This window comes from Centruroides sculpturatus, unplaced genomic scaffold (genome assembly GCF_000671375.1).
Source record: "Centruroides sculpturatus isolate CEXI.00-Female unplaced genomic scaffold, Cexi_2.0 scaffold97, whole genome shotgun sequence".
Taxonomy (NCBI): Eukaryota; Metazoa; Arthropoda; class Arachnida; order Scorpiones; family Buthidae; genus Centruroides; species Centruroides sculpturatus.
This window is the reverse complement of record NW_019384412.1, coordinates 125,316-197,404: the sequence shown is the minus strand read 5'-3', so window position 1 is coordinate 197,404 and position 72,089 is coordinate 125,316. Positions and strand designations below refer to the sequence as shown.

At 28.9% G+C, this 72,089-nt stretch overlaps 1 protein-coding gene and 1 long non-coding RNA gene across 2 annotated transcripts; one reads left to right on the top strand and one right to left on the bottom strand.

Annotated features, from left to right (window-relative positions):
• Nucleotides 1-28,965: 28,965 nt before the first annotated feature.
• LOC111619053 lies at nucleotides 28,966-40,387 on the bottom strand. The gene is made up of 4 exons (XR_002755676.1): nucleotides 40,265-40,387; nucleotides 29,479-29,577; nucleotides 29,331-29,402; nucleotides 28,966-29,099 (listed from the first exon to the last, which is right to left on the bottom strand). It is a non-coding gene; the product is annotated as an uncharacterized LOC111619053 (long non-coding RNA).
• Nucleotides 40,353-70,186, top strand: LOC111619052 (LHFPL tetraspan subfamily member 2a protein-like). Its single transcript, XM_023360696.1, has 5 exons — nucleotides 40,353-40,490; nucleotides 58,011-58,272; nucleotides 58,386-58,637; nucleotides 65,181-65,294; nucleotides 67,716-70,186. Exons 2-5 carry the CDS (start codon nucleotides 58,077-58,079, stop codon nucleotides 67,856-67,858), a joined length of 705 nt encoding a protein of 234 aa, XP_023216464.1. The 5' UTR covers nucleotides 40,353-40,490; nucleotides 58,011-58,076; the 3' UTR covers nucleotides 67,859-70,186.
• Nucleotides 70,187-72,089: the final 1,903 nt, after the last annotated feature.

Sequence of the window (72,089 nt, the reverse complement as noted above, 5' to 3'; positions counted from 1 at the left end):
GCTAATTTGAGGTGGAGAGCATATATTTTAAATGAAATAATATGATTAAAAATTGCAGCCAGGCATTGTGACGATGTCACAATAAATAATTGCCCATTAAATATATAGACAAATAAAGTTTTGAGTTTTTAAATTATTGNACACTCTATATAATTTTCAATATTATTGTGATAAAAATTGGTTAATTTTTTGAATTGAAATATGATTAAAGATTAACGTTCATCACTTTGTAGAAAGAACGCATTTAGATAATAGACATGTATAGAAAACCCGGTAAACTTCACATGGTCAACCCATTAGTCCGATGCGTACCCACGACCAGTGTTCAGTAGTGGCATCCATTTGGCTATTTGATGGGCAGAAAATGTAAATTTCTAATACCATATTCGATTAATATATTGTTACCATTTATATTTGTAATGCCAAGATTGTCATTAGGATATAGACAAACACCGTTTAGACAGAGATTTCAGAATTTTCCGGGTTTTCTTCGCCTAAACGGGGACCAATTTACCATAAAAATCTCTGCAGATTGCCCATGTGTCGCTCTGCCGTATAGAAATACACCAAATTAACCTGAAGCGAAGACCCTCTTAGTAACCACAGGCGAAAAAAAAAAGAAAAAAAAAAATCCGAAACTCGTAAATTAATAATCCTTAATTAATTTAAATTGTTAAAAAGAAATTAGAATTAAATATAATTCAATATCCTTTGAAGAAAAACTAAATATTGACCAAAATCGTTCACCATTAAACCGTATTAAACTGGGAAACAGAAAAGATCAATCAATTTCGATTAACTCCAAAATCATATCAGATTTCAATTTGCATGTGAATAAAGACTCACAGAGATCATCCTCAGCTGTCATAGATCCTAATATGGACATATTATCACAGCATGGGGAGGCCTGGTTTGTGTGAAGACCTTCTTGCCTTTCTCTCTATAAATGGTAACGATAAGTTGATATACTACGAAACAAAGCAAATCTTATTAAGAAAAACTTACGTAAACAATCAATTACTTTCGATTATGAGTTGGAATAGTTAAGGACTCAAATATAAATTACCACTTTTCCAGGACGTCCAAGTGATGGCCTATGTATTTTTAACTAAAAAAAGGACCTCTGTAAAATAATCCAAATTTAAAAGATCTGATAACTTCATACTATTATAAATCTCTATGAATAAACTCATACTTGGAAACATAAACAACGATTCATGGAGAAACTTTTACCAGAGATTTCCAGATACTTAATCAATTCTATCACTAACGCTTACCATTGATCCCTACAATGAACATTTACACTCCAAATTCACAATTAATGAATTAGAAGACACTTTCAATAAAACTAGAAGTAATTCAACTCCAGATAGTGATTACATTCAAACCAAATTCCTGAAGATACTTCCGTATCAAGCAAGAATAAAACTATTAAATTTATTTAATTCAATGTATAAAGCAATCACATATTCAGACTCTTGGAACTCTTTTATACTCACAATGATGTAAAAAAGGGGTGATCGACTTTCTCCGAACAACTATAGATCGATAGCCCTTCTCTCAACCCTGAGAAAATGTTACACGACGATATTAGCTACTAAATTCCAACAATGGATGGATCTAGAAGCCAAATTCCAATACGCCTATATCAAAAATAAGGGTACAGAATCTGCGATCTTCCTTTTACTATCGATAATACAATGAAACCAAATAATTAAATTCTATTACCAACTGAAATTCAAAAGTGATAATAATAATATAATCTTTATACATCAGGAAGTAATTTAAAAAAGTAAAAATTCAAGAACAGAGCAGCTTTGGTAAACCAAGTTCTACAGAACTGACACATAAACACAGAATTTTGTATTTTGTGTGTGTTTTTCTTTTTACATTTTTGGGCTCCTGGATCATTAAAAATGCAAGAAAAATCATATACTTGTATAGTAATCATTGTAGAAATCTCAGATTTTGTACAGATCTCCGATTCAGACTGCCATAATTTATCACGAGTAATACGGGTCAGGTCAGGGAGTGTTTTTTTTTTCTCCTATCCCTTATATGTACCGTCCGACCCTATTACGGGTCAGACCTCTAGTAATGGACGAAACCGTGTTTAGTCATATAAACGTAATGTGCTGGTGTCTCGAGTCGACTAATCAATCATGTACAGTACAGTTATCACTTGAACCTCCTCTATCTAACTTGAAGCATGCTGCCAACCTGTTACTTTTCTACTTGAGTAAAATTGGATTTTCTTCCAAACTTTTGTAAAGCTTCATTTGATTGATATTTTTTCCTCTTTTAATTTAACAATAAATAAATAAAACTTTTTACAAATTTTCTATCCGTTGTATGTTTTTCTTCATTCTTTTTTCTCTTTCTTCGCTTTCTTCTAATATTTTATAATATTATGTTTTTAATTGTTAATTTTAAACCATATATTCGCACACCTTAAACCGAATTTAAAATCAGATCCTTTTTGTTTAATACACAAACTACACTTTAACAAATTACTTGGCATGAAGTCCAATTTGTCAATAACACGATTAACTGACTTTTGGTCCACACTCTATATAATTTTCAATATTATTGTGATAAAAATTGGTTAATTTTTTGAATTGAAATATGATTAAAGATTAACGTTCATCACTTTGTAGAAAGAACGCATTTAGATAATAGACATGTATAGAAAACCCGGTAAACTTCACATGGTCAACCCATTAGTCCGATGCGTACCCACGACCAGTGTTCAGTAGTGGCATCCATTTGGCTATTTGATGGGCAGAAAATGTAAATTTCTAATACCATATTCGATTAATATATTGTTACCATTTATATTTGTAATGCCAAGATTGTCATTAGGATATAGACAAACACCGTTTAGACAGAGATTTCAGAATTTTCCGGGTTTTCTTCGCCTAAACGGGGACCAATTTACCATAAAAATCTCTGCAGATTGCCCATGTGTCGCTCTGCCGTATAGAAATACACCAAATTAACCTGAAGCGAAGACCCTCTTAGTAACCACAGGCGAAAAAAAAAAGAAAAAAAAAAATCTTCATAAATTATTTCGGCAAGAAAAAGTTTTGTTAAAATTTGCTGAAAACATTTTTTTAAAAATAAATAATTTGTTTTATTAATCTGAAGCTTTATCACTTATACACTTTAATGGGGCGCCACAGGAATTTCAACGCGTTGAAAAGTTTGGCTTGGGCTTGAGTGAATCGTTTTTCTCTCTTACTTGTGAATGGTTATGGAGTTATTATTATACTTAAGTTCTTTTTTGTTTTGGTTTCTTGATTATTTTACGAATATTTCTAATTGTAAATTTTGCTGACAAAATCCTGGACTTTCCACTAAATTCCCCATGAAAAAAAAATCGAATGTTAAAATATGCAAATTATCGTTCGTAAAATATTTTACTGCAGACGTTGTTAAATTACTACCGGAGAATGTTAGAAAATGCGATAATTAAAGAATTACAACATTATCTGAAGATGATCAAGCATTAAATACACAAAGTAAGTAAAAAAACCATAAATATTTAAGATTTTTTTCGAGTGTTTTCGGGTTAGTAAACAAAATCTTTGTATAAACTGATGCAAGAGAATATTGTTAATAGAAGATACGAGTGGATGGAGGTTTCATGTTACAAAAATCAAAGTTTTAAGTAAATTTACGTTCTGTTTATTATGTAATTTTAATGTAACATAACCTCTCTATCTATTGATAAATTTTCTGATTGTGTTATGTGTCACTGATACATTACATCTTCGTTTATGCGGGTCAATCGCGTTTTAAAATAATTTTATAATTAAACCCTTCATCTTTTTTTGATATTAATATAAAATTAAACACAATAAGTTATAACAGTTGATACTAAAGAAACTAAATAGTTATCGCGAATGTAATTTATATACCCGAATCTAAAGATCAATATGTAAACCCTCGAGGCCGTAGCATTGGTAAATTTTTGTGAAAAATCTTTTTTGTTTTATGGTGCCATTTCTATACCCACTTGTTTTACATATTTATCTACTTCGAGAAAATCTGTTATTGATTTAGTGATTGTATCCTTCAGCCTTATGGATTTTTTTGTCGGGTTTTCAATCCTGGACGATTATAGGCTTATTCCTGATCATTATCCAATGAGTGTCTTCATTAATTGGCTTATGAAACTACCCAAAAAAAAAAGTTACTGTTTAGAGATGGAAAGTAATTGCCAAAGTAAGAAATTGTAGTTTATTTAAAAAAAAAAAATTGGCTTGAAAATTTAAACTATCGGCTTCGAATGGAAATTTTGGTACTCCTGAATGTCGCGTTGCGTGTCACATTCCAATCTCCCGTCCTAAACATTCTACATGAGCCCAATCTCATCCATATTTCAAAGCGGCTATCTGATGATCACTTTCATCCACAAAATAACCATACAGCATTATAGAATAAAGCAAAAAAACTAACGAGGTTCTCACATTTTTCAATGTGAGAACCTCGTTAGTTTTGGTACTCGAGGAATAATCCTCAAGTACCAAAACCACGTTTATGTAAAAGTAGTTTTCAGTTTTGGCCAATAATAAATATAAGAAACCACAAACAATCTGTGAAATATTTGATTGATTTGAATTCGTGGTTAACATTATTTAATTTGATACAAAATACACCTGACTTCTTGACTTGTGTCTTCTTTTAAGAATGCGTATTTTGATGGTAAATTTACGATAGATAAATTTTTAATCATTTTAATGCAGAGATTTCTCAGACTTGTGATGGATCAGTGCCAAGTTTTTGGTAGCATTCTCCATGAATTCTTTTGTTATACCAAATTAAAAAGATTTGTTAGTGTATACGCTTGAAGGAACACGCCTCAGAAGATTAGAATTTTATAAAATGTTCAATATTATATTTAAAAAAAAGAAAACAATTTTTTTCTTAATTACCGTTTTATAGCTTTTTTGTCTCTTTTTAGGAAGATATTTTTGCAATTTTACTAAAAAGTAGACTTTTAATATNTGGAATGAATAATTAACTTTTTGTTTATTAAAATAATACTTTTCTTCTACCTTTTTTATGCGCGAAAGAATTAATTCCCTGTATATATGAGGCCCGATTAAATGGAATCTCCTGGGCCAGGGAATGCCTCCCGAGAGGACTTTCTACGAGAAAATAGGCCCTATTTAGGTGTTGCACGCTTGGAGAAACATAAGGAAACTTTGTGGGCCTCATGATAGGATCGATTAAACTAATTTGATCTTGATACCGTTTGATCTTCTCAAACAAGATCAAGATCAAAACTTAATTAAACCGAATTAAGTGTATAAAAATTTAAACAAATCTTTATTAATTGCCATTTAATTAATCAAATTTTAATACGAAAAATTCTTTTTTAAAGTATATTTTCTTTTAAACAATTTAGAAAGTGATACAGATGTTTATATGAAATCCTCATGTTATTTTAGAGGGACCATTACCATTTAAATATACTACTTGGATACTATGTTGTATACTAAGAATTTATATTCAAAGTAGTTGTGCCTAGTACTCACTTAAGGAAAATATTTTTTATTTTACTGTAAGATTTTTTCCCAGAGAATATTGATAAAGCTATAAACTGATAAAATTTAATTTTCAACAGAATTCAGAGAACTTCGACGATTTTAAGTTAAAGGTTTTCCCCTTTTGAAATCGATACTTCTTGAAATGTTTCAAATTGCTTAAATATAAAATAGATTTGGAAGTCGTTCAAAGTTATTGACTAGATTCTTTCCATTCCAAAATCAATTTCTCCCGGTAGTAATTCAAGTAATAAAGGATTTGATAAAAATTCAAAAATTTCCACTTGAAAAATTTTCTCAAATCGAATCAAGTTCTTTTCTCTTTAGAAGTTATAAATTTTCTATGAAATTATTCAAATATTTCAACCTTTTATTAAAACAAAAAATTACTATAGACTATATGAAATTATTATTATTATTATTATTATTTATTAAAATTTGCTAATTGCTTTCGCTCAGAAGTGCCTAAAAATTGCTAATTGATTACGCACAAAAGTACCTAAAATTTGCTAATTGATATCGCTCAAAGTACCTAAAATTTGCTAATTGATATCGCTCAAAAGTGCCTAAAAATTGCTAATTGCTTTCGCTCAAAAGTACCTAAAATTTGCTAATTGCTTTCGCTCAAAAGTGCCTAAAATTTGCTAATTGCTTACGCACAAAAGTACCTAAAATTTGCTAATTGATATCGCTCAAAAGTGCCTAAAATTTGCTAATTGATTTTACATAAAAACTGCTTGTGTAAAATGAATAAAACAATTTTAAGCATTTTCATTAAAAAAAATAAACTAAGCAATTTTATATAACTTTTTTCGTTTATATAGGCCTATGTTTTTAAATTTTAAAAAAATGGTTTATAAAATTTATGAATTTTTATACGCTTAAAAATTTCATCAATTCATCAAATTTTTATTTATAAAATTTCAAAATTTACGAATATATTTTAAAAGAAATAATAATAATAAAAATAAATTTATTTTATTTGTCGATTCTTATAAAATTTAAAATTAATAAAAATAAATTTAATTTAATCAAACGAAAAAGAAGCAACTAATAAGAAAAATTCCAAGAATTTTTGAATAAAATTTTATTTAAAATATTTTTCAATGAAATTTAATCAAGAATATGGATGCAATTTATTTACAACGAATATTAAATTTAAATAAATAAAAAATTTCTTATAAATATTGTATAAAAATGAATAAATTTTTATTCTTTTGACAATAATAAAATTGCATTGACGTCAAAGGAAATATTTGATTATTATTTTTAGTTTTTTCCCCTTCCTTTCTTATTTATAATTTCTGAAATGTGATAAATAAAAATAAATAAAATATCAAAGTTTATAAATTCATAAAAATATTAATAAATATTTTTTGGAATTTTATAATTTAATTTATAGAATTATTTTCTCTATAAAATGTTTTTTTACGAAGTGAGTATATTCTATGAGGATTCTTTGACGATTTGAGTTTGTTCGAGGCCCTAGGCAAGCGCAGAAGGCACTTTACTAAGGTTTATGTAATGTATAAAGTTAGTACATAAATTCCACCCTTCTAGCTATAGTCCTCTATATAAGTCCCAAGCTTTGAACTACAGTTTAAGGCCTCACGCATTTAAAATTTACTATTTAATAGAACGAAAGGGCTTTCATATATTATATGAACAACTGAATACTATAGTAAGACAGATTATAAACATATTTATTCTTAGCTAAGGCCCTACGTGTTAGCTAGGAATTTTTCCCCTGATCCAGAGAAAACTTAGGGGCCCTGATAATGGTTCCTATCCCTATAAAATTAATATTATTTTTACTAATATAAAATAAAAGGTTTGACTGGTTTTTTATTAAAATAATCATTTCATTTGTTCAAAAAGAAAGACGGCTAAAGGGGCTTGCGAAAAGACAAGGGGCCCTCTAATCCCAGTCCCATACGGCATTGCTAATCATAAAACACTTAAAATTCAAATACATTATACTCGTACAGTGGTTTACTGTAATATTTAAGTAAAGGGCCTCTCGGAAGTCGAGGCCCTTACGATTCATCTTTTTGAAACGTCCAATATAATGCAATTTTTAACGCTGTTTTGATTTTTTTTAGTCAATATTTCTCCTTAGCATACAAGAAGTACAATGGAATGAATAATTAACTTTTTGTTTATTAAAATAATACTTTTCTTCTACCTTTTTTATGCGCGAAAGAATTAATTCCCTGTATATATGAGGCCCGATTAAATGGAATCTCCTGGGCCAGGGAATGCCTCCCGAGAGGACTTTCTACGAGAAAATAGGCCCTATTTAGGTGTTGCACGCTTGGAGAAACATAAGGAAACTTTGTGGGCCTCATGATAGGATCGATTAAACTAATTTGATCTTGATACCGTTTGATCTTCTCAAACAAGATCAAGATCAAAACTTAATTAAACCGAATTAAGTGTATAAAAATTTAAACAAATCTTTATTAATTGCCATTTAATTAATCAAATTTTAATACGAAAAATTCTTTTTTAAAGTATATTTTCTTTTAAACAATTTAGAAAGTGATACAGATGTTAATTATCGAAGATAGAGATTAGCACAAATTCCCTCCTAATAAATACCGAGTGAATTAATTTATATCATCTAATTAATTTTAATATTTATTCTAAGTTCTTAAATCAAATTTATAATGAACACGTGAAAGATTTATTAAGTCGTTCGTATTAAATTTATAATTTAAAGCCGAGTTTATTATTAATTATTAAATGGAGGAAGCGAGATTTATGATGTGAACAATATTTGATAATTATATTTACTTACTTTACAATACGTTATACACGTGAAAAGTATTGTTTTCGTGAAAAATCAATTTAAAAATTTTTCATTCAACTTGTCATTTTTGCCATTCTCGAAGTGTGTCTGTATGTCTGTGCTTCTGTTTTAAGTTGCGCAAGGCTATAAGTAAGCGAGGATTTACGAGCCCTCTTTTTATTTACATTTTATATAATATAAAACTGTACACATAATATTAAGGAGGGCCGGATTTAGTAGCTAAGGTTATAGTGTAATCTGTCATGATATTAGGAGTCGGTGACGATTCGATGGTACCTAAGAAGGGCCTCGTTTGGCTGCAATTTAAAAAATTGTAGACCTATAAATTCCCACTGTCGTCCGTCCGTCATTCTTTAATCTCAAAAACAAAGTTAGATAGATGAAAGATGATACCAGTTGTGTAAACCTTAGGAGCATGAGGCCCCGATTAACTATATATAAAATTCTGGTTTATACCGGAAGTCACGTCATTTTAATTCAAACATTTTACCCGGAAAGGTTACTTGCACGACTCTATTGTGTAAAGGGAAAGTATGATGTACAGGGGCAAGCCATTATTAATTTGAGATGGAGAGCATATATTTTAAATAAAATAAATTAAAAATATGATTAAAATCGTAGTCCGGCATTAAAATTTACTGTATTATTATTATTTACTGGAAGAGAAGACTTCGTATATCGTAGGCCCTAATAACTGTGTTCTAAAAACTACACTAAACCAAGCATTTACGCTTATCAGGGGCCCCAGTTAAAGCCTACTTTCTTTATGTTTAAAGCTGCCACTGATATAAATGGTAGACTATTTTAAATTTTAATATATTTGAACATAAATAAAAAAAAATATCAGAGTGACACCCGTCGATTTTTCAAACGATGCGAAACCGGAAACGGAAATAACGCAGTATTTGGCTGTCGTGGACGCTTTTTACGTTACAAAATACGTATTTTATACAGAAAATTAAGTGATGATCCGACCAAATTTCTATGTTTTTGTACGTAAATTGTTTATTTTATAATTAGCATCGATTTAAAAGTTCGTAGATATGATCAGAATCGATGCTATAAATCATTTGTAATTAATCTTCTTTTTTTTTTAATCTTCACTAATTGTCCATAGTTATCTTACGTAATAAATTAGACACAATTTTAGACTCTGGGCCTTTGAACATGGAGAAATGCAAAAAAAAGTTTGGGGATTTTTCTGTACGTTAGTGTGTGTGGGGGGAGGGCAGGATCTTGTTCACCCTGTTTAAAGCTTAATAACTCCTATGCTTTTTGTCGAAAATTTCTGAAATTTTGCAGGGAGGTTTGTGTGTTAGGGTGGTCGATACTGTTAAATTTTGGTGGTTAAAGGTCAACGAGGTGGGGAGATAATATGGGTCGTGTTTATCTCCAGTAGGGTCGGATTTAATGACGATTTTACTCGTTATTAGCATTTATAAATTTTTATAAAACCCGTCTCTACCCTCAAGATTTTAGGGGTATAGTAAGAACTTTTTGAGAGTAAAAAGTGGGTAGTAAATATGTAAAAAGTTAATTTTTTTTTATTTATAAATATGTTATCCGATACATCATTATTAAGAGGTAAATATATATTTTTTTTTAATAGAAAATTTTCGATTCACTGAAATTTACATTAGGTTATAGAATTGAATCATTTTCCAACCAATCAGATGCCACAAACTATTCAAGTAGAATATTTAGCAACTAGCGACAAAAATTCCTACAGCGTTAAGTTCCATCATCACCAATCACAATTTCCCTAAGGCTTTTAAGTTTTTGCATTAACAAATGATTGCATTTCAGATATAATATATTAAAACGATTAAGTAATTTATAATTAAAAATTACACTTTATATAATTACAATTTATGAACTTGTTAAATTATTTTTAATTTAATTATGATAACAACAATAGAAAATACTTTTTAAAAAAAATGTTTATTAAATAAAACTTAATTTATAAAACTTTACAGTAATTATCTCATACGTTTTAATTACTTTATACCTTAATTTCTTCTTAATAAATTTGATTATATATAAAGCTAAATGAGTTACAACTTAAGGCCTCATAGTATAAATTTATTATTAATTATTAGAGAGGGAAGGGCCTCTTATATGAAGAAATTACTATAAAGTTTTATAAATTATAGCTGTTCGAGATTGGTGCTATACAGAAGGGTGTTATATCAAGGTTTAACTGTATATTAAAGACTATTTCTTATTTTAAAAATAAATTGTAAATGCTAATAACGAGTAAAATCTTAAGTCTGACACATCTCGAGATGCTCTCCCTCCCTCTATTTACCCATCCCCTTGACCTTTAATCACCAAAATTTAACAGCATGAAGGCCTCTAATACCGAAAAATTCCTGCCAAATTTCAGAAATTTTCGACAAAAGGCACAGGAGTTATTGAGTTTCAAAGTGGGTAAACAAAATCGTTCCCCTCACATACAGACTAACATCCATCCATACATACAGAAAAAAGCCCTTTTTATCATATAAGGACGTTTTGAAGGTCCATAAATATGACCCCTTAAGATTTTCGGGGATCATATTATGGATCCTTGTATGTCAATCGGTCAAAATATGACCCTCCCCAAAATCCGATCGCCATACATTTCCTCTGTTTAAATCTATTATCTACATTTAAAAAAATGTCAGAAATAATTGAAAATTAGTAAGAAATAAATGGAATTTTTAGTAAAATATGTTGTGTATTACAGAGTAAATTGATTTGATAACAGATTTTTTAATTTAAAAAAATATTTCTGTTAGATTAAACTTTCCGAAGAAGCAATTCAACTATAAAAAGAAATTCGTATTAATCAAACTCCCGTCGATGATAAATCGAAGAAACTGCACACTATAATCATACGAAATTTCGAATTTAATGGACAGAATTTAGACCATTTTATTGACCATTTCTTACAGGGCAAAGCGCGAAAGTTCACGTTTAAGAAATTTTCTAAACCTTATTGTTCTTAATGGTGGAACAAGAAGCATTAGAAGGGATGAGCTCGTGCTATTTTATGACCCTTCGTAGGTTGTTTGACGATGGAGCACGAAACTAGAAGCTAATCTTTATCTTGAAATTTATAAATTACATATTTTATTTTGTGCTAGTGTTTTTATATATATATAATACAAAATATTTTTAATATAATACAAAAAAAAAGTTGGGGTGTTTCTGTACTTGTAGGTGAGTGACACTATTTTGAAGCTTAACTCTTGTGCCTTTTGTCGAAAATTTCTGAAATTTTGCAGGGCGGTTTATGTATTAGGGGCATTGATGATATTAAATTTTGGTAGTTAAAGGTCGAGGGGATCGGGAGATAAAAGGGGTCGTGTTTATCTCCAGTAGGGTCGGACTTAATGACGATTTTACACATATATATAAGAGTTTGGAGGGAGGTGAGATGAGGTTGCACCAATCAGATATGTGGAATCATTTTTCTCACAGCCATAAAAATGTATGTTTTTTTTTATTTTAATCATAAACAGACAGATATTCCACTTGTTTATAAAGTGAAATAACATGCATTATTAATATTTTCTTTAAAAAACTTAATATATACTACAGAAAGATGATGGAACAAACCACTTCAAAAGAAACTTTTTTAATTTATACAATTTCATGTAATATTTTTATATGATACTGAATATTTGAGACTTTTATTATGCAGGATAAATTACTCTTCTAAGCCATATATTTGAGCTTATGTTTATATAATTGTTGCTAGCTTAATTTATAAAGAAGTTGTTATAATAAAATTTTATTGAACATTGGCTAAAGTAATGGTCAGATAACAATATCTTAATGACTAGTCAGAAAAGTGGAAGTAGATAGAAATCCAACCATTTTTCTTTTTAAATCAAAACTATTGTTTGGACATCATAAATCTAACAAATTTTCCTTAAAGAAAATTGATTTTAGTTAAAATAAAATGCAATATAATACTTAACTATTTTATCAGAAGAAACCTATAATTATCTCTTCCATTAAGTAGAATTCAATAATATTAAACACAGATACAGTGAAAAAAAAAAAAGATTTAAATCTATTTTATTTATTGATTTGATTTTATTTTATGTTTTGGATTTATAAATTTTTAATCTGTTATTCATTTAAGAATAGAATTTTTGGATAATTTCAAAATTAGCTATTAATAAAATTACATAATAATAATAAATGTTGACTTTTTATAAAGATTACAACTCCAAGAAAACATTTATAAATGTATTATTTTATTAAGAAAAATTTAAATTTAAATATTTAATTATTTACAAGAATGTTTTGACATAAAGGAAACAGGAATTTCTCCATCAATTTGTATGCAAAGATTTAAAGTAATTAGCTCAAATATTTACTAATGTTGCATATACCAATGGAGTGAAGTCACATATTAAATTATAATATAATCAACACACAGACTTTAAATTATGTTATTAAATTAATAAATTTGAAAATTAATATTAAGGCTGTTATGTTTATTATTAATCAAAGAAGTTCATATCCAACTCTGTAAAGAAATATGTGTTATAAGGATGCATTGCTTTTTGAATCCATTATTACACAATATAAAGATACAAAAGCAAAGGCTCCTTATAATACATTTAACACACAAAACTGTAGTACAAATTGTTGAAACTGTCCATTGTATTGATTGATTGCATTGATTATTGACATGATACAAAAGTAGGACTACATTAAAATAGAAGCAGGATAAATGATACAAATTATATCATTTATATACCTTATTGAATTAATTTAATATCATGAAAAAATATTTTAAAGTGTTAAAACTTATATTAAGCTCTCAAAAACATACATCTGAAAGCTCTACCATTTATACTAATTGGACCTTCTGAATCTTTGCTTTATACAAAATTCATATATCTGTATCATTTTCATCTATAAAGGCATTATATTTTTCTATTTATACCCTTATACTTGATGTATAAAATATAAACATACAGTCTATTATATATATATATATATTAATGATAACATATCAGGAACGTCGAGAGGATGGGGAAGCTGGGGATTTTCCTCTAGTCCCAAGAAAATTTAGGCGCTCCTAGGTTGTTCCTACACCTATAAATTGTTATTTTTTTATTAGGAAATAATATTTAAGATTGTTTTTTTTTACTAATAAAGGAAACATTCCACATATATCATTTGGGTATTTTTAATTCCCTCGTGTCGCAAGTTGTCACGTTGCTAACGAAGCGACGAAGGCTAATTGAATTATGATTTCAAATGAGGAATTTGAAATGTGCAAAAAATAAAATAAAACCAAAGAATTGTTTGTTTATTTTCTTTTTTAATGCATGCATTAATTATTTTTTTTAAAAGAAAGGATTTATTTTTGTAAATAATCCAAAAGTTACCTGCTGGTATGCAAATTAGTCCATCGTTTCAGCATCCCCCAGATTAGACTTACAGTCGAGGAGAACGACGTATTTGTTCGCTTTATTCAATTTGTATAAGGATGAAGGAAGATTTGTTCGGTTTTCTGTAGGGTTATGTCATATTACATTCTCAATTTTATTTTCGAAAAAAAAAGGTAATAAAAATGTAGTTATGCTAAGTGTGTTAAAAGCAAGTTGGAGTTGTGAAAATCAATTTTTGGGCGCTTTTTTTTTGCTTAGATCAAAGGTTAATTTGAACATTTCTTTTAGATTTCAGTTCTGTAGGCTGGAGGAATTTTTGCCATTTAAGTTTTGCCTGCAATTTTTAAATATAAAGCAAAGGAAATTAAGTCAAATTCTTTTAAATTGTCATCTGGGTGGTAACAAGTAATGTTTTAATAAATTTATAGAGGAGAAGGTGGTATTATGGAACCCCAATTACCTTTTAGTGAATTGTAAACAAGGTATCATAACTACACCCACATTTTTTGTTCGAAAAGTANAAATAATCCAAAAGTTACCTGCTGGTATGCAAATTAGTCCATCGTTTCAGCATCCCCCAGATTAGACTTACAGTCGAGGAGAACGACGTATTTGTTCGCTTTATTCAATTTGTATAAGGATGAAGGAAGATTTGTTCGGTTTTCTGTAGGGTTATGTCATATTACATTCTCAATTTTATTTTCGAAAAAAAAAGGTAATAAAAATGTAGTTATGCTAAGTGTGTTAAAAGCAAGTTGGAGTTGTGAAAATCAATTTTTGGGCGCTTTTTTTTTGCTTAGATCAAAGGTTAATTTGAACATTTCTTTTAGATTTCAGTTCTGTAGGCTGGAGGAATTTTTGCCATTTAAGTTTTGCCTGCAATTTTTAAATATAAAGCAAAGGAAATTAAGTCAAATTCTTTTAAATTGTCATCTGGGTGGTAACAAGTAATGTTTTAATAAATTTATATATATAATTTGTAAGGAAATGAGATTAATCCCTCGAACGACTGAATATTTCACAAAAGGGAAGCTATTTTCGTAACGTCTATTTTTAAAAGTAATTTATCTATAATTTTTATTAAAACAAAACACCACTTTTACGCGAATTATATACGTATTTATCATTTAATTTTAACATAAAATATTTTCACAATTACTTTATATATTTCTTTTTGTAAGTTTAATAATAATTCGTTAATAAGTTAAAGTGAAAATTTGCGATTGTATCTGGAAGGCGATAAATATTATCAAGACGTGTTTACCATTTCGGGATTTTCGCTAGTTACATTGTTTGACGTCGTAGTATATTAAGCGAGAAGAAAGGAATGTAACTTGATAATGAGATTTATGTCTGTTTTCCGGTTATCTTCCCACAACACTCCATCTGGCGGAAATTGAATTTCGCCCCCCTTTTCAAGGGGTATAATAATATTACATTCTAAGTGCTAAACTTCCAAGAGGAATGACTAAGTTACAGAAAATTACTCATTTAAAATTAATAATTTCGAAATTAGTTAGAATTTTAATTTCGTTATAACTTATTTCGAAATCAAAATAAAGAAAAAAAAAAGAATTGGATTTTAAAGATTTTCTTAATGGAAAAGGGAGAAGTGCTTTAGATTGTTACTACTCCTCCTCCTCCTCCTCTTCTTCTTTTTAAATATTTTTTTTCTGAATTTTGATGTATCTATAGTGACAAATGTGATCTCCTCTTTATTCTTAATAATTATTCGGATTTTTCTGAATCATTTATTTGTCAAACTGATGGAGAGAAGCAGTTGCAGGAGATGCGCTATCGCAGTTTCCCATACGGAGGAGATTTTAACATGGTTCATTTCCACCCCAACCGAAGCAAGGAAAGGAATTGAAGACATTACTTGTAAGGCAGAGCGAGTAGATTTGAAGGAGGACGAAGAGAATAAATGAGCATCTTTTGTTTTCAGACATGAATTCTCTCTATATATAATGCGCTCTCGCTCCTCCATTGATCTATTTAACTTTGTAAGCTAAGCCAGATTTTTATTTTGTAACAAAAGAAAAATGGTTTTAAATCTTAGTGTTTTTTTTTTTTTTTGAAAGAATCGTTTTATGAAACCTTCCAAACAGGAAGTACTTGCAGCGATATCAAAATAACCCTATTTTTATAGCAGATAAATTTAAATGTCATTTATAGTTTTGTGGCTAGTGAGTCAGAATGATGCATAGGGATGGTGCATAGGGAATGTCAGAAAGTAAGAATGATGCATAGGGAATAGCAGTATAGATTTACCGATCAGATTTTGTGGCAGGTGATCGAAATTTTTCGATTATCTGGTGGTGAATGGAGGCTTAGTTCATTGGTAAGATAGGGATGCGTGGGATATAAATCATTATTTCCAGATATTTTCGGATTTTATTAAAATAATCCGGGTATTTAATATACAATAATCAAGTTAATAATTGATTTATAATTGTAATTGTCAATATTAATCTTGATTAAAAATTATATATATATATCTTCAACTTATTGACTGTCGAGTGTAGAAAAATTAATGTGTCACTTTTAATTAATAAAAATACAGTAGCGTTTAATTATGAAAAGCCCTAGGCAAGCGTTGACTTGCAAGGCCCTTCCTTTTTCTACAAGGGCCCTTTAATACAGATTTTACATTAAATAAACTTATCTAGTACTTGATTCTAAGCACAAGACCGAGATTTAGAATCCTATATAATACTATAGACAAGGGTCTAGTTCTAGGATCTGGGATTACTACTCTACTAGACCTTGTACCAGATCTTCCTATACTAATAATTACTTTGGTACGTTTAGGATCGTGTAGTATCAAAGTATGAACACTGGACAAGATTTGGGATTCTAACTAGGACCTGGTGTTAAGTACTGGGCTAGAATCCTTCTAGTATTCAAAATTGGATTGAGAATACTAGATGAAAAAAAAGAATTGATAATACAATACGAATCTAGGACCTAGGCAAAAGCACACTCCAACGCTCGAGTGGATAAGACCATTGACCACTGGCAGTTAGTCACGGGTTCGCGCTCGATCAATGGCCTAGTCACATGGTGTTTTCCGGCTTTTCTCCACGTGTATAACACGTAAATAGGAACCAGAAAATCCTCCGGGAGGTATCCTCTTGGCAGATCCACAAATGTTTCCTTGACTTATAAGTAACAGGCAAAAAATCTTCGGTTGCTTATACCTAAAAATGTTCTCATAAAATGTATCTTTTTTAAAAATATAAGACTATTAACGAACGTTTAAAAACATTTTAACGTGTTTAAAAACTTAAATAACCTCACCAAAACACCATTTCTTACGTCGATATTCTCTGTTTTTTATTATTATAATAATAATTATTATTATTATTTTTAAAGTTCTTCTCTTATAGATTTATCTTCCAGCGATAGTCTCTAATTGAATTTCATCTCTTAACATCAAATTGTTTGAATTATAACACTCGATGTGACTCGCTATTCTACTGAACCAACTGCTTATTATTTAATAACAACATCAACCAAACGGAAGAACTGTTAATTAAATTTCCAAAGGCTTTAATGTTATAAAGTATCTTTTAATAAAATCAGATTATTGTTGCTTCGACGAATGAAATATATTTAAATAGGAAAAATTTCGAAGAAAGCGTTAAATATTAAAATAAAGAGAAAAAATTCTCAGGGAAAAAAAGAAGAATAAAACTGTAATTCGATCTGCCAGGCAAGAAAATGTAAAGGGAAATCCAAAAGAAAGGTAGCATTAAATAGTAATTTATTATCGATTTTTCTATTTTTTTTTTACCTTTTAAGAAAAGTTTTCTAGATATCATCTAAAACCTTCTAAACTCGTTAAAATTCCTAATTATAATTAAGATTTTAATTGGTATTTTATCCGAATTGTTTAATTAATTTATTATGATTATTCCGGAAAGGATACTTTAAGATTTCTAATTAACAATTAGAGAAATTTTTAAAGCGATTCGGTTAATTATAATTAATTTAATTTAAAAATTAAATATTCCTTTAAAAAAAAAAGAAGTAGGAGGGGGAAATTTAAATTGTTTTTTTTCGATATAAATTTCCAATAATACTTTTTTTTCTGATGCTTATTACTTTATANCGGATAAAATCTGGCAACTCCTCAAGTAATTCCGCCATTTTTTTTTCTTATTTTTTAAGAATAAATTATCATTATCTTTATTAATTTTAATATTTTATACTTCGATGAATTGTTTGTTTTGTTTTTTTTTTTAGTGAAAGGATATAATTGTGTATGAATTTTCACGAATTTTATTAGAGTACCATCTGCGGGTTTTTGAGGGCTTCGGTATAAATCAGGTTTGGGGCCTTTTCGGAAACGTAGAAGGTTAGATATTAATAAAGCACGGGGTCCCCACTATATATATATCTCTAAGAGCTGGGCCTTATGAAAAAATATAAATCTTTACTAAAGAACGTGGGTTCGTTTCTAGAGTGAGAAATAGTTTACCAAAAGGAACGGTTCGATTCCAATATGAACTGTTTCTTTCTCTTCTGTCTCTTGTCAGAATAGACGGAAGAGTGGTAACACTACTGAACACTGTCGTAGGTTCGCACCTTATCGTGGAGTAGAGTTCTTCCTGTTTTCTTCACGTGCACAACACTCAAATAAGGACCAGTTTTTCATAATTAAAAACTGTAATCCCACATATCGCTTTCAAGTGTTTGTTGTGATATACCATCAATCCATTCCAATCCAATTTCATTATATATTCTAAATCTGTAGATTGCCTTTTCGTTTAGTTAATTAAAAACAATTCTTCAACAATTTAATCTTAAAAGTCACTTTTAAATGCCATTAATAGGTACAATCAATCTAGAATCTTCCGTTAGTTTCAGATGGAATTTTTAAGATGATGATTGTTTTCATTTTTAATTTAATTGATTTCTCCTCCGACCATCAAGATCCAAACGTGACGTGGTGTGAGAGACATTACTGAAGTACGTGTTGATTGCTTATTGCTTAATCTAAAATTAATTTATAAAAATTCTAGACAAACCTCCTTCTAAGAATGAAACTTTAAAAAAAAATGATAGGGAATTTATATCCAAAAATCTTCAAAAAAATCAGGGGACATCATTCAGGGGAAAATGTTTGAATTGAAATAACGTGACTTTCGGAGTAAATTGGAAGTTCAAATATAGTTAATCTGGACCTTCTTTCCCTGCTGTTTCTAGATCTGGTCGCATCTTTCATCTATCTTACTTAGTTCTCGAGATTAAGGAAGAACAGACAGACGGACGGACTCCAGTGAGAATTTATAGGTCTGCAATTTTCAAATTGCAGCCCTGTAAGAAGGGTTTATTATATACATTTTTAAATACATAATAATTATATTAAAGTAGATTTTATAGTGTAGTAAATAAATATAAAAAAAAATTTAATTTTTATCCCCTGTTTAAATTTATTTTAATTCGATTTTAAAATGAGATGTTGTTGAATGTCGCTGTCATAATTATGCTAATGACGGTGAAAATTTGATAGACATTTAAATAAGCCATTACTTAAGTGTAAATCAATTTTCTCATTTTAATATATAATATATGAAAAAAAAATCCAATCATTTCTTTAATGTAAGAGGCTAGAGGGAATTGAATTCTGATTTTTTCCAAGATGGTACTTAACGCTCGCTATGACTTCCTGTAAAAACGATAAAATTATCTGCAGAATATTTTAAAAGACTTAATTCGTTGGGAATTAATTCAATTTTATAACCTAATTCTCGTTCTACCTTAGAAATTCTCTTTTTTTTAAAAAAAAAATTCCAATCTCAGTTTCGATTATCTCGTGATAAATCGATGAAGCGTGATGATGACAATACAGTAAAAACCCGTGTAAATCGGGATATTTTTTATCGGTTTTGGTAGGTTTCCGTTTTATTCGGGTTCCGTTTTGGACAGGTTTTACCGTATATTAATCTTAGTATGGTTTTTTAAATAAAATATTAATTTTTTTTAAAGCTGCAAATGTCAAAAATAGCGCGCGCACAAATTCTCATCTGTCTGTCCTTTCTTAATTTCTAGAATAGAGTTAGATAGATGAAAAAACCAGACCATATATGGAAAGGTTAGGGGCATGAGGTCACGCTTGATTATATAAGAACTTTCGGTTTGGAACGGAAGTTACGTTATTTCAATTCAAAAATTTTCTCCTGAACGGAGTTAGATAGATGATTGGTCTTGTTAACAGGAAAAGAATGATTTACAGGGGCTAAACACTACTAAAATTGAGAGCATTGTGTGACATCGTCACAATGAATAATAGTTCCCTTATATATTAATTTGCAATCCTTTAATAATTCTGGGATCCATTTCTACGTCCCATTTCCACCGTCCGTCAGATTGTCTATCCTTTCGTCCTTCGTTAACCTTGATAATGGGGTTAAATATAAGAAAATCGAGACAAGATTTGGACTGCTTATAGGCCAGAGGCCCCTGTTAACTATATACAAACTTCCGATCAGGAGCGAAAATCACATGATTTGTTTTTTAAATTATAAAGATGGTTAAAAACTATTATTAACTTCATTTTTTTAAAAAATAATTCTATTGTTTTTAAAGACTAATAAATAGCCCTTAAAATACAATAAAATATTTTTGTTAAATTTTATTGCTTTTAAGGACTTTACTTATTATTTGTGATTTAAAAATACAAATTTTTACTGTAAGTAATTTAATTATATTTAAAAAAAATACAGTAAAATCAGTAATAAAATTCCTTTTAAAACAATAAAATACAAAATGTTTATACAATAAAAAATTTTATATATTGTTTTAAAGACTTTATTCTAAAGAAATTAATAACAAAAATAGTATTTTTAAGTCCTTAAAATAAACAAAATTGACGAAAATTTATTGTGTTTTTACGAACTTCTATTTATTTATTATTAATTAATATTTGTATTTTATTATTTTTAAATGTTTTATTATTATTATTATTATTATTAATTTTACTGTATTTTTTAAGAAACAGTTTTTATTAAAATATACACAACTGAGCACATTTTTCTTCACTAATTAACAAAGAAAGATCATGATTAACATTAAAAAATGATTAATTTACGAGAGTCGAATCAATAAATTTTAATTTAAAAAAAAATCTAGTCACAAAAATACTAGCAATTCATTTAAAATTACAAAAAAAAATTATGTCTGAACTTAATTTATTGCTTCTAATTCCTTATTTAAGATAAGTATCGGTAATTAGAGAGGAAAATAATAATAATAATAATATTTTTTTAAGAAGAATTAGAAATGATTTATAGCACCGAATCTAATCAGAACTTTAATTTTAGATTAAAAAAATAAATAAAATCTTGATTGCTACACTGCTTCATCCCTGTATATTATGAATATTTTCAGTGTGGTATTTTCCACGATAAAGAAAAATACGTTTTAATAACTTCCGTTTCCGGTTTTGGATCGCCCTGTATAAATTTATCAAGGATCGATGACAGAATGTCATCAATATATAGAATTTATATTGTGTCATCAATATGTATGTGCCATAAGTTCTTGATAAACTTCCGGATAAAATCTGGCAACTCCTCAAGTAATTCCGCCATTTTTTTTTCTTATTTTTTAAGAATAAATTATCATTATCTTTATTAATTTTAATATTTTATACTTCGATGAATTGTTTGTTTTGTTTTTTTTTTTAGTGAAAGGATATAATTGTGTATGAATTTTCACGAATTTTATTAGAGTACCATCTGCGGGTTTTTGAGGGCTTCGGTATAAATCAGGTTTGGGGCCTTTTCGGAAACGTAGAAGGTTAGATATTAATAAAGCACGGGGTCCCCACTATATATATATCTCTAAGAGCTGGGCCTTATGAAAAAATATAAATCTTTACTAAAGAACGTGGGTTCGTTTCTAGAGTGAGAAATAGTTTACCAAAAGGAACGGTTCGATTCCAATATGAACTGTTTCTTTCTCTTCTGTCTCTTGTCAGAATAGACGGAAGAGTGGTAACACTACTGAACACTGTCGTAGGTTCGCACCTTATCGTGGAGTAGAGTTCTTCCTGTTTTCTTCACGTGCACAACACTCAAATAAGGACCAGTTTTTCATAATTAAAAACTGTAATCCCACATATCGCTTTCAAGTGTTTGTTGTGATATACCATCAATCCATTCCAATCCAATTTCATTATATATTCTAAATCTGTAGATTGCCTTTTCGTTTAGTTAATTAAAAACAATTCTTCAACAATTTAATCTTAAAAGTCACTTTTAAATGCCATTAATAGGTACAATCAATCTAGAATCTTCCGTTAGTTTCAGATGGAATTTTTAAGATGATGATTGTTTTCATTTTTAATTTAATTGATTTCTCCTCCGACCATCAAGATCCAAACGTGACGTGGTGTGAGAGACATTACTGAAGTACGTGTTGATTGCTTATTGCTTAATCTAAAATTAATTTATAAAAATTCTAGACAAACCTCCTTCTAAGAATGAAACTTTAAAAAAAAAATGATAGGGAATTTATATCCAAAAATCTTCAAAAAAATCAGGGGAGAATTCTTTTTCCTGTTTTTTTTATTATTAATATTGCGAATGGTATTCTTAAATGGATGCAATCTGAAAATGGCCACAGAATTTAATAAATAAATCAGTATGCAATTCCATTACATTTCTCTTCTTCTTTCTCACATGCCTTTTAGAATATCCCAAGTCAGCTTAACCTTTCATAGATCAGAACATCTCCGTATGAATATACGAATGTAACTAAATGCGTGTTTTTATTCATCAGGATAAATGATTTGTCAAGAAGAATATTGAATAATTCAATACTCTTGTCTTCTGAAAATTTTAAATTTTAATTCAGATATGAGTTAAAATCGTAAGCATACCTGAGATATAAATTAGAAAAAAAAAGCATTAAAAAACATGGGTTCTGTTCCCGTGTTGGAAATGATTCAACAGGAGGAATAGATTCGGTTTCCTACAGTACCAAAATCCATTACTTTTATTTTTTTTTATGTACGTGTTTACTTATGTACGGGGTGGCCCACAAGTCAGTTAACCATTGTAAAGATTAATTGTCGTATCTAGAGTGGTACAGAAGCTTCCATATGTATATTAAGGGTTCACTTTACTATCAATCACATTTTAAGACTAAATACGGTATTCGTCCTGCTTTTGGCACTCCTACCAAAAAAAAAACCAAATTGATTTATGGAAAACCATGTTAATACATTGTTTGCACATACATTACACTGTTTTTATGGAAATTTTTGAATTACCATGTACTTAATACTTACATTTTTACCATGTATCAATTGCTCTAAATACATCTGAAACACGCGAAACAAAGCACGGTTAATTGACTTTGGGCCACCCTGTAAATGAAAAAAAAAATACACTTCAGGGGACGAATTTATTCTTTAACGTGTCAAAAGACTCATTGATATGAATGCAGTACCTCATAATTTATGTCCCCCATCATAATTGTAAAACATGGCAGGATGCCTGCCACACCCAATCGATAATTGTAATTAATATAATACACATTAATAAGTTAATTTATCATATGAGGTATATAAATTTAGTAGTATACGTATAACTTCCCTCGATGCTGACTAGTTTATGTATCAAGCAAGGTACATTTTCTTTTTAAAAAAATGTAATTACCATTAAATCTCTCGTAATATATATCTCATCTGTCTGTCCTTTCTTAATTTCTAGAATAGAGTTAGATAGATGAAAAAACCAGACCATATATGGAAAGGTTAGGGGCATGAGGTCACGCTTGATTATATAAGAACTTTCGGTTTGGAACGGAAGTTACGTTATTTCAATTCAAAAATTTTCTCCTGAACGGAGTTAGATAGATGATTGGTCTTGTTAACAGGAAAAGAATGATTTACAGGGGCTAAACACTACTAAAATTGAGAGCATTGTGTGACATCGTCACAATGAATAATAGTTCCCTTATATATTAATTTGCAATCCTTTAATAATTCTGGGATCCATTTCTACGTCCCATTTCCACCGTCCGTCAGATTGTCTATCCTTTCGTCCTTCGTTAACCTTGATAATGGGGTTAAATATAAGAAAATCGAGACAAGATTTGGACTGCTTATAGGCCAGAGGCCCCTGTTAACTATATACAAACTTCCGATCAGGAGCGAAAATCACATGATTTGTTTTTTAAATTATAAAGATGGTTAAAAACTATTATTAACTTCATTTTTTTAAAAAATAATTCTATTGTTTTTAAAGACTAATAAATAGCCCTTAAAATACAATAAAATATTTTTGTTAAATTTTATTGCTTTTAAGGACTTTACTTATTATTTGTGATTTAAAAATACAAATTTTTACTGTAAGTAATTTAATTATATTTAAAAAAAATACAGTAAAATCAGTAATAAAATTCCTTTTAAAACAATAAAATACAAAATGTTTATACAATAAAAAATTTTATATATTGTTTTAAAGACTTTATTCTAAAGAAATTAATAACAAAAATAGTATTTTTAAGTCCTTAAAATAAACAAAATTGACGAAAATTTATTGTGTTTTTACGAACTTCTATTTATTTATTATTAATTAATATTTGTATTTTATTATTTTTAAATGTTTTATTATTATTATTATTATTATTAATTTTATACAACAAATTGAAAAGATTTGCTTAATATAAAGCTAATATCAGCAATATTCTCCAAATACAATCTCTCTTTTTTTAACCACCAAAAAGGAGTTTGTAGGATTGTAACTGTAATTGATGTAAGGTTACTAAAAAAAATCAAAACTGTCGCAGAGTATACCTATACTGAGGAGAATCGGTACAAACTCCGATCATATAGCTTAAATAAAGATCTGTGAATTAANTAATCACTTTTTTTTTTTACGCTGCTTCCACCGATTATCGAAAGAAAGCGCGCGGTTAACTGACTTTTGGGCCACCCTTTATCTTAAAGAGAATATGGCATACCCAGTATAGAGTTAACAGCTTTACTTTATGACGTGATCTTAAAATTATATATGCTTTAAAACATAAAAAAATTTATAATTTTGAGAAGAAATTTCTAGACATTTTCGTAATTTATATCAATAAGAATTTTATGGGAATAGTTTGTTGTGAAGTGTAATTTATAGAAATTCAGAATCATAAAAATCACATAAAACATTATAAAAGCTAAGCAAAAGATGCAAGAATAATAGTCATAAAAAAAAAATTCCAATCTTGTATGCAATAACAACACCAGAAAATAATGCAATTAGTTTACAGGGTGGCCCAGAACTCAGTTAACGGAGACGTATTTTTATTTATTTATTTATTTTCAAGATTACTTCGTGATTAACAAAATCTAAACTAGTTTTAGCCGTTCTTATAATATCTTTGTTAACTGATTTTTGGGCCACCCTCGTAACGAAGATTAAGCGGAGATGTGATTTTATTTTGACTACAATTAATTGAGGAAGTGAAGCTATCAGGGCTAATTGTTTATTTAGCGAATCAATCATCATTAGAATATTTTTACGGTTGATATCTCACGTGTATTACAAGAGATGACACGTGTTCATCAGTGGCTTATTTAATTACTCTTCATTTGCCACGATTTTTCAAGTGTTTAATTAGAACTTATATTGTAGAGAAGTTTATATCCGGCGTTTAAATTCAAGAATTTTTGATATTTAGTGAAGTCCAAAATACGATTCTTCGTGTTGATCCTTTAGTAATTCGATACTACAGTATATTTTACATACAGACACATACAAACCTCTCCCATCTATAGGGAAAATTGGGACACGGTTTGGCATTCTGCATTTACTTACAACACATGATTTTCTGACTAAAAATACCCTTTTTTTGTGGGCCCACTATGTCTGCAGGCTCTAGTGATTTCTTCTCCCTGCAGCCTACGCATTTACATATACAATGGCACCCACCTGGATACACGCAAACACTCGTCTGTACACGCACACGCTCACACCTACACATACTTGCACACACCTACGCTATCCCTACACACCCAAAGGTATAAAATAGTGAAGTAACTTTATGTACAGTATATATATATTGACATATAATTTTATTCTGTGCAATATATTTTACTGGTTTGATTGTTTACGTAGACATAGCGAATAATCAAAATACGAACAATTGAATATGATTTAAATTTCAAATTAAAAGTTAATGTACGAAATATGAGGTCGCTGCTATTAAATTTCAGTTATAAAATTGAATTTCTCGATATGTTCCTTCTGAATTCAGTGGGTAAAACTGCTCGACTGTTAGTTGGTCGTGGGACCAACTAACAGTCGAGCAGTTTTACCCACTGAATTTGTGGGTTTGCTCCTCACCAACGAGCTGGGCACGTGGAGTTTTAGGGTTTCTTCATGTGTGTTACCTAGTCTCCAGTTATGTGAGTAACCATACGAATGTGTTGGGTGTGTCACGTGTCGCAAACTCCTTCGGTGAATGGTCTCAAGTCTCAATGAATGAGTTAATACTACATGATATTCTCAACACGTATCTGTTGTTACTCACATAACTCAAGACTAGGTACCCTGAAAGGGGCCAATACGCCCTTATAAAGTTTTCCCGGGAAGCAGGATCGTCCACGTGTTGCCTTGCCGTATCCTATCAAACCAGCAACCCTTCTAAATTCACTCAATCATAGCGAAGTAACTGATGAAAATAAAAGTCACATTAATTAATATTTTTAGTGTGTATAGTAACTTATAAATTAGTAATAGAGTTTGAAAATAAGTTGGATGAGCCATTCATCAATTTAGCCCTATACATTATATCATTACCGTGGCATGTTTTTAATATAAATTTGGCACTTGTATATTCGAGGTTTGAACTAAATGACCCTATTGTTCTACCTCTCTCTTTCTCCGGAGCCGATCTCAACCATTGGTACACGTACCACAAGAAAAATCCGTTAGTGCTACAAGTCTAGACACACAAGACACAGGTGGTACTCGTGTGAAAAAAGGTTGAGAACTGTTAATTGATATAATAAAATTAAATATTCTCTTACATTAATATTTCATGCTGTTTATAGATGTATTGAATTACTATATTATTTATATATGCCGTATTTGTTCATTATAATTGATTACACACTATTACTTTCCATGTCTCTACGTACAAAATATTGTTTTTAGTACCAGAACCTCTCACAAGTAAAAGAAACTTGAGAGGCCTTAGCCAATAGACAATATTATTTTTTCCCCACTAAATTGAGGCCCCAAGTATTTTAGAAAACTGTATTATATATATATTTTTTTTTTTAAATAATAAATCTAACCAAAAATTAATAATAATAATAATTTTCTTAATTACAACTGAATGGAATAATTTGTAACAAATGTTTTGAGACCTTCGTAAATGGGAGCAGCAGGAGCCATTTGATATGGTTACGTAAAATGGTACTGATAATCCCCGTGTAATAGAGATTGCCATTTATAATGTGGAAAGACATTCTAAACTCGAATTTTTAAGATATAAGAAGTAAATTACAGAAATGTAATTACACAAAATTAAAATGGTTTCGGTGCTAACAGTTTCAATTACACTATGGTGCTAGCAACGAGTTGGTTTGCATTTACTTCATTGAGTATTAAGTGAGAGAGAGAGAAAATCACTTTACCTGATTACATGTTTGCTTCAATGAGAAGTAATGTAATAAGAAATTCAAATTACATTAATTAAAATTATTAAGCTGACAAAATTATACATTTATATATCATTTAGAATATAAAAAAATATATATACAGTACAGTAGATCCCCCTATAAGACGGTAGATACGTTCCGTTCTTTATGAATCAATTTTGTAGGAATCATAGTTTACGGACTACGGCTGTTTGAAAGGTTTTCTTTCATAAAATTAATCGATTCTAGACTAATTCGACTCAACATTTCCAAAATACGTATATTTTTTTTAAAATAATCCGTATAAACTACGTTATAAACAAAAAATTGTAGGATTACTTACCGAGTGTGTACCCTTTGACTACGCTCGTTGCTAAAGCTTGGTTTCGTCGCGGAACAGCGCATCAAATTGCGGCCGCGATTTCTGATATTATTTTTCTGCGAAAACTTCGTTGACCTTTGGAGACATCATTAATATAAATAATTTTTATGGCCGTTAAATAAGAAATGTTTCTTTCACAAGAAATGTATAAAATTACAGTACTAAACAGACGATAGGTCGCCTAACTCGCCGTAGCGTGACGCTAGACGGCGAAAAATATATATTTAATTATAATAAAGTTACAATAAATTAAGTTAATATATAATTATATATACAGTACCTAATTTATATATAATTAATATATAATTATATGTACAGTACCTAATTTATATATAATTTATATAATACTGTCCAGACGATAGAAATCTCTCCGTAGCGTGGCGCTACGGACGGCTGGTAAGTAGTTCGGCTGCCCGATGACGTTTTACGTATTATAGGAGTTATTTTTACCGTTGTTTACGGATAATTCCACAATTTTTATAGGAATCATAACTATAGGAAACGGTTTTATAGGGGGATCTACTGTACTTACAATTGTTTTTTTTTTTCTTCTTCTAAAATAAGTTTAATTACAGTTTTTCTCAATGAAAATTTGTGGTGATTGATTAATTAACCTTGCAAAAATTGTTTAAAATTATATGAAAATTCCTGTTTCTCACTAGAATTTCTGCCTTAGAATTAGTATTGTGAATATGAGAATTAATACAGTATAATGGGACATACAATAATTTAGAAGAATTACCATAAATAATAAAGTGGGATCAAATATATTTGTTCTTTGGAATAATTTAACTCCTATTTTCAAATCAGAATTTCTGTATAAAAATTAATATAGTGAATAAGGAAGGAACCGTTATGATGGAATGCATAATAAATAATAATACTGGATTTATAGGAATTAGTATTGTAAAATTTGATATGTTTATATTAAGATTTATTTCTCTAGAATCTAAAGCAATAAATTAATTTCTATTATTTTTACCAGAATTTCTACAAAAGAATGGGCGTTTCGCCTAGTAAAGCGGCTGGATAAGGTGACTATAAGCCAATTTTTTACTCCTAAAAACTGTTTTTTTAAATAATAATTATTAAAAATCCCTTTTATTTGTAATAATTTAATCTTTTTATGCATTATAAAGCTGTTGTAATGCACAAATACGTTATAACAGAGACATTCGATATGTTAATGTTGCGTGTCTAATAGTCCTCCTCTCTTCGCTTACAAATTTTTGTATGGAGATATTTAACATTTTTTTTCATACTACAGTGCGTGACTAATCTTTTATTTATTCTGAATCATCTATAAAATAAACATCAGGCATGTTAATAAAGGCAGTAAATATAAATATTCGTCGCGACAAAACTTAAAAGCTCTTTTTAAAAAAGTCTATTTAGTTTTTTTTTAATATTTTTCTTTAGAATTAACATACAAAAAATATTTTAGAAACAATTTAACGTCAAGCAAAAATAACTTTTTAACACAAATAATTTTAAATAAAGCAATTGTCATAAACAATAATAATTTAATTACCATAATTATCACTAGAGGATGTCGTTTCACATATATCGCCCTCTATCGGAAAGCATCGAAGGAGATTGATCTCTATGATAAAAATTATATATACAATACAATACCAAAAAAATATAATACAAAAACAAAAAATAAATATTTTACGTACGAAATACAATGGAATAAATAATTTTCAAGAAATATTTTTGAGGCCTTCTTAAATACAGTATATGCCCAGTACCAAGTGATCCCAGTCCTCTGATATGGCCTGTATATAATTAAAACACAAAATATTTAAATTATTTAAACAAAAATTTTTTAATAGAAAAATCTATTATGATTATATCATTTAAGGTTTTTTTTTTTCACTAATAAAATTTATAAGTACTTTTTTTACAAGTAAAACTATAGCCACAATATCAGTTTATATCTAAATAATTTATATGTTTATATAGTAAAAGAATTGCATTAAACTGTATGGACTTTATTGTCTTTTTTTTATTATTAAAGTTTAATTGGTTTAAATAATTTATATCCATTTAGCAAAAGTAACAAAGTTAGCTTTTAGTTTAGAGATTTACTTTTAAATTTAGAAAAATACAATCAATATAGATATTTTGTTCTGCTGGTTTTCAAAGAAGTAAATTTTTAAACACTCAACAAATGTTAATATTTGTTAACATTTTATTGACTATTTAAAAATTTATAACAGTGAATTACTTTTTATTTTCTTCTTTCTCTGAATTCTCTCTTCCTCTACATCATTACACATTATAAATATTTATACATACAAATATTTGTTTAATAATTTTGTCCCTCTTTATAATAAATAATTATATTATAAACTAAAAATAGTACATTGAAAGTTGATTGAATCTATATCAATGCCTTATAATAGAATTTCTATACAATTGTTTATGCTCTAAAGACTCTAAAATATCACCATACCAAATTTAGTTGCATTCTGACTGTTAATTTTCTCGTCAGACAGCGTTAAATAGAGGTACAGTACTTCAATTACGTCACACGGTATTTAAAAATATTTTGTATTTATAATAATTTTATAATAATTTAGCTAATTTTCTATTATTTATTTGTATTTTTGTAAAACGCAATTATTTAAATGTGTATACATATACCAAACTGCGATTTAGAGCCACTTATCTTTTGGCATTAAATCGAGTTGGCGCTAAACTGAGGTATCCGGAACGATAATGGCCGATGCTGACGGGCGGCAAAATCAAGACGACATTGAACGTCAACGACAGGTTTAACCAATCACTTATTCTAATTGTCAAGGTCGAAAGAGGCGATTGGTGGAACCAGCTGTTGGCCTTTAATGTCGCCATTTTTACTGCCCTTGTTCATTCGCGTTAACAGTTGTATGTGAATTGTTTTTTTTATTGCAAAATATAACTATGGAGTTTGACAGTTTGAAAGTCACATGATTTGGTAATAACAATAGCGTTTACGATGCAAAACTGCACATTTTGGTAATTCGTAGATATTGAATTATGGGAAGGATCCGTTCACAAATGGTGTTTTACGAGAGCTACGGTATTTAGGAGGCTGCTACATCGACGATAAATTTCTAATAATTTAAGTTGAATTCTTAATAATTTTGACTTAGCTCTACACGTTTTTATAACGAAAACAATTAGAAATATTGGCTTGCTTAATATTTAAAAAAGACCTTCTTAAATTATAAAAATCACTTATGTTTATTAAAAATTACTACAGCTAAAACGCTCACGAAACATCCCAAAATTAACTTATGTCCCAATAATATATTAACAGCCTCAGGTCTAGTAGTCTAATCAATACAGACTAATATCAAGCCATAAAGCGAATGTCTAGATCGATATCACTTAGATTCTACAGAATATTTTAGGCCCTAGAGGAAAGAAGTTCTAATATCCCATAAGCCTATAAGATAAGCTGAATACCTACAGAAATAGAAAAATTTCCCAATAGGGAAATGTAGACTAATAAACCAATATAAGAAAAAAATCTAGCATACAGCTGCTTTATTAGAATTTAGATGTCCATAAGTGACTTTAGGGATTAAGTGAATTTAGAAGTCTGTAAGTATATTTGTTACGTGAAGCTAAATAATGCATTGTCTTTGATATTATCAAAGAGAAATTATTATGAATTGGTTAATAGCGTAATCATATGGGGCCTTGACGCTATTGCCCAATTCATAATAACGCCTGACGGTATTTTAACTCGGGCCCCCTAATATCTGTTCTAGTTAGCTATAATCAATTCTAATAGCATAAGCAGGGCCCTCGAGAGGGGCAGCTGGCCCGGAGGAAACATAGTTCTTACTCCTATAAATTAATGCTATTTTTATACTTTTGTTAGTAATGTAAGAAGCGTTCTACGTATTTCATTTTTTTTAAACAAAAGGGCCCTCTCTACCCTGGCCCCATATCAAACTTTTGACTCATAGTGTATACTGTCCTTCTAACAGCTTACCTAAATGTATCATATAAGTTGCTGTCTCGTAACTTATATTTTTAGAGGGGTTCTTAAAATATTGCTTCTGTCAAAAAAAAATTATTTGTAGTAAATATTTATAAATTGCAAGAAATAAGGTATATTTGATAATAGTTTCCATTATTCTGTTTTCCACAATGCATAAAAGGAAATAATGGTATATTACAGTTATGCGTTAAAATAGGCCGAAAAGTAAAAAATAACAGTGGTTGCTTGACATAAAAAATCTTCAATGCATGTAGAATAATATGGTATAGATGATTCAAGTAAATCTTATTTTGTTTTGTCAAGTATCGGTGACATTTTTATACAGAGAGATTTTCTTCAATAATAATGCATTGTTATAAGAAAGAAAAGAAAAACTCAGTTGCATGTAACTAGCAGATATTTCTGAAAATAAATATTTTACTACTAGAGAAAGTTTTCCAGAAAGAAATGAGAAGTTTTTTTGAAACAACCTATTAATACAATGAGAGAAACAATTTCTGCAAGCTAAGGAAAGGATAAAAAGCTAATAATAATAATCTCGTAAAACTATAACTTAGATTACAGTATGGAATATTAGTACTACTACAAACCAACTACTACTTTGGACTATTTCTAAATATTCTGTAGAAAATTCAGCTAGTTAATTATTATTATCCAATGCAATATCAAGTTACAGTGACTAATAAGAATATTAATAATCAAAAATTAACACCAATAATGGCCAATCTTTCCGGAAATACGAACAAAATAACCTCCGAACAACGACCATTTTTATTTTGTTTCCGTCAGTGACCGTTGTTTGTAAATTTGATTATACACTTAAAATTTATTGATAGTAAAATATTTTTACTGTATTCTTAATCTAACTCTAAAGTAGAAATAAATACAGTATTTATTAAATAATAATTCATCTTCTTCTACAATAAAATTAAATAATAATCTTAGCTGTAATGTGAAAAGAATACAAAATAAATAAATAAAAAAATCGATCAATATAGGCGGCTCTCTTTTAAATATGCGACAAACGACGTAAAAACGTTTTTATAAAGATTTGAAGGTAATTGGTTGAAAGAATAATGACGTAACATTAACTGATTTAAACAAATTTTTGTAGTAAAATTATAATATATTTAATGATAAAAATTTTAATCAAATTAAAAATATAATTTAAATAAAACAAAGCAATTAAAATCGTTAATATAAACATCATTTAAAATTAATTAAAATTAAATATCGGGATATTTAAATCTCTATAGCAATTTAATTTTAAAAGGAATTTTCAGAATAAATTATTTCAAATAGATCTGAGTGTTAATCTGTGTTAATCGGATAATTTATCACTTGTAACAATCGATTTAACAATTTTGTCAGTTTTGTCAGATAATTCTAATACAAATGATGTCATATTTATAGCCTATAATAATAATAATATGATTTGATTGTATTGAAAATTCCTTAAAGTGCTGAAATCAGAATAAAGCCATCAATCATCAGATAATTTGATGGATATGCTTCAAATTCAATGAGTTTAAATCGAATTTGTCATTTAAATTATCGTTATTTCTATAAATAAAAATAAGAATACCGTATTATTTCGAATTTAGGACACACTTTTTTCGTGTTTTTTCTCTTCTTATTGTAAAAATGCTTCTTAAATTCGGGTATTATTTTTCTCTTAAAGTCCGCATTGAATAGAGATTTAATATTAGGCCTTTAGCAAAGTTAGATTTATGTACCGCATAAGTTAAATAAGATACATCGTAGGGCCTCGTTCTATCCTCAAAGACTGCTTATAAATATCTCCCATTATTATAGCGAAGGAGAAGGGCCTCTTGTATGTCGTAACGTAGGGCCACAAGAAGTCTAAACCCGGCCCTGGCTTACTGTTAACCTCTAAACAATGGCTTTATTTTTGTATGCAGTTTTATTCAACGCTCCTGAAAAAATGGCCGCCGTTTAGAGGCGACTATTGTTGGGGGGGGGGCAGGGACCGTTTTTTTTTTTAATTAAAAATACTTTATTTAGTCTTTTACTTTATAATAAATATTTTAAAACTATATTTACTTCTTTATTTAATTGTTTCCTTTTCAAAGTGAGGGTACATCATGCATTAAATTCTTAAATTTGTTAATTATTCAGCCATTTTTTATGGTTGAATAATTATTTATTTGTTTTATATTCAGCCACAATAATTAGAAAAATGGCGACTTAAGGGCCTTTTTTTTTTAAATTTAAATTTTTATTTATTTTTATCATTTTTAATATGCCAAATTTAATACAATTAAGTAGCTTAAATAGAAAACATTTTATTCACACGTTTTTTAACGTTTTTTTTAACGTTATTGCCCATTACTAAGCTTATTTATTTCTACTAGACTATTCTAAACGTGTAAAATTTAATTTGAAAAATCTTTTTACTACACAATGAAGGGGAGGAAAGAAAGAAAAAAACTACAAAAACAATATCGTGATAAATGAATTTTCAATATTGAATATAGGGGAATATAAAATTCAAGTGCCTATGAAACTAGCTGTTGCTACAAATTTAATTTTCCGCAAACNTGCAGTAAATTCTTAAATTTGTTAATTATTCAGCCATTTTTTATGGTTGAATAATTATTTATTTGTTTTATATTCAGCCACAATAATTAGAAAAATGGCGACTTAAGGGCCTTTTTTTTTTAAATTTAAATTTTTATTTATTTTTATCATTTTTAATATGCCAAATTTAATACAATTAAGTAGCTTAAATAGATAACATTTTATTCACACGTTTTTTAACGTTTTTTTTAACGTTATTGCCCATTACTAAGCTTATTTATTTCTACTAGACTATTCTAAACGTGTAAAATTTAATTTGAAAAATCTTTTTACTACACAATGAAGGGGAGGAAAGAAAGAAAAAAACTACAAAAACAATATCGTGATAAATGAATTTTCAATATTGAATATAGGGGAATATAAAATTCAAGTGCCTATGAAACTAGCTGTTGCTACAAATTTAATTTTCCGCAAACGTGACAGCGACCGTCGTCAACTTTTGAAACCCGCATGACTCATTTTCCAGGAGCTATTTTAGAAGCAGCTATTTGACAAGAGACAGATGCTACTTTGACAAAAGAAAATTTCTGTTTCGTACTAAACTGTAGCTTAAAATACGTTAGATTTACTGTAACTCGTTTATACTTCGATGTGTCATATGTTTATAATTACTCTAATGGTACTAATTTTAATCGCTAGATGGCATAATACGAAATCCTCGTAAATATCAACCAATCATTTTTTCCGTATCTATCGATAACATTTTGCGTAAAAAAGAAATACGTAATAATAAGAGGTTGGAAGTATCCAATAAAAAGCTACTTAACTGGTCTGTTACGTTAAATAAATAATTTTTGTTTTATCTGAAATATTTAATAGCAATTATTTATTTATTAGTAGAATATNATTTGTTACATACTATGAAATTCTGCATATTTAGATGATGCTTGTTTATATTTTTGATAAAATTCCTGAGCTTTTTTCATTATATCATTCCACTTCTTTTTTAAATTTGAAAATTCTGCAATCATTTCTTCTGAATTATTAGTTGATGATTTTGAAATACTTTCAACAACATCAGATAATTGCTGATAAATGGAATTTTTTGTTTCCAGTTTTTCTTTAAAATTCTGAAAATACATATAAACATAATAAATATTTAAATGCATTCAATGGTAAGAAATATGTATAAATCTTATCGTAATGCAACTCTTCGTACAGATGTAAGACTTATAAAAAAAATATGTTTCGTACAGGTTTAAAGATTAATTTTCTTAATATCCTGTTTAGAATATTTGCTTCTGAGATGGGGAATAAAATAAAATAAAATTCTTACTAAGAAATAAATAAATAAAATATTAATAATCCTAGCAAATTTCTCTCTAAAATTACATGTTTTTTTTTTTTTTCTCTAGTAGAAATTTCACTAAAATATAATTATTTTAATGTATATTATTAACCTTGTGAAGTGTACTGATACTACTGTATTTGATAGAAACAGAGATTTTTGGCACGATCTCTACTCCAACTTGAAGATATTTTCGTTCAGAAACGTTTTGTATTTTATATTTGAAGCAAGTTATAAGGGGGTACTCTAGCAAGAGCAGATTTATCTCCCCTGCTTTCTTGTTGAATGGAAAAAGGTTCCCACCATGTGGGCACCACGTGCTTTCAACGGGGACTCTAACGATGCCCGGTCCTAGATCTTTGGAAAAAGCACGAAATTTGATCGACTATTGACTTAAAGTGGATCTGTAGAGGTTCATCAATCCTCTTCTCTTAGAAAAGATTTTTGGTTTCGGTTACTTCATTATAGGTATGGCCCTGTAAGAGGTTCTTTTTTTCGTGTATTAAATTACTAAAAGTTTAGGGCTCCAGATCGAATTTAAGTTATAAACTTAATGATTCGGTTATTTGGAAACTTATTAAGCTTATTTAAAAAAAAAAAAAAAGAATGTGTAATAATTTGGAATCCTATTAAGCTTATTAAAAAAAAAAAAAAGAATGTGTATTAAATTTCATTACGATAAATATATTGAAAATGACGGGTGTGAAAATTCAAATTAACAATCAATAAGCCTATTAGGTTCCTTAATCATTTTTGATGGCAATAATTGAATATTGTGAGTTAAGGAAGATCAATTTGCAGCGGTGGAGGTGTTAGACAGCGGAAGTAGAATCGAGTTGAGAGCATTTAATTAAAAAATATCATCCTGCCAGAGGATAGTCAGATGAGTCACTTGAGTCAAGGGAGTTAAGCTCTATAGAGAGAGAGAGTAGATAGGGTCATCTTGTACAGTACTTACCGACAAATTTCCTAAAATTTTAATGACGATCGCATTTATTTTTTGTTTAAATAAAAAGTCTCAAAAATTATAAACTTTCTTGAATTTTATACAGTTTTTTTTAATATATTTTCTCCTGTATTTTTTTTTTTTATAAAAACAAAATTTTATCCAGGAGCATCGAAAAATGCCAAAGTTAATTTGTTCCATTCGTGATTTGTTCAGAAATGCGGAAGTGATGGATGGCATGTCGAAATTTACCTCCATTAATCAACAAAAAAATAGATCTTTTTGTATTTTTGATCCTCATACATCGTATGAAATGGGCATATATAAATTGATATAAAAATCATCGAAAGAGGGGGGGAGTTTATTAATTGCTTACGCGAATATACCATTTTTTTTTTTTTGTATTAAATTATTAGTTTGGTACTGGTAATATTATCAAAAACTAAACCATATTTATGTAGTTTGGCCTGGAAAATTAACACTTAATCGAATTTAAGACGGGATTAATGAGAGGAAGAAGGGAAGAAAAGTTGTGACTCAATTTAACAAATGGCAAACATTAATTACTAAGAGGATATATAAAATGTACCAAACTCAATTACAGTGTGTCTTATCTTTTAAACACTCGTTTATTGTCCGAACTACGTTTTATTTAATGTTTTTTTTTCTTTTTTATTTTCTTGTCGTGGTATATAAAAGATTCATTTTTAAAGAGTCGAAACTATTCATTTTCTAAATAATTGAACACGTCGATTACAATATACTTCATGCGACACTTCATTTCCGACTGATCTCGTGACCTTAACACAATTGCCTGCAAATATTACATTCCATAATCTAACTTTCTGTTTAATTAAAAAAAAATAAAAAGTGAAATGTATGTATGTATGTGTGTGTGTGTGTGTGTGTATACAGCGGTAACAACTGGTGCCGAAGTAAGTTGGTATATCGTATCACATTAGCAATATGTGTGGTCCCATGTGCCATACTTTCTCCTTTTTTCCTTTTTTATTTTTTTCGTCTCATCTTATATTAAAAGCAATACCAAACGTTGACCTTTTTAGTTAAAGAACTATTTTATAATATTTACACTGTAATTTATTTATTTATTTTAACGTTATAAATAAAGCCAAATATTTCTATTAACCCTCTTTTAATTTTGTATTTACTTAAAAAAAAAAAAAAATACACTAAAATTTCTTTAAAAATTGTTATTAATTTAAGCTTATTTACTAATAGAAATGAAGTAAATATCACGTTTTTTAAGTGAAAAAATACATCTTATCTCCCGCAGGATGTTGTCTACTGACACATTTTCTTTGTACATAATTAGGTTCTTTCCTTTTTTGAAAGAGCGGAAGTTTAGCCTTGTATCAAACGAAAAATAAAGTTAAAAAAAAAAAGGAAAAAAAAGAGCTGCAGACATGTCTGGATGTGCAGGTGTTCTTGACCGCATAACCTTGAAACGAAACAAAAGTAGATCATTTTAAATGGTTTTTCTATTAACTTTCTATTTAAAAATTAGATTAATTCGATAAATAATAATGAATAACCAGGGAAAAAAAAAACATTTAGCCTAGCAGGCCACTGATTTATTTACATTTCTTTTTAATTAACCGGCTTTTGAATGATTTTATATAAGGCCTTTTTGCATAATTTAAGGCCCTATAATCCTCCCTACCTACTTATAGATTAACGAATTAACCAAAAGTTACATTAACGAATTAAAAGTGAAATTCGTCCAAAGTAACTAATAGACAAACAGTTTAATCCCGATGTCATCAATCGAGACAGACAAAATCAGATTAGGAAGTGTCTTAATCTCCGAATCGGTTTGAAGCAGATAAGGACAAATCCTACTTTCTGATCCATCCAAGTAGCAAATGGAAAGAGACACATAAGCTTCTCCAATGCCCAAAAGTATTACATTTGATCATCCCTGAGAGATTTGACCGTCGACTTTTGAAATTTATAACTCAATATAGAAAAAAAATAATAAAGAAATTGAACTTTTATATACTATATTATATACCTTCGTGAAGATAAGCAATCTAGAAAACAGTTTTAAAGAATTGTAAGTAAGGAAGATCGTGTGATAATCTATAGAAAAAAAAAATCATCTAGTGTCTGATGATTTTCTATAAAAGAAGGGAGGAAAAAAAAAATATATCTTATTAACTTAATCACGTGTACAGAATAATTTATGGTGTATGGGAATAGTGGGAAATCTGCAAACTGTTGACACTATTAACCTATTAATCAACAGCAATGTTGGAAAATCGCTAATGTATGCTATCCAAATCCAATATTTGCAACGAACAAAGAAAATGATTCTAATATAAAGATATTAAAATAGAAATATCTTTCTTGATGGTTATCTTTTATGGAAGCAAATATACCATTTTTTTTTCTCCCTTTTATTCCTCTCCTTTTTTATTTTTAATCTGAAAGAATAATGTTCTTGCAGATAACAGAAACTGATCAAAGGCAGTAATAGAGTAACTGGTGTGATGGGTAAGTCCCCAGTCCCCCAGCTTTTTTTTTTTTTTATTTTCAGTCAGATGCAGGGGACGTGTCACATGACTGACATATTCCTCTGTAAAAATATTTGAACAAGAAAAATCATGGAAGCAAAAAATTATCTGCAAGAAGAAGAAGAAGAAAGTAAAGCAACAAAATAACACACTAATGTATTGATTTTTTTTTTATATTCCTTACAAACTCTGTCTATAGGCTATATATATATATTATTATTTGATTTTTATATGTGAAAAGTTAATTAATAAATTACTTTTTAATGTATTTCTCTATAATCTGGAATTTATTTTATTTATAAAATTTGTTTCTAATGCTGTATTCCTCCTGGCAATTTTATACAAGTGACTGTAAATAATAATGAAAATAATAGAAAAAAATGTTTCATATAAAGTAATTTTTAAACAATTTTTTTAATATGTATTAAAATATTATTATAAAAAAAATAAATACTTAAATGTACATTTTAAGTCATTTACACTTTAAAAGATGGCAGAAAATAATACAAAATCACTTAAAATATGGTGTAATCAATTTAAAAACAACATGTAAATGATTGTAATTATTCATTATTTTAAATAGTATATGAATTTGTATTGAATATAGACTAAAATATACCTCTTTTATATAATAGATAGATACCATATAATACCATATGGTATCTATTATATAAAAATATAAATATACTGTATTCCTTTCTATTGTATATACTGTACATTATACAATATAAAATCTTTTTACTTTAAGTTAATACTTTATATTTATCTTTATTTAGATATATTTTCGTAGGGGGAGTATAAAAGAAACAAACTGTGCAACGTACAATAAACATAAAAACACTATGTCGTCACCCTTACCGAGAAAAAATCTTAAACAGAAATTCTTGTAACGAGTTAACGATACACTTAACTCCCGAACAGAACAGTAAGTTCTTACTAATTTAATTTAATTTTATAATATTACGCGTACAGTAAATTAATTTTTTTAAAAAAATAAAACACTATCGTACAGTTAATATAGAAGATAGTGGGGAAGTGGGAGAGTTACAACAGTTACAAGTAAGGAGAAAGAGGAATAAACACTTGTTGTACATACAACAGAGTGGTGAAGCACCCCCGAAGAACATCGACGAATGGTGTAGTCCGTCAGAAAACAGCTGCGCTAACCGTTGCAAGGAGCAGCAGTTGGATCGTAGGACGTTGTATGAACCGGACTAAGTTAATCGTCTGTCACGTGGGTAACGTTAAACACAGCCAGTTATAACTTTCGAATTTATACTGGTAAACAAGTTAATATTCTACCATTTAATTACGTATAAAGGGTGAGTGTTAAAGTTTAATTTTCTTCTCTTTTTTTTTTTTAATTTTTTTTATCCCATTTATCGCTAGTTTGATTGCGTGTTTTAACCACATTTTCCTCTTTGTACTTTTGTCAACTTTTTCGATAAATATTTACAATATATACATGTGTTACAGAGGGTATTTTTTAAAGGGATTTTACGTAGTTTTGTATAGAAAAAGTGGGGAAATTTTAATGTCGAACGGGCAGATTTTCCGTCTAACAGAAAACAGTTGACAAGAGTGAAAGAGGGGAGGAGGATATGGGCGGTGATACGTGTATTATTTTTCAATGTTACTACGTTATCAAGTAGCACGCTTCTTGTTTAAGTTATTTTAAAATTAATTTAATGTATTTTTTAACTAAAATCTACGCGTTATTAATTGAATTTTTGTGTCGCTGGCTTAAAAAAAAACGAACGAACAAATTCCCATATGACTTCTATTAGATTTAATCAATAAAAAAAAGGGGGGAGGGGAAATTTATTTTTTCCCCTAAATAAAACTTCGCAGCTGCTAACTTAGCTTCGTTCACACATTTATTAATTAAAATTTAATTTAAAAAGTAATTTTTTAATTCCTTACGTCGCCCCCCGAAACAATTTTTGTTCATTAACTTTTATTACTGTTGATATCGACGTGGCTCTCTCTCTCTCTCTCTCAGTCTCTAAGACATTGATCAGTTGTAACGAAAATAATGAAAAGAATTTAATCTCGATACGTCTTAATATATCAAAATAGTGTCATCATTGTGATGAATATGTTTTTGATAGTTTGTTACTAAACTATAATTGTTTTGGAGGATAATAATCATTATCGGTAGAGGCGCGTTTTAACACAAAGGATACATTATCCCTTGGTATACAAAGTAAGCTGAGTGATGGTGAGTAAAACGTGTTGACGACCGTGGGATGAAATTGCATTGGACGACCATGAACTGCTTCTTTTGCAGTTTTTCATCGTCTCATTTTGGTGCTGTTGACGAGAAAAAAAGGGAGGAAAAAAAAACACTAGATAAAGTGTTCTTTAAACTAGTGTTAAACGTTGTGATACAGAAAACTTTTCGTGTCGTTCGATCTGTGTATTTTCGAGTAAAGTTATAATTAGCGGGTCATAAAAACTCTATTTATTTTCTAGAATTATTTTTTTTTTAAATAAATTCCATCTTTTTAAAGAAAATTTGGTAGAATTTTCGTCCTCAAAAGAGTATTCTTGTCACTGAAAAACAATCGTAATTTTCCAGAAAAGTATACTTATTTAAGCTTAATTATTATATATATATATATATATATATAATCAATATTTAATGAGGAATGCATTAAAATCTTTATCTAAACATATTATCGAATTTGGCTCAAGAATCATTTTTAAATTGCTACTCGTTTATCTGAAGGTTTGACGTGTCATTTAAGCATTGTAATTTCGTGTAAAATACACAAAATAGTAAGAAAAATATACATTTGTTTACGTTCTAATAATTAAATTCCAGTACTTAATACAAAATCCAATAAAATCTTTAATAAACACGCAACAGAATTTGGCTCCAGTCCATTTTTTTGGGAGGGTTCTCTCTCATTTAAAACTCACCTTGAAACATCGGCGCATTATGGCTTCGTAGGGCCCAGGAGAATTTTTAAATTTAGGGGGCCCCGTGTATAATTCTACTTCATACATTTTCCTCCGGGGGAAATATTTTCTTATTAAAGATTGGTTTGTGGTCCCCTGTTAGTGAAGGTCCTAGGCAATTGCTCTTTTTAGCCCATAGGATAACGCGCGCGCTGCCTTAAAAACATTGTGAAGTATTTAAACAGCGAATAATTTCGAGCATATTTAACACCACGAGTAAGTTTTAAATATGTAAATTAATCGAGAAACCCTACAGATTTTATAATTTAGCTCTTATAGAGCCAGATTTGTCTCTTAATGACCTGCATCACGTTGTGCACGCACCTCACTGCATTATGTCACGGATTTTACATCTTGCAGAAAGAAAGAAAAGCTGAAGAAAGAAAGAAAAAAAAAAGGAACCAAAAAGAAGAAGAAAACACTATACATTTCTTCCTATCGAGCGTTACATTGAGGTTCAAGTTGGGGAACGTTGGAGATGATAATTTGCAAAGTTTTTAACGTATAAAATGGTATAAAATAATTATCCGTTTCGGTGGACCACACCCAAAAATCGAAAAATTGGGCGAATATTTAAACACGAGCGCTATTTTTACGTGGGAAAGATCCATTTGGTTAAGAGTTTCTACCATTGTAATTTACCTGTTCTTAGTAAAGATCTATGTTTTTGAAGATACAAAAGATAATTACCGAATTCAGAATGCTCTCATAACTGGAGGAATATCCACATTTGGAATTCATTAAGGTTACTTTTTTTTTAACCATTGATCACGTGCTTCTCTCTCTTCCCTATTCTCTTTATTTCCAGATCTTTCCAGATGACAAATTGATTTACCAAAAAACAAAAAAACAACAGGCAAATTTTTAAGTCTTTCGAAGTTAATCATCTGTTCTGAAACTTAACCTTATTCCAGACTGAATTTATTATAATTATTGTTTAAATTATTCAAATTCGGAGTATTGTCGTTCGTACACAATGCCATACAAAGTCTCACCAGCTTAAACTAATTGATCGAAGCTCGTGATTGATCACGATCATCGAGCGATTAATTTAAGAGGCGATCGTTAAAAAAAAAAAAATTCCTGCTCGTATTTTCCCTCATCTCTGCCATTAAAAAATAATTTAATCATCTAATTAAATGCTAATTATATTAATTTTAAATAATTAAGCGTGGCCCAAAAGTCGGTTAACCGAGATAGTTGTCTTTTATATATATATATGATTGACATTTATAATCGATTCTAAGCGTAGAGAATTAGATGATGTTCCAGAGAAATAAATAAATATATATATATATATTTAGAAAGTGTAGTTCAGGTATTAGAGAAGGGAAAAACACAAAGATGTATTGTTCTCTTTTAAATAATGCCCTTTTTATTTATTTATTTGTTTTTTTTTTAAGATTAAGAAATGGAGAGTGCAGGTCAATTCTCATATTCTAGTTTTTGACAAGAAATTCAATATTGTGTGATGTCATCCATTATTTGTCTAACTTGATGGAAACATCTGTTTTTGTTTTCTGTTAAATCCAAGTAATACAAAGAACAAATCCGTAACGATATTGAATTGATTTCTTTTTCTAGAATATATCTTACTTAAAAAAAAGAAAAACCAAGGAAAAAAATGAGTATCTGATGCAAATATTTATTCAGAAATTAGCGAACGAGCTGTATGTAGGTCCTCCTCGCCTAGAGCTGTGGATTAAGATTTAAGTGAGGCCCTTTTACTAACAATAACAACAATAATAAAGTTTAAAATCTCTAGGCCCCAAGTCACAGCTTACGTACGAATAACTGCGAAAGGCATAAAAAATTTTTATGAATAAAGTTCGTTTTATTACTTATAAGAAAGTTTATTTCGTTTATTTTTTTTTTTAATCGATCATGTAGAAAATAAAATAAGACTATTATTAAATTTTGGGTCTTCGAAATTGTCCTGTAAGATCTTTGTAGTTTTTAATTAACGTTATTTTTGAGTAATTAAATAAGAATTTTATAAATTTATTTACGGCTTTTTATAGTTATAAAACACATTTTTAAATAAATAAGTTTTTTTTTTTTCTTTCTTTAAGAATTCAAAACTAAGGACAATCGAATGCAAAACAATAAATTCTCTTTCGAGTTAGTAGTAGTAATGTTACAAAAGTGTTCGTAGTAAAAATAAGGATCTAGAACTGTTTTCGTTTTTATTCCCCTTCAGAAAATGTCTTTTCTCCGAGTGTGGTTGCAGTTTCCTTCTTCTTTTTTCCCCTTATTTTTCCAAGAACTCTCGTTGAAACTTCTCGGTTCCTAGATGCTGTGTGATGAAGTCGTGGTGAAACTCTCTCTCTCTCTCTCTTCGTTTCTACACTTTTCGTAGAATTATATAAAATGCATTCGACCGTAGCTTTTCACGATTCATTTTATTTGAAACTCACCTTCTTCTTCTTCTTCTTCCTCAATTTTTTTTTTATGTAGAGTCTTCAGAGTTTCTTGAGTACCGTGATTACTTATAAGCAATATTGACTGATTTAGTTTACTACTACTACATTTTTATCTCTCCCCCCCCACCCAAAAGAAATCAGTATGCTGTAGTATCGAGCTTGGAAATATAAAAAATAATGATGATGATAAACAAGACTTGCATTTTTGGTAAGAATTTCTTATCTAAAGTTTTATATATTTGGCAATGGCATGTGAATTTTTAGGAGTTTTTACGTTATTGTAATATATATATATTATGCGGGCGTACGATAGAAAACTTCGTCTTTTTATGAATAATTTTTGGACTTTTTATATATTTTTTTAAACGTTAAGAAAAGTTTTTTTTTTAGACTCGTTTTTACTAAAATAAACAAATGGCAATGTATGTCGACAATACACAAGATCCATTGTTGTGACGATGCGCCTTTTTTTCCAATTCGTGACGTCATATCCGGGTGATAAAACTACTTCCGTACACCAGATGTCCCCCTAATGATGTCATCGGCTTTCCACTGCTTTGTTCTCTTTCTGTATATTAACCAATTGCTTTCTTTCTTTCTTTTCTTTCTTTTTTTTGCAGGACAAAGACGGTGGTAGCATGGTGTTTTTTTTTTTATCAGACCTTCAGACTCGTTCCGTACCTAAACCATTATATTCTGTTGACACCAAACGGCAGCAACCCGCTAACGGGCCCCATATCAAACACTTACTTCCGTGATTGATTCGAGGGGCCTCACGAACGGGTCACGTTTCTCGTGTCACGATACGGCATTTTTATCGGAGTCGCATTCCCCGTTTCCCCCATACGAAACTTAAAAAGATTTTAAGCTATAAATTTAAGATAAACCGAAACTACATAAGTCCCCCCCCTTCTAAGGTTTACTGTCCATTAGAATCGACTTACGTTAACATCGTTAATACCCTCCCAAAAAAAGGGGGATCAGAGCGATCAATTAAAACGAAATAGGCAGGAAATTTGGGAGTGTAAGAGGGCGAGGTAAGGAATTTAATTTCCATTCACAAGAGTGTGGCCATGGCTAAGTATTTTAAGTATTTTTCTCCTCTATTCCGTCCAAGATTGAACTCGTACCAATTTTAAAAATAGCTTCCCACATTAAAAAAAAAAAGGAGGGCGAAAAATTCGGTTTGGGGGGTTTTTATACCGGTTGCTGTCCCTTTTAATGTAATTTTACTGTAATTACACTATCAATTTTCACCTCGGTGTTACCGGAAGGAGACAGAAAAAAGGGGGAGGAGGAGAAGTCGACTGCCAAACATGGTACAAAATTTGACTTGCTAATGCCCAGTCAAGTACTCTTCTCCGTATTCAAATATGTTAACAAACCATCAAAAAATGTCATTAATTTCGCGCGAAAAAGTAGTTTTAGAAATTTCAAATTTGTTCATTGTTTTGCATTAATTGTAAGTTTTAATAAAGTAAAAATGAGGGTTATATTGAGTGCTTTCCTCCCTCCTTCCAAGGGCATTTCGATCGATTAAAAAGTTAAATTTTATTCTTCCAGAATAAAAATACGTCTATTAATTTAAAAAAATAAAAAACAAATACAGATTCTAGATAAACCTATTTATCTAGAATCGAACTAATTTGAAAACGACGACCAATCAGAAAATCGTTTAATTTCAACGGTTTGAAATAATAATAATCCATTTTATTGTTGTTATTCTCTTAACTTATCCGCAATTGGATAACGATCTGTATTTATTCTTTTAATAAAACGTTTAAAATTATGACGATAAATTACACTTTGCAACGATCATTAGCTTAATCCTATTGAGTTACTAAACTAACAAGGGGACAATAACCTCGTTGTAAGAGAATCCTGAGGGGCCCCTTCTTTTGCCCAATTGTCAAATTTCAAATGTACTGTGGGAATATAATGTGTTATCTAGTTATCGAAGTGTGATGATACAGCAAAAACCAATTAGATCCTTGTAGAAGGAACTAGAGAAGAAGAGAGAGAGAGAGACTCGATTTTATGTTTCCTCCTCGGTTTGCCGTCAATAAAACGAAACAAAAGCACTCATTCTCTCCCCCCTTATTTTCGATTGATTTATATATTTATACAGGTTTATAACTTTTAAAAATTATGTTGAACGTTTAGTAAATTGTGTGGCATACGTCGTGATTTATGGTAGATTTGCTATTTATGTTCGAGGGCATTTAGAGAAATTTATTAAAAGTGCTTCCCTTAAACGAATGCTTTGTTTCTTGCCATATTTAAAAGGGAGGAGATTTAAAAATATATTTTAAAAATCGATCGGTGGGTTTGTAGTTAAATGACTGTTTGTACAGTATATGAAAGGAGTTTTCGTGTCGAAAAATGGCAGAGATCCAAGGCAATTAACTCATTAAACATAGAACGGAGCTTTAAAACACGTGACGTGGAGTTAAATAATCGACAAATAATTGGCATCGAAGCGAGGGGAAGATATAAACCTTTTGTCTACTTCACAAAAGATCCCGCGGTCTAACAGTCAGAACACGAGAATAATCGATAGAACGTGTACAGTACGTTACTTGCCAATTGTATAAAGGTTGTTGAATATCCTATTAGCCTCTTCAATCAAGTGTAAATGGGGGGGGGGGAAGAAGAGTTGATTCGAGTTTTCGTCTTACCGACTTTCGTTTCGTGTTTATAAAACACATAATATCGTAAGGTGCGATGTGTCATTTCCGGTCTTCTTTGAACCCCCCTCTCAACACCCACACCGGTTACGAACTTTAATAAAATACTTTCGCGCTATTGACGGGTTTAGTAAATAGGGGGAGGCTTGACAGAACGTGACTTGGAATATTTCTATAAATTATAAATTGAACAGAAGTTGTCTCCGCATCTTGTTAGAAGATTTTCAGAATAAAATTTTCTACAGAAATTAAAACATATTTAAAGAAAGAATTTTTACGGATTAAATCTGTAAAATGTTGGTTTTATTATTATTAATTATTATTATTTAAATATAAACGATAAGATGATCAAAAGATTTGATCTTTTTCAAAAAGGAACGAAAACAAAAATTACGAAAGTTTATAATGCATTAGAGAGCAAATCTCCGAAACAATTTATTAGAAGAAAATACATCAAGATAGCTGCAGATTAAGGCGACAGTTCATCCTCTAGAGATTTTTGCAAGACCCACGACACGGAGGCAATTTAATTTTCCTCTTTTCATTCACTTATGTTCGATATATATATATATATATATTTCCTCTCCAGTGATGTCTGTTCCCTAGAGTCAGATACATCAAGAAAGAAACGACGCGAACAGAAGCATATTGTTTCTCTTCTAATTCATTCGGAATGTTTCTTAAACGGAATGGAATGGTCTAGTTGCTGTGTAACTCCACTGCTTTATACAATAAAACGGCTTGTAACGCTGTTTTCCCATTGGGAAATTACAAAAGTAATTGATTGTATCGATAGAAAAGGCTATTTTAGTTTCACCCGAATGAAGTAAATAAAGGTAAACAGAAATTAATTAAAAAAAAAAAACGTTAAAATTTGTATTATATACTCGAGCCTGAAAGATGAATGCCTTGGCCTTCCCTTGACGTAGCACGTAAATAAACTTTACGATAAAACAAAACTAGTTTATTGTACCCGATTCATATTTTAATAAATGGAGAAGGTTCCTGAAATTGCTTTAAACTCGTTAAAAATTCTTAATTATACGGCCGCCATTATGATTTAATGTAGCGAAACCGGGCATTTTGTATAGTTCACGATACGGCGAATAATTTTTAAGTTACTCCAAATTACAATTTTATTCAAATTTATTCAGTATATTAAAACTCCAACAAACTTCAAGAATTGTAATGGCGGCCATTTTTGGAACAAAAATGGCGCCGGACGTAATTCTCAATTTCAATAAATAAATAATCAGCTTGTCTAGCCTGACCGACGACACTCCATTTGGCCACGATTAATGTTAAATTATAGTCGAGTTTTCCCCGCTTATAACGTTTAAAATAAAATTTCTCTATTATTATTATTATTATTACACGTGTACACACTTCGTTAAACGAGCTGTCGGGATGATTTTACAAAGATGTATATAATAATTGAGTGTAATATATATATATATATATATATATAAAAGAGCCTGTATTATTTGTACACTTTTTATCTCATTGACCTTATTTAAGTGTCACTGAACTTTCTTCATAAAGCACACCATCCAGACGTGCCCTCGGATATTATACAGCATACATCAAGGCCAATTTTTTTTTTTCTTTCTTTCTTCCTCACGTCTTCATATTACCGCTACAACTTTACTGTCAATTTTGGCATGATTTATTAATAAAATTAACATTTAATTCCATTGGACAAAACAATTTACGTAAGCATAAAGCGGGGAGGGGGGGGAATTTTAATATATCGATTCGTGTTTAGGGCCACTTCAACGTTCGTTCCTTCTTTTCCTTCCCTCCGAGTGCGGATGAAGATTTAAGATTAATGAAAAAAATGTCACAGCAAAACCCATTTCGTTCCGGAAATGTTTATCGATTACGATTCTCTTCTCTTCTGTAGACCCGATAAAGGAGCATTAGTTGTTTAGTTTCCTGGTCCTGAAAGGATGCTAACAAAAATCTACTACTAACGAACCGATTTGTATGCCTAGTACCCCGATAGCGACTCGCTTTTACGATCTCAAAACACCACGTTGCACTCTCCCACGTATGCAAATTAGGTAAAGCTATGTTGTCAATTAGAATACTGATTAATTTTTGCTTACATAGAAGGAAGAGGAGGAGGAGAAGAAGAAGAATTTTTGCTGCTCTGCCAGCGCGTTTTGTATGTGTGTCCATCGCTTTGCAAGTTAACTTGGAAAGAAAATGCCAATTTAATAACACGTTAGAAAAGAAATTCTCCAATCTTCAGAATTTTTTTTTTTTTTGTTTTTGCCTCAGGGTTATTTTTCTCAATAAGTATGAATTACTACCTGCCATACAAAACTGCATGCCCTCTGGTTCCTTACAAATATAGTAAATCCGGCTTTTGTATTACCACAATTTATCGTGTTTTGTGTCATGAGATGAGAAAAATTACACGGACGTGATTTATCCTAGAAAAAATTTCAAAAATTGTAATCTATATTTTAAAAGTTTAGTTTATTTTAAAGTGTTTGCTGACGCGGATACAATAGTCTAACAATTGTGTCATATTCTAAAATAGAAAATGCCATATTAAAAGTTGGAATTTTAGTATTTCCAGCCGGATATTTGGAAACTTAAACAGGGAATTTTAATTAAAAATGTTTTCCCTCCCCTATTGACTTTCTACTTATAAACTAAATTTAACTTTCATAGACTTAATTTATTTTAAAACCCTTTATTTTTCTAGATGTTACAGAAAACACCCAACTTTTTTATATACAGTATGTGTGTGTGGGTGGGGGGGTCGATTTTGTTCACCCACAAAGGCTACAGGAGCTTAACTCCTGTGCCTTTTATCGAAAATTTCGCAGGATCAGGGGGGATTGATGCTATTAAATTCTGGTGTTTAAAGGTCGAGGGGTGGAAAGATAGGGAGGTCACGTGTCAAACCTTAAATGGGGCCGAACTTAATGATTTTACTAGTTATTAGAACGTATAATTTTTAAAAATAAAACTCGTCTGTATCTTCGAAATTAAACTTTTTGCCATTTTATAGATAAATAATATATATATATATATATTTTATTAACTTTTTAATAAAATTTTTATTAACAGATGGCGCCATACACAATTTAAAACTTTTATTTTCCGGGAAAGTTACGCAACTCGTTGCTTGATTTCGCTTAGAATTTTACCTCAAACGGGGGAAAAATCTTGGAGTTAATCACTTAATTTTCCCTATTTATAAAGCTAAAATTCTTTTTTAAAATTTAACTTTTTCGTAGATGTAAAAATCTTATAAAATTTCCTCGATAAAATAATATAAAAAAAAAAAACACGAATAAATCTCGAAAATTTCGATCTTAACTTTCCGACAAAAGATTTATATAAATGTCGACCCCGAAAATTCAAGCGAACTTCTAAAACAATTCTTCACTCTTAATCGCATTTCCCGAGGTAAAAAAAAAAGAGTAGAAAATCAGGGAAAGAAATAAAAGGACAATGGATATTGTCAGAGAAAAAAATTGGATTTATCTGTTCTTCTTATGCCAACAACAGCGGCACTATTTAATATCTGGAGATTTCTATTCTGACAGTCAATTTTCTCGCCTCTTTGAGCAGGATAAGAAGCATGCTACAGTCACTATCGCTTAGTTTCCTTTGCAAAGGATTTCCCGCAGGAAAAACCTTCGACCAAACGAAGATTTTTACATTTTCCTTCTTCCAAAACCAAATTCTTCGTTTGTTTATCTACCATGATAACTCGACACAAGCGTATTGTTAAAAGAATTTAATTAATCGAGTGACGGGGGGGAAGGTAAACGTGTAACACCTATTTTAATTTAAGGTTTTTCTTAAATGGTTGATGCTCGATCGAACCGAATCTAAGTGCTGTTTTGATTTTTTATGGAAAAAAAAAACAGGGGAGAAGATGCCCCGGGGCACGTTTTTTTTTTGGCCCTTGTAATAGCCCATGGGTGAGATGCAACCGTGCGAATACAATGATTAATTGGCGGCGACTTTTGAGCACCCAACCATTTTATTTTCCTGACTGAATTTAAAAAAATTTTTTAACGTGAAGGAATTTATTCCTCCCCCCATGAAAAATTTAAATTATGATGCAAAAACTTTCATCCTCACTTAATAATTGTTGGATACGCCTACTGAATATGATAATGCCCCCTTTTTTTTGTTAGTAGGAAGTTGATTCTCTTAGTAATTTATGCTGGTCTTTTCTATTTATGGCGTGTTTGTTAGAAGTGTAATGAGTACAATACATATTTTTTCCTCTTGTGACGGATGCAGATGTTAGTTCTGTTAGTCTATAGAATTTTCTTTGCATTTTTATACCATTTCTTCTTGTAGAATAGTTGTGCGCGGATGGTTCGAAGTGTTAATTTACACTGAGAATGCCAGACATCACCACGTTTCTTTCTTTGTATTGTAATTCCCGTTTGCTAATTTAAAAAATTACACGTGTGTATTATAATAAATTAATGTATTCTGCATCAGTTGTTAAGCATTTCTCGCGGTTAAGTGTCAAAAATATAGCAAAAAGTTGCACTAAATGTAACAAGATTGGAGCTGCTTTGTCATTCACGTCACGTAACATCGATGTTTTAATATACACTTTGTTTTTTTTTTTGTAAGAGTGCTGTTAAATGGATACGTCTATTATACTGCACTTGGCTAATTCGTTGCATAGAAAATTACTAGGAGAAATTGAATGATTTAACTTATTATAACAGCAAAGATTCATTTGTGCTGTTTTTTTTTGGTGTTGTTTCTACGATGTGATTCGTCTCTTCGTGCAAGTTTTGATTGATTTCTTTTGTTAGATTTATACATCTGTTAGGGCTTTTGTGTGTTTCGTACAATGAGCCTGTCTGTATAAGCGCCTATATTATAATTATATAGATATGCATATGTATGTACGCGTGCATAGGGGTCGATCTGTATATAAACTGGGAGAGGACAATGAGTAAGAAAAATTTCACATTATCGAGTTTTGAGTGAATATAAAAAAGATGTATCTGTTTTTATTCCTAATATTTTAGGATGGTATAAAATAATAATACAAATATATCTTGACAGGAAGACGGTTAGCCAGTGTAAAATTGGGGAAGATAGGTCCCTTATGGATAGACCCCGGTATACGTCTGTATGTATAGATAAAAGGGTTGGGAAACCCTGCCATATAAGTCTTTTTTCCACATCGATCCCTTCAATATTATATATATCTACATATAAATTATGTAGAAAGGCCCTTCTACATAAATTTTAAAAGGCACCATCTTAAATTTGATACAGAAATACCGATAAAACAACACCCTATACCCCCTGATATAGGATGTTTTTTTTTATGTTCTTTCTCCAATGCTACCCTTTAATTCTTAGTTTCTAATAACATATTTATTGAAAATGTCTCCAAATTTTAAATAAAACGGTTTTAAAGCCGATTATTTTTTCAATAGCATCCATTAAGTTACAAAAAATTTAATTAATTTTTATAAAATCCTTTATTTCATAATAGTTTTAAACTGAATTTTATACACACGCAGCCATAAATGAATTGTGTTTAAGTACACTTCTTTCATATCGGATCAAATGGATAATTTATTCATTTATTAAACAAACAATAAAGGATTATTACATATCAGTTTGATACTATTGGAACCGGTTAGATAAACACAATTTTTTTAAAGAAAAAAAAAAGAAAACTTAGGAGAGATAACGGATCTTGTTCAATGAATCACACGACCTTTAAACAATCCTTCAGGTTCCACGCACAGATTAACATTTCAATTAAGTTTTCTATACTTTGTTACATTCTTCTGTTAAACTTAACAAATACCCGTAAACAAATATAAAGGATCGAATTCATTGTTTCGTGGCCAACGAAAACTCCAGTTTAAATTTATTTACGATTGTTTAACGCGCAGTCATTTAAAGAATTAAATTTTAAATATATTCTCTCCCCCCTCAACCGTGTAAACATATAAACAAACAAATGTGCCATAAATGTTAATAATTAATTTCAAGAGAGTTTAAACGTATGTGTGAAAGGAGATAGATACAGAAGTGAATATTGTTTATTATACTTTTCAATCGTGTAGTTTATAGTTTAAGAGACAAAGAGGCACTGTTCTAGAGAGAGCACAAGGAGTGTTTTTTTTTCTTCCTCCTCTCTACTTTGACAGGTTCTAGATAAATACTGAAGCATAATTTTTGTAAATTAAATAATCTGTATCGATTCTACAACCCAATTAAACAATACAACAGCGATTAAATTAATTTTTAAGCCGGAATTTTGCGTGTTTATAACTTAAAAACGGGGTTGTTTTCGTAACTCGATAACTCGATCCTCCCGTTACGTATATCTGATCTTAAACTTGTATTTTATATAAATAAAAGAGATAGGAGATTATATAATATTATTAATGTTAAAATCGTTATATTTCGTTTTTAAAAAGACGTTAGGAAATTATAATATCTGGCACTTGTTACACTCGGGTAAACGCCAGACTGTCACATCTACTTTTAATGTTGTATATATATATATTATTGTTGGTGTTCGTTCCGCAACTCACGACATAACTTATCGTGACGGTTCCCAATGTGGTCATTACGATAATGCCTACCTTTATAGGATCGTTACGGCTGCGAATGTCGAAAGTAACGGTCTGGAAATGATGCGTGGACAATGATTTGGAACGGTAAAGCTGTTTTGATTAAAAAGAAAAGCGAGATTCTTCTCCATTTGTGTAATATTTTCAACTGAATTATGTTGATTTGTCATCCAAAACTAAATTATTAGCTAAAGAAATATGTCCTCCTTTTTTTTTTAATATATAATTAGGAGTTTCTCTTAAACTTTCCTTTAAAAAAAAAAATCTTTAGTTATATATTTACATTTGTTTAAAATAGTTTTAAGCATTAAATAAGTATAGATTTTAGTTTGTAAAACTGATGTTTTATTTTAAATTTTTGAGTAAGGGACACAGTCCTTATACTGTGTACTGTATATAATATATCCTATACTATACTGTACTGTTTTTAGGTCTATTAGGAAATGTAATTTCTTATACATGTAAAAATCTACCTCCCACATACAAAATAACCTAAAAAAGAAGCAAAAATTCAAAATAGGAGATCAAATATGTTTCTAAGTTTTATAAATTTAGATTAGTAAAAAAAATATATATATATATAAACACATTTAAGATCTTTAATATATTCTATATATTATATACAAATAAGTGTATTATTATAGGTGGAGGCTGTAAGTAGGAGACACAGGGAATAATGATTCAGACTGCTGACTTTATAAATGCAATTTGATATATAAAAAATCTGTGGTGCCAATTAATAAATTAAAAAATGATATCATAGGATTTTTCTGAGTCATGTATATTTGAGAATCAATTAATTTTATTTTTATACAACACACAAATTAAGTTTGCTCCTAATAATNAAGATACCATACAATCATGTATTAGTTACTTCGCATTATTATTACATAATATACTTCATTTTTTGAAAATTACTAACAAATTCTAAAAAGTTTATCAGATCTTTCACTTTCCATGTTTAATATAATTATGACATCCTTCTCTGAATATATTCTGTTTCATTATATTTTAATTCTTCCAGAAGTCTCATATACATAAGGGTAATGGTTAATACAGTAGTTACATTCTTTGAGTGTAATGCATTGATGAACTTGTATTACAGCAATGAGCATATCTTCAGAACTGATATTAGACTGAAAAAATGGTGTATAGTATGAAAATTGTCTTTAAAAATTTATTTGTGATGCCATTTATTAAGTTATAACACATCTGTTGTCACTCCTCCCACTGCAACCACAATTCTACAGCTCTTGCAGATTACTCATGTTACATAATGACGAGCAATTCTGACTTTGTGAACCACTGAACACATGCCTTCTCTTTTGTGGAGTTGCCATTTTTGTTCATGGCACTTCCTAGAGATAGTAGATAAAAGGATGTTTGATTGCAGATGGGAGATGAAACTTGGACAGTTACTCTATCAATCACTATGCATCATAACATATGCACCACAGATGTTCATTGCCCTTCTTAGATAAGGTTTTAACCTCTGAAACTTACAGCGTATCGAATAAACACAATTTCCTGAAATTAAATGTAATTTTTTTCAATGGTGAGATTTATATTTTTCTTCAGAAATAATTCAAAATGAGATTGCTGCTCATAACAAAAAAAAATTTTTGAATGTGGAAGTAATTTATTAGATATTCAATGGATATTTTAGTTATTTTCCTTTTTTTATTTTTTGAGTGTTAGTTTTTTGGTGTATCTTATCAATAAAAAATGGTAATGTAAGCATAATAATGAAGTTGGATATCATAGGATTTTTCTGAGTCATGTATATTTGAGAATCAATTAATTTTATTTTTATACAACACACAAATTAAGTTTGCTCCTAATAATAAAATTTAAAAAATAAAATTTAATTTAATGTATTTATGGAATCTGCACTTCTTCTCTATGAATAAATATCTTACTTTTTTTTTTTTTTTTAATATTTATATTTCTTAGAAGCTGTATACAGTTTCTCCTTTCCCATTGTGATGATAATAACAAGGCCACTCACAATGGACAGTTTACATCTGTTCTGGAATTTACAACCCTAGCAAATTTTCTTCAAATCTTGCAATTTAAATTTGTAAAGAATACCATTGTATATGGTTACATAGTAAAAATGCTATGGCAATAAAAAATATTCCTGTGATTGTATTGTATCGGAGTTGAGTTACCTTGAAATGCATTAAGATAGTGAATTGATACAAATGCACAATAGAAAATTGCTCTTATTAATTTACAGTAATAAAGAAATCTTTGAATAATTATCTTTTCTAAATTAAAGATTTTTAAAGTAAGATATTTAAAATAAATAAATCAATTAATGTTTAAAAATTTTATTTTGATATATTGGATTCTATAAATTATTATTATTTAGTTTTTTATTATGTGTATATTACTTTAGAGAATTTGACTTGCCAAATTATCTGTTCCATTATATTGAATTCAGTTTAACAATATAGTTTAATCCATAGAACCATTTTAATAATTTGTTTAAAGTGCCGTTTGAAATCCTTTCGTGTATTATCTGTAGTGCAAAGTATTGCAATTTAGGGAAATTAATGCATTAAAGTATTATATTTGCTTAATGTAATATTACCGAAAGAATACGATATATTCAACATGTATTTGCTTTCCTTTTTTATTTATTAAGTGTACATTTACGAGGATTAAAAATTGATCCTATTAAAATATTTACTTAATTATCTCATTATTACCTTATTTTCAAGTATGAAAATTGTATTTATGTCCAGATTAATTTGGATCCTATCAAATTATTTTTTAAACCGTGCCATTCTGTACCAAATCGACTATGAAATAAATGGAATAAATATAATTTTTTAAGATTGGAAAATAAATTTGTATTAATAATGTGTTAGATTTTTGTTACTGTATTTTAAAATGCTAAACTTTTACCTTGAAACCTGTTTGGCCTGATAAATGAATAACCGAAATGGAAAAGGCACCGGAGCCTCGGAAATTTCACGGACGGCTTGACTCGGACAGGTCAAATCCCCCTTCGCCACTCGGTTGCCCCAACGTGGATCTGGCTGATCAATGATAAGAATGAAAAAAGTGCCTTCTTAATGCCTACAAGGGAGGGGGGAATTTAAATCAAATTGGTTTTTTTTAAATCTATTTTTGCATATGAATTTTTTTTTCGTCTTTTTCTAAGTTAATTTTCTCAAGTGCACATTTTTAAATATTGAATTGTTTCCAGAAAGAAAAATAAAGGATTGAAAGAAAATGATAAACGGGGGAAAAAAGAAGATTAGCAATCTCAATATGCACAAAATCCATTTTTCTAAATGCTATTCAGCATTCAAAAAATGACTAGGAAAGCACCAAAGGAAATCCGGTTTAAATATTTAGACTGGAACAAAATATTAACAGTTTTTTAAAGTAAATAATTTAAGATTGAATTCTATTTTATAATAAAAAGTTAAAAAAAAAAATTAACAATTTTGTAAGAGTATGTTTAATAAAGAGTAGGAATTAATAAAATCATATAAACATCTGATAACAATCAGATGAATAATTGCATACACTTAATATTGTTCTCATTATTTTAATGAATAAATTTAGAATAAATTTTTAGATTTGTTTTATCATATGTGGCTACAGAATAGAATAGAATTTAGTTTTTTAAAGTTAGGGTCTTGCACCAAAAAATTATTAAGATAAGGTGTGCCAAGCATTGGTAGGAAGGATAAATATAAAGACAAGACATGGAAGTGATGAATAAGATACAGAATATAATGTGGGCACCTCATACATTTGCACAATATTTGTAACTGTTGATGTTAATTCGTGTCGTACTTAATCTTCGGTGCAAATCAATGTCACGCCGGGTCATATAATTACCTAAAAATATTTTCAAAAGTTATAATTTATTATTAACTTGTTTACTTTACGAAGCAGTATTCGTAACTTAAATTTGTTTAGTATAATTTTATTATCTAAAAGCAATCAGTAGAATAGCTGTTAAAGATTGTAGTTAAATATTAATGTCATTTCATCTATCATAATTAAGAGGAAAATTTTTACAAAATATAATTTCTGTAAAGAAGATGAAATAATAATTTTTTAAGTTTCTGTGTTTGTTGTGTGATTTATTAATAATATTTTTTTAAAATATGTTTTTCAAGTCTAAAATTTGTTTAACATTACAGGATTAAAAGCTTATTTCTTCAAGTAAATGTTCCTGTGAAAGTAACATAAATGTATTTGTGATAATCATGTGTTATGTCATTGTGACATCCCGTACGCTATTATGGACACTTCTTACCATAGCTACAACATTAGCTATGGTGGCGGCGGTCATTACACCCAGCTGGCTCATCGGAGCTCCAAGAAAGCCGGGTCTCAGGACAAGACAACAACTTCTGGTTCGCAGTGATTTTAACAATAACGAGTTATTCTCTCCGACCTTAGGTAACGACTTTCGTTAAAAAATCTCTCTTAAGTTTAGCTTGCTGCAATCTGTAAACGATACCGAATCAATTTAATTTAATTAGAAATTAAATCAACACATATTGATTTTTCAGGTATTTATAATCGTTGTACCAAACTTCACGAGATTAATCAACTTTTTACCGATAACTGTGCTCCTTTTGTAACAAGTTTTGGTATGCCATCTGACGATTTTCCCAATTTTTGGAAAGCGGCGCTCGTTTTCTTTGCTTGCGGCTTAGTCTTGATGATTTTTACCGTCTTCACTTCTCTTCTGGGATGCTGTATTCGAAGTATAGTGAGGAAAAGCATTTTTACAATCTCAGGGACCATTCAGGCAATTGCTGGTAAGTTTAATACAGTATTTAAATTTTTAAATAAAAATGTTTTAATTATCAATGCTAATATCAAAATTTACAGAAATCTTATGTACTATATAATTATTATTATAGATTATATATAAAAACATATGCACCACAGATGTTCATTGCCCTTCTTAGATAAGGTTTTAACCTCTGAAACTTACAGCGTATCGAATAAACACAATTTCCTGAAATTAAATGTAATTTTTTTCAATGGTGAGATTTATATTTTTCTTCAGAAATAATTCAAAATGAGATTGCTGCTCATAACAAAAAAAAATTTTTGAATGTGGAAGTAATTTATTAGATATTCAATGGATATTTTAGTTATTTTCCTTTTTTTATTTTTTGAGTGTTAGTTTTTTGGTGTATCTTATCAATAAAAAATGGTAATGTAAGCATAATAATGAAGTTGTTCATCAATTACAAACATACTATATATATATATATTCATACATAAATTTTTTACAAATGTACAAAATATTTACTTAGATTTAATTTACAAAGAAAACAAAGTCACAATCACTTTAACTCTTTCTGCCCTACGGGTACTATAGAAGGCTTTTTTAGCAAGTCCATTTTGAGTTCAACCAGACCCATAATGGGCATTGTGGCTTGACATATCCAGATGGACTACCCCTAATAAATTCCTGGAGTTTTTTGACTTGTCCAAATTCAATCCCAAGACCCCACAGAAGTAGGCTACCAATCTAAATGTTAGCCACGATTGATAGCAAGATGGCCAAAATTTGCCGTGTAAATGTTTTATACTTTTCTTTAGTCAGTAATAAATAAATGAAACAATGTTCACACAATAACCTTCCAATTACTTTAAACAAACAACATAGACAATTGTCTATCATATATGTCTGTTATTTGTGATGTCAGAGGTTAAAACTGCACCAAACTGGACTTGCATAGCTGATATATCCTGCTAAAAGTAATTTTGGTATGATACATTCATGCATATAATATATAATAAATGTTTAATGATATTTTGAAATAATGTTGTTTTTTTATAAAAACATGCCAAATCATCATTTAGACATACAGTACTAAGATTCTTGAGATATAATAGTTGTGTAATGCTATCTTCTTTGTAATACAATCTATTCTATTTAATAAATGCATGTTCTATTTGGCTATTGATGATAACACTTTGTTCTATTGAATTCTCTTATTAATGTATTATAGTTCTAAAAATATCTTATGTATAATAAAAGCACTATAGTAGATAAGAATTCAATAAAAATTACATCACTACAAATAGTTAAATAGATTAGTATCGTATCGCAATACAGTTAATATTACACAATGATCGTATCTCAAGAATCTTAGTACTGCTCATCTAAATGATGACTTAGCATTTTGCAATAAGAAATATTTTACTTTTTCTTTCAAAAACAACCTCATTACTTTCAAAATAACTAAGAAAATATTCTTAATAATTTCTTTCAATTAAATTATCTTGCATTATGAATTATATATCAAAATTTGAATTGATGTTCTATGAATATAAACGTCCAAAAAAAGTAAAAATATTGTTCTAATAATTATAAAAGCATCTATTATGTTAAAAAATATTTATTTTTTTGAAATATTTAAAAAGTTTTTAGAAGATTGAAGTATTTTATTGTTAATAAGTAATTTTTCTATTGAGAAAGTTATAAATATTTTTATAAATATAAAATAATAAAAAATTAAAACATGATAAACCAAACAATTCATATATTTTTAAATAACAACAAAGTTTAATGTTTCTAGTAGTATACAAAACTTTAAATTTTTATTATTTAAAATTTTAGTTTATACAATTCTTGTTTGCCAATTTTTTTTTTAGATGAAATGATCAGATAGATTATGAAAATTACAGATGAAGGACAATCTTTATTTATAACTTCCTAATTCTTTCACACATTTATATAACTTGTAGTGGTTGTTTATTTTTATTTTTATGATTCACAAAGAGTGCTTAGTTGAGAGGCATTCCTAATGCAATGATTCATAGCTATTTTGTCAAAATAACTGGTTAAGTAGGATAATTAATTTAGGTACTGCATAACCAAAGTGATAATTCTTTTAATCAATATCTTAGTAATGACTTTCATAGGGTGATAAATATAAGTTATTAATCAATATTTTTATAATTTAAACATTTTGATAAAAGTTATATCTGTTTTTTTTTTGTTAAGATACCATACAATCATGTATTAGTTACTTTGCATTATTATTACATAATATACTTAATTTTTTGAAAATTACTAACAAATTCTAAAAAGTTTATCAGATCTTTCACTTTCCATGTTTAATATAATTATGACATCCTTCTCTGAATATATTCTGTTTCATTATATTTAATTCTTCCAGAAGTCTCATATACATAAGGGTAATGGTTAATACAGTAGTTACATTCTTTGAGTGTAATGCATTGATGAACTTGTATTACAGCAATGAGCATATCTTCAGAACTGATATTAGACTGAAAAAATGGTGTATAGTATGAAAATTGTCTTTAAAAATTTATTTGTGATGCCATTTATTAAGTTATAACACATCTGTTGTCACTCCTCCCACTGCAACCACAATTCTACAGCTCTTGCAGATTACTCATGTTACATAATGACGAGCAATTCTGACTTTGTGAACCACTGAACACATGCCTTCTCTTTTGTGGAGTTGCCATTTTTGTTCATGGCACTTCCTAGAGATAGTAGATAAAAGGATGTTTGATTGCAGATGGGAGATGAAACTTGGACAGTTACTNAAAGACGGTGGTAGCATGGTGTTTTTTTTTTTATCAGACCTTCAGACTCGTTCCGTACCTAAACCATTATATTCTGTTGACACCAAACGGCAGCAACCCGCTAACGGGCCCCATATCAAACACTTACTTCCGTGATTGATTCGAGGGGCCTCACGAACGGGTCACGTTTCTCGTGTCACGATACGGCATTTTTATCGGAGTCGCATTCCCCGTTTCCCCCATACGAAACTTAAAAAGATTTTAAGCTATAAATTTAAGATAAACCGAAACTACATAAGTCCCCCCCCTTCTAAGGTTTACTGTCCATTAGAATCGACTTACGTTAACATCGTTAATACCCTCCCAAAAAAAGGGGGATCAGAGCGATCAATTAAAACGAAATAGGCAGGAAATTTGGGAGTGTAAGAGGGCGAGGTAAGGAATTTAATTTCCATTCACAAGAGTGTGGCCATGGCTAAGTATTTTAAGTATTTTTCTCCTCTATTCCGTCCAAGATTGAACTCGTACCAATTTTAAAAATAGCTTCCCACATTAAAAAAAAAAAGGAGGGCGAAAAATTCGGTTTGGGGGGTTTTTATACCGGTTGCTGTCCCTTTTAATGTAATTTTACTGTAATTACACTATCAATTTTCACCTCGGTGTTACCGGAAGGAGACAGAAAAAAGGGGGAGGAGGAGAAGTCGACTGCCAAACATGGTACAAAATTTGACTTGCTAATGCCCAGTCAAGTACTCTTCTCCGTATTCAAATATGTTAACAAACCATCAAAAAATGTCATTAATTTCGCGCGAAAAAGTAGTTTTAGAAATTTCAAATTTGTTCATTGTTTTGCATTAATTGTAAGTTTTAATAAAGTAAAAATGAGAGTTATATTGAGTGCTTTCCTCCCTCCTTCCAAGGGCATTTCGATCGATTAAAAAGTTAAATTTTATTCTTCCAGAATAAAAATACGTCTATTAATTTAAAAAAATAAAAAACAAATACAGATTCTAGATAAACCTATTTATCTAGAATCGAACTAATTTGAAAACGACGACCAATCAGAAAATCGTTTAATTTCAACGGTTTGAAATAATAATAATCCATTTTATTGTTGTTATTCTCTTAACTTATCCGCAATTGGATAACGATCTGTATTTATTCTTTTAATAAAACGTTTAAAATTATGACGATAAATTACACTTTGCAACGATCATTAGCTTAATCCTATTGAGTTACTAAACTAACAAGGGGACAATAACCTCGTTGTAAGAGAATCCTGAGGGGCCCCTTCTTTTGCCCAATTGTCAAATTTCAAATGTACTGTGGGAATATAATGTGTTATCTAGTTATCGAAGTGTGATGATACAGCAAAAACCAATTAGATCCTTGTAGAAGGAACTAGAGAAGAAGAGAGAGAGAGACTCGATTTTATGTTTCCTCCTCGGTTTGCCGTCAATAAAACGAAACAAAAGCACTCATTCTCTCCCCCCTTATTTTCGATTGATTTATATATTTATACAGGTTTATAACTTTTAAAAATTATGTTGAACGTTTAGTAAATTGTGTGGCATACGTCGTGATTTATGGTAGATTTGCTATTTATGTTCGAGGGCATTTAGAGAAATTTATTAAAAGTGCTTCCCTTAAACGAATGCTTTGTTTCTTGCCATATTTAAAAGGGAGGAGATTTAAAAATATATTTTAAAAATCGATCGGTGGGTTTGTAGTTAAATGACTGTTTGTACAGTATATGAAAGGAGTTTTCGTGTCGAAAAATGGCAGAGATCCAAGGCAATTAACTCATTAAACATAGAACGGAGCTTTAAAACACGTGACGTGGAGTTAAATAATCGACAAATAATTGGCATCGAAGCGAGGGGAAGATATAAACCTTTTGTCTACTTCACAAAAGATCCCGCGGTCTAACAGTCAGAACACGAGAATAATCGATAGAACGTGTACAGTACGTTACTTGCCAATTGTATAAAGGTTGTTGAATATCCTATTAGCCTCTTCAATCAAGTGTAAATGGGGGGGGGGGAAGAAGAGTTGATTCGAGTTTTCGTCTTACCGACTTTCGTTTCGTGTTTATAAAACACATAATATCGTAAGGTGCGATGTGTCATTTCCGGTCTTCTTTGAACCCCCCTCTCAACACCCACACCGGTTACGAACTTTAATAAAATACTTTCGCGCTATTGACGGGTTTAGTAAATAGGGGGAGGCTTGACAGAACGTGACTTGGAATATTTCTATAAATTATAAATTGAACAGAAGTTGTCTCCGCATCTTGTTAGAAGATTTTCAGAATAAAATTTTCTACAGAAATTAAAACATATTTAAAGAAAGAATTTTTACGGATTAAATCTGTAAAATGTTGGTTTTATTATTATTAATTATTATAAAAAGGCAAAATTCCTTTTTAAAAAATCTCACAACAATGATGCCATACACAATTTTCAATTTAAACTTAAAAGGGTTAAATTTGGAAATTTTAAAAAAGTGAATATTATATTATTACAGAGGATTTATTATTTAAAATAAGGATGAATAAATTTAAATACATTTTATTTTTCCATTAATGTATCTGTCATTTTGAATGATTTACAAATAACATATACATGTAATTTGATGAAGGTTGTTATCTGATATGGAAGTAGGGAACATGGATCCTTTGCATTATATTTTAGACATTGGATATTGTTAATCAGATACTCTTAAGAAAGTATAGAATATTTTTAATGCAAATACTATCAAATAACATTGTTAGAATATTATAAACAAAAAATTTTAATTTAAAATATTCTTTTCTATATTCATTTAAATTAATAATAATGATTTAATGAAGTGTTGAATCAAGGAGTTTCAGTAGCAAAACTAGTTATTTCATATTACTTATAAATTATGTGAAGGTTGAGTTCGAACCTTTCAATTGCCTACAGGCAGAAAGAATAAAAAGACTTAAAAATTGATATTTTTAAAATACGGCAATTATTTAAAAACAATAAAATTAGTTTGAATAAAATTTATTTAATAATTAAAAGCAGTTCTTGATTAGAAATTATTATTTTTTTGTTTAGTTTTAATCCAATATTAGTATAAAAATACTATTACATACTGAAATTATAAAGTATTTCCNAGTAAAGTGTCGGTTATCCGAAAGAATTCCAGTCGGCCTAAAGTATAATTTTTATTTGTTTTTATATTTTTCAATGTATTTATTTCGTTTGTAAAACATAAAGAAATCATTTTTAATGATACAATAGTCACAATTATTATTTTAAAAAGTTTACGTTAGGCTTAACATCGACAAAAACTCAACGCGAAGCGACACGCAATGGAGAAAAATTTCAACACGGGATAGGTTAATATATTTTTTCGTACATAATCGGTTATCCGAACAACCCGTCCCTAATTCATTTGGATAAATGACGCTCTACTGTATTTCCTTTCCCATTAGCTGAAACACACAAAATGCACAATGAACTGCACTTCAATCTGATTTTCCATTAAGAAGAAAGCTTTAATTAATGGTATATTTCATAGTATAATTAGGTTACATAACTGACATGTTGTTCAAAATAGCTAGAAATTGATAACAGAAAGAGCTGCAGAACAAAGAACAAATAAATTCTTTTAAATCTGATGCGGTTACTGCTAAATTAATCAGTTATATATTTAAATTAATCTAATAACTTATTGCCAAGATTTATGTTGTTTTTTTTTTTTAAATTTCAAGCAAACTGCTAAAAAATTTTTAAAATTAATTTTATTATGTAAAGGTTTACTGTATATCCTTGGTTTGGTATTATATCCTGCTGGATGGGGAAGTCGACGTGTTCAGCTTATCTGTGGAGAAAAAGCAGAGCCATACGTATTTGGCGACTGTACGTTAGGTAAGATTTTATATACAGTACTATTTTTTAATTTTTCACTTTAAGAATACAGAATGCTATTATCAGTTGATCAAATGAATTTCTACTGTTTGTCCGTAATGGCTATAAAGCTGGCATAAAACTACTTGTTGTTTAGACTTGCATTGCTTTTGTAATATTTAAATTTCTTTAATTACATAACAAAATAAACAATATACTGTAATTAACCTTAAAACTAAGCATCACTCCAAAATAACACTATTTAATAGAATACTTTTGGAACATTAATTAAATTAGTTCAAATATTTAAAAATATTAAAAGGTTAAACTGTTTCTTTTAAGAAATTCATAAAAGCAAAATAAAAATTGTAATTACATGAGAGTAAGCTTAAATGAGGAAGCATTTTTCTTCCTCAACTGTTATATGCTTTCCCTATATTATATTCTATATGATAATCAGTTGAATTTTGACACTGTAGAGGCCAAAACTGTAAAAAGACCCTTACAAAATTCTGTGTGCACAGCATTATTTTGCATTCACAGGACTGGAAGAACCATAAATTTTGAAACTTGGCAGGATTACTTCAATATATGGAATAATACTATTAAATTTGATGGTTAAAAATCAAGGGAGTTAGTCCAGTCACAGGTCATATCTTGAATGGGATTAAAGTTAATGAAAATTTTAATTACTACTGGCATTTAAACCTTTTAAAGACTCATCCACCTCCGAGAGTAAGGCTTTTTATATTATTAATTATTATAAAAAGGCAAAATTCCTTTTTAAAAAATCTCACAACAATGATGCCATACACAATTTTCAATTTAAACTTAAAAGGGTTAAATTTGGAAATTTTAAAAAAGTGAATATTATATTATTACAGAGGATTTATTATTTAAAATAAGGATGAATAAATTTAAATACATTTTATTTTTCCATTAATGTATCTGTCATTTTGAATGATTTACAAATAACATATACATGTAATTTGATGAAGGTTGTTATCTGATATGGAAGTAGGGAACATGGATCCTTTGCATTATATTTTAGACATTGGATATTGTTAATCAGATACTCTTAAGAAAGTATAGAATATTTTTAATGCAAATACTATCAAATAACATTGTTAGAATATTATAAACAAAAAATTTTAATTTAAAATATTCTTTTCTATATTCATTTAAATTAATAATAATGATTTAATGAAGTGTTGAATCAAGGAGTTTCAGTAGCAAAACTAGTTATTTCATATTACTTATAAATTATGTGAAGGTTGAGTTCGAACCTTTCAATTGCCTACAGGCAGAAAGAATAAAAAGACTTAAAAATTGATATTTTTAAAATACGGCAATTATTTAAAAACAATAAAATTAGTTTGAATAAAATTTATTTAATAATTAAAAGCAGTTCTTGATTAGAAATTATTATTTTTTTGTTTAGTTTTAATCCAATATTAGTATAAAAATACTATTACATACTGAAATTATAAAGTATTTCCATCTTACTTAACAAAATTAAAGTGAATAATGGCAATTAATTATTTAAAAAAAATTGTGTGTACAAATAAATATCTTATAAATATTAATTTCAAATAAGGAATTAGAGAGCTAGTACATGAAAGAAGTGTTACTTCTCTCTCATATTTAAATAAGTAATTTGTTTCTTTTTAATAAACAAAAAACAATCTATTATTAATAATTAAATGCTCAAGGAATCTATTGATTTCACAGGGGGAAAAAGATATAAATAACTAATAAAGTAAAGATTAAAAAAATTAAAAATTGTATTGACAAATTTCATGAATCATCATTTATTAACAGATTTTGTTGTTTTCTTACAGAATAATTTTATAATCCTTCCAAAAGTCTCCCCCTTTGGGAATTTAAAAATGCAATAATGAATTTTGCCAATTATTAAACTAAAACTGGGAAAAAAAGAATTTATCCATTTATAGTAAATTACAGAAGCTTGTATTATTCTAAAGGAATCATTTTTCTGGATGAAAAAGTTCGTTACATAGTACATTATTAATAATATATAATCATGGAAGAAAATATCCACACAAAAGATGAAAAAAATTATGATTAATGTTAATAATTAATTCTGAAATATATATGCTTAAAATTATAATTTGAAAAAATAATTATCCCTCTTTTTTTTAAGAAAAATAATCTTTGAAAGTCATTTTCACTTATTAAATTGTGTTTGTGCGATCTTTATATATTTAAGATAAGTATATTTTGTTATAATTAAATTAGCGGTACTAAAACTAGATTTTTTCTTTTGACTTGCTCTTCACTTGATTTTAAATTTAGCAAAATTATTTGTTCTAAGAATTCTTAAATTTAGCAAAATTATTTGTTCTAAGAATTCTTAAATTTTATAAATTTATTGTCTTTATAAATTATCAAAGAAAATCATATGAAATTTATTATTAATAGGTTGGGCATTCTATCTGGCCATCGGAAGTACCATCATCACTTTTTTATGTTCGGTACTATCGGTTCAAGCGGAGATATCGACATCCAGCGATAAAGTGCAGGACGAAATTCTAGAAGGGAAAAACCTCATCTGTCTTATATAATTCTCTCTGATGTGATGTAAATGTTATTAATTAGATATTGTATTCAGTAAGTGTACTTAGGCAGCTATTCCTGCAAATCTTTTGTAGGTTTAGTTGTACAGTGTTTCAAGAGATAGTTGGGAATATTATTTTTTTTGAAATCTTTATCATTTTAAAATTTTCTATGATTGTGTGTTTATTACTATTATATTTGGTATGTAAACACACACCCACTATAAAAATATTCATTTTTGTAAGTAAATTAAATGCAGTACGTAACTTCAAAGAAGTAATTTTTTTGATAAATATTTAACTTTAAGTTGCAAATTTAATTTAACTAGCTTAAACTCATTGTTTCATAGGAATCTTGGTTGCTGTAAAAATTGAATCTAACTTTAAAATACAGTCAATTATTTAGAGAAAACATATTTAAAATGTCTGCATATCATCCTCTAACTCCCTATTTGGATTAATTTAAGTTTGTTTAATAAATTAAATTATATAATTTATGTTTATATTAGCCAAAAAGGCATACTCTTATTTCTATAAGGAATCTGTGCCCAAATCTAATCCAGTGTCTTTTAATTTTTCATGAGTATTTGAGGTTATCATCATCCCCATCATTTATCTATGGATAAACAATGGGCATATGACTATAGTGGATTGGAATTTTGCATCCAATTCTATTGGATAAAACTTTTATCCAGTAGAATTGGTTTCTTGCTTTAAAAATTATTGCTGAGTTTTTGTTTTATTTCATTTAAGCTTAAAAAAAAATGAATTTAAAACAAGGTTGATTACTTAAAATCAAACATATTTTATGACACTTCAAAAATTACATTTATAAATTGCTCCTATTTAAATTTTCTAAAGATTTTTTTTTTGCTAGATTTAATTATTCTAACATAATATTCTCAAACTGTCTCAACAGAAAATTGGTGTCAAGAACAGTTGTGAAAAATTTCCAAATATAGTTTGAGCATGTAATGGTGAAGTATATTCCAAAACAAACCAAAAAATAAAATATAATTGCTCATAAACTGAGATATTACCATTTGATGGTAACACTGTTGCAAGTTTAAAATTTTTTTTTCCTATTTTTAGTGTTGTTGTTATGATATTTGTTGACGATTTTCAATTCAGAAAATTTGTATTTCGTATATACCCACTTTAGATTGAAAGGTAATATAGTTTGATATGAAATATTTTCATTGTTGTTAAAATATTCAGATCATTCTATATTATATGTATATATTTACATACATTATTATAAATGTATTAACTTTTTTCTTAATTTTTACACCAACTAAAAATAATTAGAAATATATGACCAGAAAAAAAAAATATTCTTTTAAACAATTTTGTGATGTAGTAAATGTAGTCACAATTTCTAAAAGTGACAATTGTGTAATTTTTTCATTGTTTATAAGTGATGTCATTTTGTAAAATAAAATTTAATTTAAATTTACCAGGATATTAATTTGATCAGTTGTCTGTTTTTCAGATCATATCATAATTTGAGGTATCAGAAATATTTATGATTTAAAAAACATTCCATGAATTTAGGTTGGGGATTGCCTTAATTCAAGAGAATCTTTTGATAATTTTATGGTTTTTGTGTAGTAACAAAAAGTGATCATATAAAGCCTAATGCAAGAAAAAATTATTTAGAATCTATCTTCTGTATCTGAATGTCATTCCATTCAGAAAATCTCAGTATGATAATTCTGGAAAAAATGAGCTGTAAATCAGCATATTGTATATGTACTTGATTAAATTTAAAAAAATTGAACCCACATGTAAATTTGAATCAAATTTTCTAAGCTACAAATTACTGTAAATATAATTTTGAATAGGTTAACTACTGATAATGAATGTGTGACAATAATTAACAGAGTTAGCAGCCTAACTGCCTACTTCTAGACAAATTACCTTTGTATATAAGTAATTTCTTCTATAATTAGGCAAATTTTCATCTAATTTTCTATAATATAATTATAGAAATTATAGTAGTATGACCAAAACCAGATGAACAACTAATAACTCAGATCATCTTGCTTATTACACATTTTTTGTCTGTTACTTTTTAGAATTATTTTCTTGATTTTTTTTTCATTTAGCAACCACAGCACCACCTCTCACACCAATGCACATGAAAAATAAAAGATAAATCCAAACTTCAAATTCTGTTAAAAGAAATTCACAGTGAGTACTCAACTGCATACAGTAATTTGCTTGTTAAAAAGAAGTTTGTTGTAAAGAGGAGAATAAGGTATTTCAGTTTTAATTTTTTTTTTTAATTTACAAAGAAATTTACTTCTAATTGGTTGATAATCTTTTTCCTGAAAATCCCTTTTTAAAATTGAGAGAAAATCTTAAATTCAAAATATAGTAGTAGTAATATACAAAATGATGGATTACTAGAATAAAAAGCAAAATGCACTCTTTATGATGTAATTCTATATAAAAACAAGAATCAATTTTTAAACCGTTTTGCTGAAATTTTAGTATATAGTAAAATGTATTTAAAATTACATGTTATAAATGTATTTTTGTTTTTCTTCTTTACTTGCACATTAGCTTAAAATAACTGCCAGAAAACAATACAGATAGAATAAATTTTGACACAGATGGCTTTATCTGTATAAACACTCAACCAAAAGCTTATGATTTTTCATAAACTGATAATATATACTATTGCAACTGCCATTTGAAAACTGTGTACTCCTAGCAATATAAAAAAATAAAATTCGAAATGTTTAAGCCAGATGATATCCTAATCACAGCACAATAAGCTACATTACTATATATCTAATCATTAACTACCTACTTTCAGACAAATTATCTTATGGTGGTGATAATTTAGAATTTCTGGAAGAAAAGAATTAGCCCAATAATTTGGTAGATTGGCTTTGTCAACAACTCCTCAATAAACCCAATTTTTGATTACATTTCAATTTGTCATGACATGATAATGAGAAATACAGTGTCTTTAATGTAACTTGTGCTTTTTAAGGACATAACTAAACAATGTATGTTGAACACCAATTTTCCACTGAACTAGTGTATTATGTGGGAGTTATAAGTTCAAAATTTTTAGTCTGGAATATATGGAAATATTTAGGCTATGAATAAGAAATAGTTATTTTATTGCACAATAAATTAGTTTATGATAATTACTAAATTATAATTATATTATTCTGTAAAATACACTTTTAAAATGTTTTTGTTTTATTAATACTTTCAATAAAGTAATAAAAATAAAGAAGTTTAACAGGAACATACATAAATGTGTTTAATTAGATGGTGAACTTGATATGGCACAAATTTATTCAATGATGTAGGGTGAGGACCTGTATACCTATGTCTGACTTGTGGGTTTGTTTTATCAACTGTTGCATAAGTGACAAAAATATCCTAATGCAATGCAATTACAGACCAGGGTAAGTTTACAGGTTAAGAAGTGATGGCTTAAGTGAAAAATCTAAAATAATGCTTATTCAAGCAAAACAAAAGAAAAATCCGTAACATCTAAACTTCTATTTCCTGAGGAATTTCTGCTCTAGGTTCTAGGTGCAAAACAGTAATGTATTTTTTATTATTTGTAATTTTAATTCATCTTTACAAAATTTAAACATGAATTGAATTAAATTTGATGGAAATGCATATATATTTATCAGCATAATAAAGTGCACTTTCACAAGTAAAAAAACAGTATGATTTAAGGAAGAAATTGAGGATTGTCTTGGTAAGAAGTCCTTATAGAATGCAATGTATCAGTGTGTGAATTAATTTGGCACCTAAAATATTTGACTGACTTCTTGTAAATTATTGGATGTTCTCTTCCCACCAAAAAAGTAAGCTTTCACTGAAATATTTCATATCAGTAAGTCAATGAAATTAGATATTTTTATATAAACTATATTGATATGTAAAATGATAAGCTTTATTAAATAAATAATATACATACACACACACTTTTTTTTTCATTGGAAAAATAATATACAGATCAGATGTACAAAAATACTTTTGGGTTCTTCAAAAGTCTAACTGTAAATCTGAAAATGCTTGAGTACATCCAATTTACGGTTTGTTTTTTGTTCCACAAATGTATGATTTGATCAAAATCAAATTTTGATCAGATCATTTATAATCTTATCATGAAAGTTATTGAAAAATATGCTTATTTAATTTGTTTTATCACAGTAAATTTTAATTTATTATGTTTTCTTTCAGTTTTAAATATAAAATT

What these genes read in the sequence shown, in the direction of transcription:
- LOC111619052 (XM_023360696.1), top strand. Translation starts at nt 58,077, where the DNA reads ATGTGTTATGTCATTGTGACATCCCGTACGCTATTATGGACACTTCTT. An exon ending in GTTATTCTCTCCGACCTTAG is followed by an intron (nt 58,273 to 58,385) that starts GTAACGACTTTC and finishes TTGATTTTTCAG; the next exon opens with GTATTTATAATCGTTGTACC. An exon ending in ATTTGGCGACTGTACGTTAG is followed by an intron (nt 65,295 to 67,715) that starts GTAAGATTTTAT and finishes TATTATTAATAG; the next exon opens with GTTGGGCATTCTATCTGGCC.